The sequence below is a fragment of the Lactuca sativa genome, chromosome 2 (assembly GCF_002870075.4).
Source record: "Lactuca sativa cultivar Salinas chromosome 2, Lsat_Salinas_v11, whole genome shotgun sequence".
NCBI classification, from domain to species: Eukaryota; Viridiplantae; Streptophyta; class Magnoliopsida; order Asterales; family Asteraceae; genus Lactuca; species Lactuca sativa.
This window is the reverse complement of record NC_056624.2, coordinates 138,839,214-138,911,302: the sequence shown is the minus strand read 5'-3', so window position 1 is coordinate 138,911,302 and position 72,089 is coordinate 138,839,214. Positions and strand designations below refer to the sequence as shown.

General features: G+C 36.2%; 2 protein-coding genes and 1 long non-coding RNA gene across 4 annotated transcripts; 2 read left to right on the top strand and 1 right to left on the bottom strand.

Moving 5' to 3' along the window:
- Positions 1-45,896: 45,896 nt before the first annotated feature.
- On the top strand, positions 45,897-49,731 carry LOC111893151 (IQ domain-containing protein IQM6). Its single transcript, XM_023889216.3, has 9 exons — positions 45,897-46,255; positions 46,619-47,107; positions 47,210-47,324; positions 47,663-47,728; positions 47,819-47,907; positions 47,995-48,082; positions 48,193-48,432; positions 48,550-48,651; positions 48,733-49,731. Exons 2-9 carry the CDS (start codon positions 46,638-46,640, stop codon positions 49,453-49,455), a joined length of 1,893 nt encoding a protein of 630 aa, XP_023744984.1. The 5' UTR covers positions 45,897-46,255; positions 46,619-46,637; the 3' UTR covers positions 49,456-49,731.
- A 1,598-nt stretch (positions 49,732-51,329) lies between these two features.
- LOC111893158 (uncharacterized) lies at positions 51,330-53,093 on the bottom strand. The gene is made up of 5 exons (XR_002850825.3): positions 52,731-53,093; positions 52,134-52,213; positions 51,943-52,000; positions 51,809-51,865; positions 51,330-51,637 (listed from the first exon to the last, which is right to left on the bottom strand). It is a non-coding gene; the product is annotated as an uncharacterized LOC111893158 (long non-coding RNA).
- A 740-nt stretch (positions 53,094-53,833) lies between these two features.
- Positions 53,834-55,285, top strand: LOC111893171 (40S ribosomal protein S5). 2 transcript variants are annotated; one of them, XM_023889239.2, is made up of 5 exons: positions 53,834-53,984; positions 54,095-54,196; positions 54,384-54,655; positions 54,749-54,952; positions 55,068-55,285. In XM_023889239.2, the coding sequence occupies exons 2-5, from the start codon at positions 54,107-54,109 to the stop codon at positions 55,120-55,122; spliced, it is 621 nt and encodes a 206-aa protein (XP_023745007.1). In that variant the 5' UTR covers positions 53,834-53,984; positions 54,095-54,106; the 3' UTR covers positions 55,123-55,285. The 2 variants fall into 2 exon arrangements, with proteins under 2 accessions (XP_023745007.1, XP_023745015.1); XM_023889247.3 differs by having other exon boundaries at positions 53,881-53,984; positions 54,070-54,196.
- Positions 55,286-72,089: the final 16,804 nt, after the last annotated feature.

The following is a 72,089-nucleotide window of genomic DNA, read 5'->3' as shown; positions in this document are numbered from 1 at the left end:
TATCACATATATTACATATAAACTAGTAGATCTGGGATTTATACACTTTAAATAGCAAAAATGAATGTTGTGTTCTAAGATCTATAATTTAAACTCATAAAACAGCCCTTGACAGAAAAGTTTTGGTCCAATCTCGGACTGTTTTGACCCTCTTAATGGAAGTATTTTTCAAAACTGTTTTACATGGATAAAGTTCAGATTTATACCTTTAAAATGACTACTCTCACGTTTTCATATGGTTTTTCTGCAATTTTTTGGCGACTTTACAAAACTGCCTATCAAATTTGAAATAATTTCGGACCAGCCTGTGAAGGTGAGCAATTTCACACTTTTTAGAAGCCATTAAAAATTATGAGAAAAATTGTGAACAAAGTAGACAAAATTTCCAAACTTCCATAAGTTACGGATCCAAATTTCAACTTACGATGATTTTTCTACAAATTTTCCAAAAACTAAGTCTAAAAAGCCCGAAACCAGAAAAAAAGTGTATTTTCACAAAAATCAAGCCAAAATAATATTTTTGACAAAAATAGGTTTAAAATGTTATTTTTACCACAAACTAGTCATCAACACAAGTTTTGAACAAAATGGAGATTAAAGTGTTATTCTTACAAAAATTGGGCCTTAATTGTAAATTTTTGGCTTATTGGGCAAAGAACGTCATTTTTTTACAAAAAGTGGACTTTTATGCTATTTAAGTGAATACTTGAACCAAAACCAACGATAAACTAACAAACGGATTAATTTGATCATTTTCTAGGTTATCGGGCCTTAGTGGCCCGTTTTTATGTGTGATAGGTCATGTATACTATTTATATGTTTATTGGGCCTCATTGACCCATTAACATATGAGACGGACCTTAGATACTATTTGCGTGCTATTTGGGCCTGTAAATACCTTACATGTGAAATGGGCCTTAGTTGTCCTTTCACATATATTTCGGGCCCACGTTATATAATCTCATTGGGCCTTGAAATGATTTCATATTTAGCGATGCCTTAGTGGTTCACATACATGGATCATTGGGCCTAGAATGAGTTTATACATTTTTCTTCGCGTAAATTCGATTAAGGATCTAGTGAGTTTTTATCGGTTGGCACCTATTAAGTGTATGATCGTAGCCTATAGTTATAACCAGAGTCTCTTGAAAGGAGAGCAGGGATTTGTGTATAGATCTATACGGGGATGACACCCCACACCTGAGTTGTTCGCTACAGTTAGACAAACTCAGTCTAGGGTGACGAGAACCTTATTCTATTTACCGTCGGCGTCCAATGACGCCAAGACAGGTGAAATTGTCATTAATTAGTATCGTTATGACGGCTCGCTTAGAGGAATTAACGTTATGAAGTTTACGAAAGACCATTCTCTTTTCTCTTGGATTACTCGGAAACATTCTCTTACTAGTACTCAACCTCGGTGGTTGGTATGGCAACTTTCTCTTTTACAGACAACATCAGGTTGTATGGTAATATTCTCTTTACATGCTCTTTACATTCTCTCTACATTCTCTTTACCCTTTTAGTCAAATAAACCATAACATACATGCATTAATACAAGATCTGACACAAACATACTAAACAATTTTCAGAAAATATCAGATTCTCTGGTGGTTTTCAAACTTATACAAATCATTTTCACAAACATGCTTATGAACTCACCAACATTTTTATGCTGACCGTTTTCAAAATAACTTGTATTCTCAGGAAACCGTTGAAGCAAGATGAACGAAACAAACTAATGGATATTGTGTGATATTTTGTTTCATCATACTCTTACTGTTTTGACATGTAATATTCAAATACAATACTCGATGTAAATAATGAATGTTGTTATATTACATGTGTGATGATAATGATGTTATGTTTCATTTATATTCACTGTAATGATATTTCAAGATGAAGTCACGCACAAGCACCTGGACATTTCCGCCGTCTGGTTCGGGGGTGTGACAGCTATAGTGATCTTTAGATCTGTATGTCTACAGGTACTTGCTGGTTACCATCTAGTGGAGTGCCCTAAGCACTGTATATGGTCATGTAATATAGCTTGAGAACCCTTGATCTAGGCTTTCTTGCTTGTTCCTTGTTTGGTTGTGGCTCTAGACTAGGATAATTTGTTCGGGTGGCCATCTCACATTTGGTTACTTATGGTTACGCATTTCATGGAGGATAGCTGGTATGGGGATAGTGTGGTGTAAGGACTAATAGGTGGTAGTGGGCTTTACAATTGTTGTTTGCCTGTATTTTGTGCATACTTGTTCCTTGATTGTTTATATGTCGACATATGGTGGTAGTGGGTTGAGGCAATCCTTCTTAGTGTTGTAGGCCAAGATACCCGATGTGGGTTAACTGTAAGCCGTAGGCACGAAGGAATGGGAAGAGCGGTTGGTTATATGCAGTAGGCCAACAAACCCTGGGTATTTAATCCTGATAGTTGAGTGGACCCGATGCATGCTTGTATGTTTATCGTATAGGGTATTTTGGGGGAAACTCACTAAACTTTATGCTTACCCAGGTTTTTGTTGTTTCAGGTAACATCGGTGGCTATGGGAAGGCGAAGGCGAGAGTGTACACACTCATCAGCAACATTGAGGATTTCGTGTTCATTATAATACTCTGATTTTTAATAATTGTAATTAAGAATAGATGGTTTTCTTAAAATGGTTTTATAAACGGGAAGTTTACTTTAAATAAAAATGAAAAAATTTTGGTCGTAAAAGTGGGACGTTACAAGTTGGTATCAAAGCCCTTATTTGAGTGAATTAGAGGAACACTTATGTGAATCCAATCTCAATCTAGGATTAGAGAATTTTCACAAAACTTTTTGAAAAAGAACTTATAATAAAAAAGGTTGGGTTAGGGACATGGACTCGGTCTCTTGTCATGTTCTTGTTTAATTGTTGGCTTGGGATCGGAAGTGTGGACCTTGACTTAACTTTGGTTTTAAAGGAAAATATAGTGTGTAAAGTCAACTAGAGCCCGAACAGAAGAGTGGTTCCCAAAATACCCATATTTTTATATGTACCCAGTTGTGATTTTTCTTATACGTGAACTGTTAGGAAATCATGCTAGTGGATAAGCTAAGGTTCTTTTAGGAACTGTTGGATAGAAATGTTTGATTTCTGTGATGCCTTATGATATAGGAAGTTGCTTGCCTAATATATATTACTTGATTTGTGATTTTTGTGTGTATTTTGATTAGTTGTATATGGTCAGGATTGAATAGCCTTAGAATGATCGACTTAGAATTACTTCATGTTCCTTGTTTGGTTGTGCGACTTAGGGCAGAGTCGATTATTTAACAGTCTATCTGATCTTGTATTGTGTATAACAAGCATGCACAAAAGTAAACGGTGGTGCAGGAGCGAGGATAATCCTAGGAAGAGTTCCTAGGAAGTTAGTTGTAGCCCGTAGGAGAAGTGGATGTTCGCACACCTAGGAGTGGTCTAGTGCAGTGACTTAGGCCCATGGGATGAATTTTGATTCGACTATGGATAGGAGTGGAAGGTAGTATGGGCACGTACTACTAAAAGCACAGAATCCGTTTGAGATTCAGGAGAAATTTTAAGGCTACTAATAAACTAAGAGGAGTAGGGCCTAGTGTATTAAGCACTATGTTGTGATATCTGATCTTTCCTTAGTATATTTTTTCAATATGGTGGTTATTTGAGGTTTACGATTAGGAGCTGGCAACACTGAGAGGGAAGGTATGAGTGAGGAGTAGATCCATGGGATCATTATTGCAGAAGTAGCCGAGGTGATCAGGGAGGTTACTCCGCAATTGTTTGGATTGGTCAATCCTGCCATGATCGAGCTATTCGATGATCGCTATGTTGCACTTTCTGAGGTTGTTGTTACTACAACTACCGTTGTAGTTGTTTTCATAGGGGTTTGAGGAGAGAGAGCTTTCCAGTACCAGGACTTCAATAAGACGAAGCCTCTGGATTTTGATGGGGTAAAGGACCCAATTGTGGCGATGAGATGGATGTATGATGTGGAGGGTTGTTTCTTCACATGTTCTTGTCCACATGACCAGAAGGTCAAGTGCGCCCTGAACCTTCTCAGACTGGGGGCGAAGGATTGATGGAGATTGGTGACTAGTTCTTACACTCCTGAGCAGAGGGTTGCGGTGACTTGGGAGCGGTTTTTAGAGATGTTTCGTACGAGATATATTCCCCTGGTGGAGAGGGAGAGACTATCCCAGGAGTACCTAGATCTGAGGCATATGACTGTGTCGGTGATGGAGATCACCAAGATGTTCACCAAGAGGGCTTTGTTCAGTTCTGATTTCGTTGCTTCAGAGCAAGTTTAGATGACTCGATATTTGAGTATGCTCAATACGGACATTCGGTAGTTTGTGTCTACCCCACGATACAGTACCCTCGTTGAGCTTCAGGATATCGTGAGGAAACAAGAGATTGAGATAGATACCTAGATGAAGGATCAATGTTGGGCTCCGATTCAATTCCAGCTTGCAGCGAAACGATTCAAGTCCGTTGACCGAAGTTCGAATGCAGCTGAGGAGTAGTGCAAATCTTTTGCATATCATAGGTGTCTGAAGAGGGCCATTTTGGTAGAGATTGTAGTCAGAGTACGCAAGTTTGTTTCCATTGCGGCCAGGAAGGCCACATCAAAGCTCGTTATCCTTTTCTCGTTTTCGGTAAGGTGTTGGATCCTACACCCTTGGCTTGGCAGTTACTCGACGACCGTCATGGGACGAAGGGAGTCCTAGAGACCGAGCTGCAATATTGGTATTTATCTGTAATTCCTGTTTATGCTTGGAAGTTTAGTTGTAACTTGAATTATCAATTGAATGAAATTACCTTATTATCTCTGTTTAATTAAATTATTATTATGAATGGATTAATTATCTTGTCATCGGTTATATGCATGGTGGAATTTATGAATGTTGTGTGACTGGACCACCTCACCGGGCCTTCAGCCTATTTGGACCGCTCTCTGGGCCTTCGGCCTGACTGGACCACCTCATAGGCCTTCAGTCTATTCGGACTGCCCTGGGTGTCTTGACCTTCAAAATCAGTTGGTCTTCCTTAACCCGGTAACCATAACCATAACATATCGATATAAATATTATCATAATAATCAGCAACACAAGCAGTCCAATATATCTACCAGTCTAATCACATAACCACTAAACACATATCTCAACATAACAGCATACAACAAAACAGGATATTATATCCAATGGGTCGGCGTTGGTGCCTTCGACCCATAAGTACAATCAGGAAAACTCACCTCTCGGTCCGAATACAGTATGAATGAATCTTTGCTTCGACAATCGACTCTACCCGACTCCTAATAATCAAAACATTTCCCAATCTAAATTAATATCAATTTCCCAAAATACCCTTAGTCAAAATCGGTCAAAATCAACGAAATCAGCCGAGTCAACCTAACCGAGTCAACTCATCCGAGTCAAATCAGCCCTTGTACGCAAGGAGTACTTCAGATGTATACAGGGCGTACTCCCTATCCGAGGATTCGGGGGTCAAACTGCGTATGTGTAGCATACCAATTGGTATGCCCAGCGTACGTACTGATTTTCCACTTAATGAGTTAAGTGTTTAATACTTGAGCTATGACGACCAAATTGTAGATCCAAGTCCCACATATCATCCTTGGCCATAAAGTTTCCAAATTTATGGTCTTGCATGGCCAATAAGTGCTAAATACTAAAAACTCCATCCTCTTCCCATTAAGACAATCAAACACATGCATGGATAAGGATTAAGAGCCAAGACCCTATTTATATGCTTCTAAACCCCTCAAAACACCTGAAAATACAGTTGGAATGGACTAGAGCATGCCATACTCCAAAAAGGTCAAGACTCGGGACAAAATGATCTTAAATCAAGGACTTAGCAAGATCTAATGAAATACAAGTCAATTTTGCAATTGTATACCTCTTGGACGTTGCTAGAGAGGTGAAGATCCCAGATCCAAGGCTCCTTTAAGCTTCCAAGGTGGTTCTACTTCCTTCTTATTCCTTCAAGATCACCAAACACATACACAAGGGTCAAAAATGCTCAAACATGTAGCTAAGGTTTGCTAAAATCGATTGGAGGTATTGGAGGCTGATGAGAGATGAGGTTGGAGGCCATAATGATGTTTAAATAGGATCCAATCCCTAAAAATTAGGGTTTGAGGATCTCACATATACGCCCTGCGTACTCGGTGTATGCCCAGCGTACTTAGAACTGTGCATGTAAGCTCAGCGTACACAATGTACGCCCAGCATACTAAGCCTCAGCCTGAAATTTACAAAAATGCCACTATGGGCCATTTTGCCAAATCTCTCATACAGAAGGGCTAAATACTATAAGTCTTTATAATTAATGGTTACATTCGAAAATATCTCAACGTCGGGTTGTTACAGGCATGTAGGCCGCAAGTCTAAAGTACGTATATTAATTGTGTGCATGTATGTGTATTATGGTATATGATATATTGGGGGAACTCACTAAGCATAATGCTTAGCAAGTTGTTACAAATGTTTTTCAGGTACATCATGAGAAGGGCAAGGTTCGACTGTACACACACACACATTCGCGACATGTTCCGCATAATGTAAATATAACTCTGATATATTTTAATAAATAAAAATGCAAATTTTGGGTTGAAAATCGGGACGTTACATATATATATATATATATATATATATATATATATATATATATATATATATATATATATATATGTGTGTGTGTGTGTGTGTGTGTGTATAAAGGGTAAAATAGTCATTTTAATTAGATTCGGGAACAAAGACACAAAATTATATGTGAAACGGGTGGTAAGGAGACATAATATACCTCTATAGGTTTTATCGGATGGAGATAGTCATTTGACTTCACACTTTTAGAAGAGTATGCAATAGGAACCATGAATAAAGGTATGCTTGAGTACTGCTTACCATCCACAAACTGATGGTCCACGTGAAAGAATAATTTAGACTATAAAGGTCATATTGATATATTGTATGTTAGAGTTTTCATGGAATTATGTCAAACATGTTCCATCGATTGAGTTTTCTTACAATAACAGCTATCACTTGACAATTAGTATGACATTGTAACACTAGTTCTAAGTATTTAAGTATTTCTTTTGTGTCTATGGACATTAAAGATTCCAAGTGTGGTTTTTTTGATGGCCACGGCATGGAGGAGGAAGCACCACGACGTGGTGTTGGCTGAGAAGGAACATATGTCTTTTTGGATGCCATGACGTGCCAAGGTCCATGCCACGACATGGCAGTGACCAGCATGTAAACCCTATTTTTCAGGTTTTAATCCCAATTTAAGGGAAGTGATGGCTAGAGTTTGCTCACCCTCAACATCCATCACCTCCCTTTCGATCTAAAAGCAACCCTAGCCTCCATTGTTGACATCTTGAAGCTTTTTGGTGGTTTTTGTAGTCATTGAAGAAGAAGAAGAAGAAGAAGAAGGTGTCCTTGGTGCATAGATCTAATAAAAAAAACCTCCTCATCACCTCCTTGCATACATTCTGGACTTTTGTAAGTCCTCAGGTTTCTACCTTTATGTGATACTCTTCTAGATATAGACTTTTATACACTTTTCTTCACATTTAAGGTGGTTTGAGTGGATGAAGTCCATAAATTTTGCAACTTTGTGGATCATTGAGGTCCCATTTGTAGTTTCTTGTTTCAGATCTGAAGTATTATAGAGTTTTGGTTACATGCATGAGGTTTTGACCTTGTTTTTACCATTTTTGACCCAACTAGAGTTTACATGCATTGGACATGCATATCCATAAAGCAAGTATTTTAATGAGGTCTATGGGTATAAGAAAGCCTTATGGAAAAGATGAGTGTATGGCTTAATGGATTAAGAGATTAATCCATTAAGTTTTCCAGGAAAGTTCCCACAAAATGGTGATATGCTCACCACGTCGTGGTGATTCAGGTTCCTGGCAACTGTTTTGTCGTGAGACTGCCACGTCGTGGCAGATGCTTGGCCACAACGTGGTGGCCAACTAAGTTGATTTGGACTGTTGAGTTTGACAGTTAACCATTGACTTTTGACCATGCTGACTTTTGGTCAACTTGAAGGTTTTTAGGCTATACATTGAGGATATGCCTCTAATTGTTGTATAGGTGGCTCGTAGCACCAGTATTTGTTTTGTGAGAGCTATGTTGTTTGTTTTCTAGCCCGCGATGTGAGTTTTCTCACTATACTTTGTACTACAATATGTATCCTTTTGTGTAGGATGTTGTTATGTTGTAGTGATCTGTTAGTCTGGTAGATCTATTATGATTACATGTATGTATTGGTTATTGTGTTTTTGTTTTCATATGTCGACATATTGTGGTTAACTTGAGTCATCCATGCTCTGTGTTGTAGGCTAAGATACTCGGGCGGTCCTGTTTATTCTATAGGCCCAATGAGAGCAGTCTAGCCCCGTGTTGTAGGCTCAGGAGAGGGGTTCAGCTATATATTGTAGGCTCAAGAGAGCGATCCAGTTGTACTACAGGACTTGCGAGACAATCCAGTCAGACTGAAGGCTAATGTTTACATGCATTGTATGTGTATTGTTGTATGGGGTATTTTGTGGAACTCATTATGCTCTAGCTTACAGTTGTGGAGCGTGTGTGGTTAACCAGCACACTAATATGGGACTAATATTGTTGGCAATGGGCGTCTCGTAAATTATCATTGAATTAATGGAGCTTGTGTGGTTAACCGGCATGTTAATTTCATATGATAAATGATATCGAGAGTACCAAAATAATTTGAATGGTTATTCACATCTCGTTTGTGATCCTCGACATCCCAGTCACAAAGTGAGAGCATAATCAAGATTAACCATGCCATTAAATAGTTCAATGAATCTCAAAAGACCTAGGAGTTTCATAATATTGAAATTGGTAAATGCCTTACCTACCTAAAATATGTTGGATTAATGTCTAAGTCCATAACTGTAATTGATAAGACTTGACCCGACGCGGCATGGTCCATTTGGGTTACATGGCATCGGGACAATTGGATTGACAAGATGAGGAAAAAGGATACTAGTGATTTATATTAATATATTATAATTTCTAATATATTAATATATAATCATATTATTTAATTAGTATTGATCAAGAATTAATTTATAATTAATTAAGTGATCAAAAGGAACTAATTAAGTATGGACTCTTAGATATATATATGTGTGGTGGGCCAAGTTCATTTAGGTTGGGCTAAGCTTTATGGATAGTCCATGGAGTGTTTAACCCATGGATCATATGAAATGAAAGGTCATGGGTTTAAACCTAATCTCCACACTATATAAATATGTCCTTGGTTGGTGAAATTGGCACTAGTGTGTGTACACAAAAGGGCAATGCCGATTTCACTAGAGAGAACCAAAGTATCTTTGTTCTCAAGGTTATTCCAAGTGTTCATGGTGTTGTGTGAACCATTTGAGGTGGCACACTTGGGGCACTAGGCACTCAAGCTTCATGAAGACAAGTTACATAAAAAAAAAAAAAAAGGTATGTATTCTATCTATTTTAATTACCCAAGTATATGATATTTGTATGCTAGTATAGGGTAATATCTTGGAAACTTTATATTTGCATGTATAATAGAGAAAACATAGATCCAAGGTATTTAGGGTTGTATGTGCACCATAGGATGTTGTAGTATACTAAAACTCAACAGTGGTATCAGATCCATGGGTTGTTTTCTGTTATATTGATGCAAATGTTTTATTTTCAAAGTTGGAAAAAAAAACCTGACGTTTGTCAAATTTTAAGATAATTACTTGTTTTTGTGAAAAACTAATTATTTGTAAAATTTGAATCATTTGCTATATGAGTTAAATTAGGTCAAATTTAGTAAAAGATAAAATGATATGATTATTTTATTAGTTTTAAAAGTTTGATCTAAAGAGTTTTTTGAAACCTCCATAAGTTATGGATATGAAAAGGTTTAAAAAAAATTGATTCAAATTTTTTTATGGAGTTACAAAAATTGGTGTTAATGTTTTAAAGAATTCCATAACTTATTCTTAAGTTATGGAACATGAAAAGTTTCATCATTAAACAAACACATTAAACTCCATAAGTTATGGAATCCAAAAGTTTTTTTTTTTGAATCATGGACCTCATCAACCACTTGTGTAGACCGATGTTGTGCCAGTCTATGATAGTCTTCATCGATGACATCTTGGTTTATTCCAAGACTCAGGAGCAGCATGAGGAGAACCTAAGGGAGGTGTTGGAGACACTGAGGAGGGAGAGACTTTTCACAAAGTTCTCCAAGTGTGAGTTCTGGTTGCGTGCGGTGTAGTTTTTGGGGCACCTGGTCAACCAGAAGGGTATTCTGGTCGATCCGACCAAGATAGAGGCCGTGATGCAGTGGGAGGTTCTGAGGTCTCCATCTGAGATTCTGTAACAGCCCGGAACCTCAGGTATTATTAAAATTATGTTTTTGGGGTGATTTAAGAGGGGACTCGGCGAGTTGGTGCCTAGACTCGCCGAGTAGGATCGCGGACTTGGTCGCGGGTCCGCGACTGGACTCGACGAGTCCAGATATGGACTCGGCGAGTCGACGCTGTTCAGCAGAAACCCTAACCGTTCGAGGTTGGGACGTATAAAAGGGGTCCATTGGCCGTCATTGTTCGTTTTTGCCTTCTGAGAAGAACCCTAAATCGATTAAGTGCAGCAGGAGCAAGGATCTTAGGCCATTATTGGTTAGAGAAGAGTGGGTGTGCAAGGAAGAGGGAGAATTGGCTAAAAGAGCAGCAAGGGGGTCACATTCTGAGGTTGGGAATACAGAGAACACATCATCCAGGTAAGAATTCGTGTTGCTCTGTTATTTTGATGTAATTATGAAATTAGGGTTTATAGAACCCATTTGGTGATTTGATGAAGTAATGCCTTGTTACCCCCACGATTATAGTCTTGTATTAGGACCTTTAGAAGTCCAGAAGGTCCCATGCATGTGTACTTCGGGACGAGACATATCCCAGGAAGCAGTTACTCGTCTGCATGGCATGGACTCGCCGAGTTGTTCTTCAGACTCGGCGAGTAGCTTGAAGATGTGCTGGGACTCGCCGAGTTGTTCATCAGACTCGGCGAGTGGAGTCGGGGTGGCCCCGCGATTCTTCCACGAGGACCTCGTCGAGTCAAGAGGTATGCTCGACGAGTAGAAAGGGAATATTCAGGAATCTGTGAGGACGACTAGACTCGCCGAGTCGCCTTGGTACTCGCCGAGTCCAGTCGAGTTGACCGTTGACCAGAGTTGACCTAAGTTTGACTTCTTAGGGATAGTCACACTTAGATGATATAAGTGTTAATGAGTTATGTAATGTTATAGGAGGATTGTAGCTCGTTGGTTGGTGCGCGAGTGATTTCAGGAGTTGCTAGCTTTCAGCACTTACGAGGTGAGTCTTCTCACTATACTCCACCCGGAAGGGTTCGATTGTGTGACCGAAAGGTCAAGTATGTTATGTATTATGTTTATATGCTATAAGTGGTAAGTTAAGTGTTATATGGATATGTATGCTATATGTGGTAAGTTAAGTGTTGTATGTACTATGTATGATACGTGGGCCGGAAGGCAATATGTTATGGGCCGGAAGGCGATTATGTTATGGGCCGGAAGGCGTTGTAATGAGGACCAGGAGGTCAGGGCCTGGAAAGGCGTATGTGTGTAAGTGTATATTGGGGAACTCACTAAGCATTTATGCTTACAGTTGTTGTGTGTGTATGTATTTCAGGTACTAGCGAGGACCGTGGGAAGGCGCCGGCATGATCGATACACACTGGAGATTGTTTTAGGATCTTGGGAGTTGAATAATTGTATTGATCGAATAACTAAACTATTTATGCCTTGTTTTTAATGGAAAATATTATGTTTTGAAAATGAAAAAAATTTGTTTGAAAAATTTGAGTTGTTACAGATTCAGAGTTTTCTTAGTCTAGCGGGTTACTATCGGAGATTCATACAGGATTTCTCCAAGATCGTTGTTCCTCTGACCCGACTGACCAAGAAGTCGATGACATTCCGTTGGGGGCCTGAGCACCATGCAGCCTTCGAGACTCTCAGATAGCGGTTATGTGTGGCACCGATTCTGACCTTACCGGAGGTCGTCGATGATTGTATGGTTTACTGTGACGCTTAGATCATAAGCATGGGTGCGGTGTTGATGCAGCGGGGTCACGTGATAGCATACGCTTCGATGTAGTTGAAGCCTCACGAGGTGAACTACCCGACACAAGATTTGGAGCTGGGGGCTATAGTTTTCGCCCTCAAGATTTGGCGACATTACCTCATTGGGGTCCGTTGTACCATTTACATGGACCACAAGAGTTTGAGGTACCTCATGGATCAGCCGAATTAGAACATGAGGCAGTGTCATTGGTTAGATGTGGTGAAGGATTACGTCTATGAGATCCTTTATCACCCAAGGAAGGCCAATGTGGTGGCCGATGCTCTTAGCCGCAAGGCAGTGGTGGCTCCCAATTCGAGACATATGTCTGAGGATGACAGTAATTACTCCATTGTTGGAGTAGATCTGAGAGGTTTGGGTCGAGGGTATGAAGGAGGAGTGTTGGAAGTGTGAGCGGATCATAGGCCAGGTGGCCTTATTTGATTAAGACAACCATGGGTTTTTCACCCTGCATGGGAGGGTCTGGGTTCCATACTGGGGCGGTGTACGCCAGGTTCTGATGGATGAGGCTCACAAGTCGAGGTTCTCCATCCATCCTGGGGCGATGAAGATGTATCATGATCTTCACCCTGACTATTGGTGGCCCTGCATGAAGCGGGACGTAGCATGGTACGTAGAGTGCTGCTTGACTTGCAGGAAAGTCAAGGCCGAACACCAGCGACCACATGACAAGATGCAACCGTTAGACATTCCCGTGTGGAAATGGGAAGATATCACTATAGATTTCATCATGAAGCTTCCCAGGACCACACATGGAGTAGATTCGATATGGGTCATCGTGGATCGGTTGAACAAGAGTGCTCATTTCATCCCGATCTAGGAGAGTACATCGACTGAGAAGCTAGCTGAGATTTACGTACGTGAGGTAGTGGCATGAAATGGAGTGCCTGTTTCGGTTGTGTCAGACCGATATGTTCCTTTCACTTCCAGATTTTGGAAGCAGTTTCACGACGAGATGGGTACTCGTCATCACTTCAGTACCGCTTTCCACCCTCAGACTTATGGGCTGATTGAGAGGACGATTCAGACTCTAGAGGACATGGTATGTGTGTGTATTGGATTTTGGTGGCAGTTGGGATTCATATCTTCCATTAGCAGAATTTTCATATAACAACAGCTACCACGCTAGCATAGATCTACCTCCCTTCGAGATGCTCTACGGGAGGAAGTGTAGGACCCCAATCTGTTGGGGCGAGGTCAGTCAGAGAGTCATGGGGAGTACTGACGTAGTACTCAAGAATACTAAGAGGATCCAGCAGGTCCAGAGCAAACTCCAGACTGCTCCGAGTCGGCAGAAAAGCTATGCCAACAAGCGCCGTTCAGACTTAGAGTTTCAGGTGGGCGGCGTGGTTCTCATGAAGGTGTCACCTTGGAATGGTGTCATCCGGTTCAGGAAGCAGGGAAAGATGGGCCCCAGATATATATCGGTCCGTTCAGGGTTTTGGCTCGGGTGGGCCGGGCTGCTTATCGTTTGGATCTTCCAGCAGAGCTCAGCTAGATCCACAGTAATTTTCATGTCTCCCAGATGCAAAAGTGCTTAATGGATGAATCCGCAGTTATGCCTTTAGAGGATATTCAGGTTCATGACAGCCTAAAATACATCGAGAGATCGGTAGCCATTCTCGACAAGAAGACGAAATAGATGAGGAACAAGAGGGTAGAGCGGGTAAAGGTGTAGTGGCAACACCACAAGGGGTCGGAGTGGGCATGGGCGCTCATGGAGGAGATGAGGGAGCACTACCCGGAGTTATTTCCAGACGCAACGGGCTTTGAGGACTAAGTCTGATTCAAGTGGGGGAGAATAATAACATCCGTCACTTGAGGTATTATTTATTTTAAAAACTTATTAATTGTTGCTGGACTATGAATTTGATAAGTGGATTATTGAGTTGGACCTTAGCAAAGTGGGTCGATAAGTTGGGTTAGCCAAAGACGTACGCTAGGCATAAGCTTGGCGTACGCAGGGCGTAGTGCAAGATTGGATGCAGGAGGCGGAGGCACGTATGCGCATCATGCCAAGGGGTACACGCAGCGTATGCATGCAGACTCACAACCCTAATTTTTAGGGTTTCAGCCATATAAATACAACATTATGACTCAAACCCTAGCCTCCTTACCGGCCTCTCAACCTCGAAAACCCTAGATAGTCTCTCATCTGTCATCCTTGTGTGTTTTTGGCTTTTTGAAGTTCTTAGTGGTGTTTAGAAGCTTGAAAGAAGAAAGGAGAAGTTGGAGAAGAAGAACTTCAGTATCTTGAGCTCAAGGATCCGAGATTACATCACCATTTGGCACTCATTCGAGGTATAAAGCTTTCAACTTGCCTCATGAATGTTTAGATCTATGTTAATGGATTTTTGGACCTCCTTAGGTCCCAAGAATGGATTTTTATGATTCAACTTCCTTTTTAGGCTTAGGGTTGCCACCCTAAGTGCTAAATGTGCCCCTATGTCAGTAAAGTTTTGATCTTTTAGGTCCTTTTGTGACCATGCATGAGTTCTAGTCATTTCTATGGAAGTTAGTTTCTATATTCCAAGTTTGGGTCCATTTGGTGGGTTGCAAGCCACCAAGTAGTCGACTTTATGAGTTAATACATGTTAATAGACTTAGATCTATAATTTAGACTTAAGGTCGTAAGGGATTAAGCAATTTTGAAGAATATGGCTTAACAGGGTAGTACGCTGGGGGCCATCAAAACTCAGTTAATGGACCTAGGACATGTTTGGGCTTAAGGGAAGGCACATTTGAGGAGTTAGGCCAAATTTAGAAAATCGGGCCATTAGTGGGCCTTTAGTGGACCATTAGTGGGCTTGGAGAGATTAGATGGGATTCGGCCTAGGATATGGTCCAAATTAGACCAGGGGGTAAAATGGTCATTTTACCCTAGGAAGGATTACGGATTTTTACTAAGTGTTGTTGTGATAATGATAGACGGGGAGTCGTTGGAGCAGCCACTAGAGATTCCTTACCGTGAGATTCAGCACTCAGCTTTGCGAGGTGATTTTCCTCCTGTATGAACGGGTCGAAGGCACCGATGTCGGCCCGTATATGTATGCTAGTATGTTTCGGACTTAGGTCCGATGTCGGGGATAGCTCGATGTATGTTTATATGTTTCCAGACTTCGGTCCGATGTCGAGGAAAGAACAAGGAATGTTTGTATGCTTGATGTGTTTGTGATTCTTGCATGTTCTTGTTTATAGATTTTTGGACTTCGGTCCGATGCCGGGGTAAGCCCGAGGAATGCTTATATATTTATGTTATATGTTTCCGGATTTCGGTCCAATGTCGGTCGGGGCCCGATGAATGTTTATATGTTTATGTTATTCGATCATGTTTATATGTATTTGCTGATATGTTTATATGTATACTGGACCTCGTCCGATGCCGGGCAGGGCCCGATGCCGAACTTTGGTCCGATGTCAAGTTGGGCCCGATGCCTGGCGGGGCCCGATGTAGCGGGCAAGGCCCAATGTTATGTTATTATGTGATTATGTGCTTATGTGTATGGGGAGACTCACTAAGCTTCGTGCTTACAGTTTTCAGTTTTGGTTTTAGGTACTTCTGGTAGCAAGGGGAAGAGTTCGGGATGATTGTAGTGCATATACCATTTGTTTAGCCTGGGATGTTTATACTCTTATATATTTGATAGATGTTTATGATATTTTGAGATACACGACTTATGAATTTTATATGATGTTTGATAACTATAGTTTTCCGAATGATGTAAAAATGAAATTTTTGGACTGTATTTTTGGGATGTTTCAGATATCTGTGGGCCCCTCGACGATTTGATGATGACATCTAAAGTGTTTGTCCAAGCCTGGACTGAATTGATGTGTTCAGTTAGTAGTTTGATATTAGTCGCTATAAATCATAAATTGGGAAACAAATCTGGACAGAGAGAATGATTATAATCCATGTCTCATATCCATACGATATCTTGTAGAACGGAGGAATATTTGATCACTTATCTAAGAACACATATCTGACTAGGTTAGAGTTCGACAGCGGCTTTGAGAGCTACGATTGCTTGTCAATTTGTGAAATCATACTTGCAACTATAGTTATTAAAATTATCCAAGTGGGAGACTGTTGTATTAGGTGTCTAAGCCCATAACTATAATTGGTATGTACTTGAGTTGATAGTGGCATAGTCCTTTTGTGTTGCCATCACACTAACAACTTGACAGGATGATTAATTGAGGAAGTGGAAGAATTAATTATTTGGAACAAAAAATTGATATAAATGATTTGTTAATATGTTATGGAAATAATATATTAATTAGAAATCCTATTTTAATTAATATTTAATCAGAAAATAATTTAGAATTAATTTTGGGATTAAAGGAATTAATTAAAAGTGTGGGGGTTGTTTTGCAATTAATTTATAGTTGCGGTATGGACTCTTGGGTCACCCTAAGAAGGGTTGGCCGAAATTTCTAAGGGAGGCCCTTAGGATTTCATCCAAGTCCTTAAGATGGTGGATCCATGGGTTGCTTGGGGACTAAGCTGGAAATTAGGGTTTCCATCTAGAAGGCCTAGCTTTGGGGCTAAGCAACCTAGCTATTTAAAGTGCATCACCCTGCATATTTCGACCACTCAATTCTTAGAGAAGATAGTCAAAAACGGACGTCAGATGACAAAGTTATGAAATTTTAACGGACTTTAACTGTCTAAGCCTGTTAAAATATAATCTTAAAAATAAAGTCAAAATTAGTCAACAAAGTCTAAACAAAAGTTGTAGATCCCGTCGATACCTACACGAGGATATTAATAACGTCAAAAACGGAGCTCGTATGCGAAAGTTACGGATTTTAGAAGATAATTAGTTTTTGGAGTAATCTGTGAGTGATACGTGGCACAATCCTGACCGTTGCTTCTTCCCCACGCCTTACCACCAGATGGTGACACTTGGCACCTCAACATGACATGTTGGACTCAGTAACATGACGTGTTGGGCCATTTTCTCACCCTATAAATAAAGGTGTAAATCTCTCATTTCTTCACACCATTCTTATCCCACTCTCTCCCAATACCCCCAAACCCCCTCTCCCATTCCCTAGCACTTACCAAGTGTTAGAGGCGAGTCCCAGAGCGCCAGAAGACTCCAAGAAGAAGAGCTTTCGGCTTAGAAGTTGTGCCCACGCAGAGCCCGGTTCTTCGCTAAACTCTGTTGTAAGTGAGATGTGCTTACCCTACTATAAGTATAGCTTATGTTTAAGTTCATTATTGTTCTTATGAACCTATAAACAATATGTGTAAGTATTATAAAATATACAAAGTGTTATTATAAAGACTTTTAACTACTCGTGATACGGAGAATTCGGTTTGAAAGGTCGTATAGGGTTTTTGGATTTCAGAACAGCTTAAATGCCAAGATGGTCCTACCCTCCGGTGTTTCATGTCTGGCTCATGTCTGTACATAGTAGTTGAAAAGTATTGTTTAACACTTATAAAACAATATAGCTCGTAGACCTCAAGTTAATAATTAGTCGCAATAAATATAATACTAAAATCGAGTAATAATGATACTAGGTTTCGTCGAAGTAAAAGACAAATGTTAGAACCAAAGCGCTGTCTGAATTTCGAGTCATCAATTTAACAAGTGAGTGCATAGTTACTTTCATCTTACACATAGATATAAAGTATTTAATATAAATTAAGTGTTATGTGTGCATATTATTTGTGTTCTTGGTGTCTAAGATAGATGAACAAAATAAACATGTTTTATTCGATTTAAATTGTATACGTATTTTATACCTATAATTATGATAGGTAAAGATGGGTAGATGAAAGATGAGATGAGAGATGAAAGATGATATAGATGATGAGAGGTGAAAGATGATGAGAAGCCTTGATCCAAGCGATAGCCCAATCATCTAGCAGAGTATAGATGACAACCACGGACTATTCTAGACAGTCTAGTGGAACACTAGCAGACTCACAACCTGTAGGTGTTGTGAATGATGTGTTCACCAGATGTACTCTAAAAACACTGGCAGCTATGGATTTAGTGCCCTATAGATGATCATTGACAGCTATGGACTTAGTGCCTTACAAATGAACGTTGACAACTATGGACTTAGTGTCTTACAAATGAATGTTGGCAACTATGGATTTAGTGCCCTATAGATTAACATTGGCAGCTATGGACTTAGTGCCTAACAGATAACATCAGCAGCTATGGACTTAGTGTCTGTTATATAAACCCTGGCAGCGATGGACTTTCTTGGGCCTATTCGTTAGGACAATCCTAAGGAATAAATATTGAGGAATAGATTATTCTTAAGGGAGATACTTAAGAATAAAGAAGATAATAGGGATGGGTAATTTGGTTAATTGTTTGATGATGAAACATAGTAACTTTATTATTGTGGGTTGAAAACCCAATGTACTCACCAGGTTTCCCAACCTGACCCACTCAGTTTATTTGTATCACATGTATCGATACGAAGACACATTACACCGAGAGATTAAAGGAGATGTAAATAATTGGTGTAAATGAATATAAGGTATGTTTATGCTTATGTTTCTATATTGACAATGACATCCTAAAGTTTTATTATAAACAAAATACATTTCTTCGGAAATGCTTTGATAATATATTTATCATGTTTTCTGGGAACAAATTCCGCAACATATTTCTTTAAATTGGATACTTTGATTTTTAAATAAGCATAAATATTTTTTTTAAAATGAATGTGAAATTGGGGATTTCACATCTTAGGGTAGGATCAAATATTCGACTATCTATAGGGTCCGGTGTTATGTATGACTAGCATACACGAGTGTTGTAGGGTTGGTGGAAGTTTCTTGGATAAGTTGTGTGGGATCAGCCGGCCGGTTTCGAGATGTTTAGCCTTTCCTCTAAGGAGTGGGGATTGAGTGTATGATTATGCTAGTGTGTATTTTAAGGGTTGTTGTGATGATCCTCTAAGACAAATACGGGTATGTGTGGAAGGTAGTATGGGCCCGTATTACTGAAAGCACGGGACTCGTACACGTAACAAGGAAGTCACAACCCCTAGGGCTTTGTTGGGAGTTGGTTTCCCAAATATGATATGTGTATTATCTGATATCCTCCTGGTTTATTTTCAGTATGGTGACTATGAGGCGATTTGAGGCTAGGTGCGGATCGGGATCGAAGCTGGCAGTCAGGGTGGGTCAGCTGCGTTGGATGATAGGATCAGGGAGATCCTACAGGAGGAGGTTGTTACTTGCTTCCGAGCTCAGTTGCCAGAGGTATTTGGTTTTATCAAGACCATCATGATTGAGTACTTTGATGAGCGTTATGTTGCTTTGTCTAAGGTTGCTATTGTCGCAGGCACCTCAGCCGTTGTGGCTGCAAGGATTGGATCGGGTCGAGTTTTTTAGTATCGGGACTTCGACAATACGAAGCCCCCAACTTTTGATGGGGTTCAGGACCCGATCATAGCCATGAGGTGGCTATCTGATGTGGAGGGATGTTTCTTCACCTGTTCTTGCCCAGCTAGCCAGAAGGTTAGGTGAGCTCTAAACCTTCTAAGGATTGGAGTGAAGGATTGGTGGAGGCTTGCTACTAGTTAATTTTCTGTTGAGTATAGAGATGATGTGTCTTGGAAGCAATTCTCGGAGATGTTTCACTCGAGATATGTGTTACAAGTGGAGCGTGAGAGGTTTGCCTAGGAGTACCTGGATTTGAGGCAGGGGACGGAGCCGGTGACGGAGATCACCAAGATGTTAACAGAGAGGGCTATGTTTTGTCTTGAGTTTGCTACATCTGAGTAAGCTCAGCTGACCCGTTACTTGAGCATGCTCAAGATGGAGATCAGATAATTTGTTTCCACCTAGAGCTATGGTTCCGTGTTTGAGATGTAAGAGGCCGCCAGGCAATGTGAGATTGAGACTGATTTGCAGAAGAGGGAGCAGAGATCGACCCTAGTGCATTCGCAACCTGCGCCAAAGCTGTTTAAGGCCATTGATGTCAGATCTAGTAGTCGGAGGGGCCGCACTTGTGGGAATTGTGGAAAGGTTCATGAGGGTGCTTGCCGATCATCTTCTGGGTGCCACAATTATGGCCGGCAGGGCCATCTGGCGAAGGATTGCCACCAGCAGGCCTCAACATTCAGTTCCAGGATTTGTTATTATTGCGATCAGTTTGGCCATGTTAAGGCCAACTGTCCCTTGCTTGCTGCTAGGCCGGAGCAGGCTCCAACGCGGACTAGTTTGAGGATCATTGATGGGAGTCAGGGCACGGTGGAGCCCCCGAGGGCTTGAGGTCGCATTTTCCAGCTCACTACCAAAGAGACCAAAGCAACTCCAGATGTTGTGATTGGTATGTTTCTATCCATTATTCTACTGATTATGATTTATGTTATGCTTATCTTTGTGCCTCTATTAGGTACGTTCTTAATGAACTCTTTCTTTGCTCTAGTTTTTTTACTCGGGTACGAGTCGGTCATTTGTATCTCGATCGTTCAGTAGAGAGTTTCATATGCCCATTGGGGAGTTAGAGTGTTCGTTGCGAGCTTCCATCGCCAATGAACATGGGGTTTCTACATCGTCAGTGTATCAGGGTTGTGTTCTAGAGATCTTCAGGGTGCCTTATCTAATCAATCTTATCCCCACCCACATGAGGGATGTTTGTGTGATTGTGGGTATGGATTGGCTAAGCCGGTTTGTTGTGATGATTGATTGTGAGGGCCAACATGTGGTAGTTCGAACCCCAAGTGGGGGAGAACTGGGTATCTATGGAGAGGGCACCAGGATGAGTTTAGGGTTTTGTTCTGCATCCAGGGCTCCGACAGTAGATTCAGCATGGGTGTGCGGGCTACTTGGTTATGTGGTGGATACATGTGTTAAGGATCAGGTTTCAGTTTCATAGGTCCTGATTGTCAGAGAGTTTGTAGATGTGTTTCCGGAGGAATTACCCGTTGTGCCTCCTGTGAGGCAGGTCAAGTTCAGGATTAACCTCGTTCCATGTGTGACCCCGATTGCTACGGTGTCGTACTGCTTGGCACCGTATGAGATGCTGGAGTTGTCATCTCATCTGCAGGAGCTGCTAGGCAAGTAGCTCATCAGACCGAGAAGTTCTCTATCGGGAGCGCCGATTTTGTTCGTCAAAAAGAAGGATGGTTCACATCGGAGGTGCATTGATTAACAGGAGTTGAACAAGTTAACGGTGAAGAACCGTTATCCCCTTTCGCAGATTGATGACCTCTTTGATCATTTGCAGGGTTTATCTTGGTTCTCCAAGATAGATCCGAGGTCCAGGTATCATTGGGTAAGGGTGAGAGAGGAGGACGTGGAGAAGACCGCGTTCCGGACTCGTTATGGGCATTACAAGTTCGTGATGATGCCATTTGGGCTCACCAATGTGCCTGTAATATTCATGGATTTAATGAATTAAGTATGCAGGCTGATGTTCGATCATTATGTTATTGTGTTCATTGATGATATCTTGGTGTATTCCAAGACCAGAGAGCAGCATGAGGAGCATCTTCGTGAGCTTCTGTGGATTTTGAGGCGAGAACTTGTAACGACGTAAAATTTCAAACCAAATTTTTCAATTTAAAAGAAAACATTTATCACAGTAATAAAATCTCAAAATGTCACAATGTCAATCATCAAATCTCATAATCAAAGACTGTATATATATATATATATATATATATATATATATATATATATATATATATATATATATATATATGAATCTCCAAGATCCTCTTAATCATAACTCCAACTCTGATATGTGTGTGTACAATCATGATGGCACCCTCCCGTGATCCTGAGAAGTACCTGAAACACATAACACATAACACGGTAAGCACGAAGCTTAGTGAGTTCCCCAAAATACCACATACAAATCATTAGCCAGTCGAGGCTATAACTTTGTAATACCCTTCGGTCTATGTGTCTCAGTGGGACCCTCCAATCCTAAGGCTCGTTGGACCCTTTGGTCCGGTCTCAGTGAAGACCCTCCAGTCTCACAGCTCGTTGGACCCTCCGGTCCGGTCTCGGTAACACATAATATATATATATATATATATATATATATATATATATATATATATATATATATATATATATATATATATATATATATATATATATATATATCACAGACAAATGCATAACTCAAATAAGCACATACGACCTTCTGGTCACACATAAATACCACTATAGGTAAGTAGTATAGTGAGAAGACTCACCTCGTAAGAATTGGACAAACTCGAACTCGAATCACCAGTCTAGCCTCCGCATAACACACACAATAGTTACCTTTAATTAATAGATGCTCTCATGAAGCTAGACTAACCCTTCCAAATACTTACAGAAGGGTAAAAGACCATTTTACCCCTCCATGGGCTCTATAGACCACACGTTGACCAAAACCTTAAAAGTCAACCAAAGTCAACGGCAGGGAGTGCGCTGCGCATACCAGCTCTCTACGTTGGGCATGCTCAGTTGCCATGCAGATATCAGGGATGCTTGACCCATACGCTGCGCGTACTGGGATTATGCCCAGCGTAAGTCCCAGTTTCACTTTACTCACATATTTGGTCTTAATCAGTTAAGACCTTGGCTCAACTCACAGATCTGGACCCCCTAACATCTCTTAATCCATAAAGTCAGTGACTTTAAGCCTTTCCATGGCTGATTAGGTCACAAACACTCAAAACACTCATCCTCTTTCCTCATAAAGCTCATAGCTCATGCATGGCATGCTCATGATTGGATTTTTATGACTTTACTCCACAAAATACACTAAAAGGGGGTTGATCAAGGTCTCTGGAGCTCATAATCTCATAAAGTCTCCATCTTTTGGGACAAAACCCTAAAATACTCCATATAAATGCACAAATCAAAAGAGTGAGAAAGCTTGAAGCTTTATACCTCTATGTGAAGCTTTCCACACAGCTAAGCTAAGATCCAAAAGCTTGGACTTCCACTCCTTCTTCTCCAAGGCTTCTTCTCCACTCCAAGAATACAAGATTACACCCACAAGCTCTCAAATGCACTCACAAGCTATAAGAACGATGATTTAGGGTTAGGAGGGTTTGGTGTCTGGGAATGGTGGCCAGGTATGAGGCCATCATATCCTTTATATAGGGTCTCACCAACAATTAGGGTTTTCATTTTAGGCCTAGTACGCTCAGCGTACCCTCTGGTACGTCCAATGTACTAGGTGGTCTCCGCGTCATATGCACGCATATGAGTACGCTGAGCGTACACTCTAGTACGCCCCGTGTACTCATTTACCACGTTTTTCCAAAAAGGGACAAAATGGACAAATGCTCAAAAGATCAAGGTTAACAAGGTATACCTGGACTTGGAATGTTACAATTCTCCCCCACTAGAATCATAGTTCTCCCTCAAAGTCATGCTCCGCAAATAACTTTGGATGTTGCTCCCGCATCTCCGACTCCGGCTCCCAAGTCGACTCGGACCCTTTCCGATGTTGCCACTGGACCAAAACCAGGGCACCTCTTTGTTTCTCGGAACCTTCACCTTTCGATCCAAAATCACAATCGGTCTATCAATGTAGTTCAGGCTCACATCCACCTGAATGTCCTCTAGGGGTACCACTGCCGTCTCATCAGCTACACACTTCCTCAACTGAGATACGTGGAAGGTGTTATGAGTCTGACTCAACTCCGCCGGTAGCTCCAACCGGTAGGCTACTCTGCCTACTCTAGCGGTCACTCTGAAAGGACCGATGTATCGGGGTCCCAACTTGCCCCGTTTCCTGAATCGGATCACTCTTTTCTATGGGGATACCTTCAGAAGGACAAAATCCCCGACCTGGAATTCTAGCTCGAATCGTCTCCTGTCTGCATAACTCTTCTGGCGACTCTGGGCCATCAGTAATCTCTGTCTAAACTGTTGAATCTGCTCAGTCATCTTTAGCACTATCCCAATGCCACCCATCACTCTCTGTCCTACCTCTTTAATATTACATAAGACAATCCCAATCGAACCCAGCCATTATGCCAAGACCGCAACGCATGCATTTGTGTCTAAAATTTTTCCTAAGGACCCCCCCTCAATTCTAAATACTCACAATCCTCATAAACACTCGCCCACTTTTTCCGAACAATGCTCATTTTATGCATCCCTCCGAATCCATCCTCAGAAAACCTCTTAACCTCAAGGTATTTTTGGTTGAGCAACCCAAGCATACATAATCTAGACAATTACAATTTATGATACCACTAAGGAGCTCTTTGGAATTCTTCACTTCTTTGACATTTGATCTTTAATTTCTTTGAATTCACCTTTTGAATTTCTTCAGAATTTTTGATCTTTGAACTTCATACTTTAACTTTGATGCTCCAAAAATTCTTCAAACTTTTTCTTGTAATTCTCTCTCTCTCTTTTTTTTAACATGTAACTCACTTTTTTCACTCAAAACCTACATGCTTAAGCAAGGGCGCTCAACTTCAACCTTTATTGGTTAACGATAATAATTTTCCTGGATACATTTCTGGTACACGATGCTAAACATATTGCATCCTTCAAACTAAGCGAGGTCGTGTTTTTGTCCTATGATTTCACTAGAATAAGGAAGCCACAAATGCACTAGAACGTATATAGGCTCAACTAAACATTTGGGTCTTCATAGAATCATCAAATATAATACTAGCATGATCCCTAATTGCTTTACCAAAATTTTCTAAATTAGCCCTAGCAATTTTAATGCAAAATTTCAAAATTAACTAAAATTTCAAGATTTTCGAAATTTAACTAATTTAACCAACCCCCTACCCCACACTTAATCTATGCAATGTCCCCATTGCATATTATGCATGATAAAGAACAATAAAATAAAGAGAGAATTGGAACAAACTCCCCTGGGATAGTATTGGTGAGGTTGATATCTCTTCTCTTCAGCTTCATCTTCAATTGACTTTAGACATGGGAACAACTCATCCATGTCTTGGGTGTCAAAATCTCGTGTGGTACAGTCTTTATAAAAGCTCCAAATATAAGGGAATAACTCTTGGAAATGCTCGGAAAATGATCTTCAAAGAATAGAACCAATGCCCATATCGAATGTCATCAAATCTTCAGCTCAAAAGTAAGAAGAATGAGTGACTCGTCGAGTAAGTATGTAGACTCGCCGAGTTGAAGCGTAAATGGCAGAAGAATCGTGAATTTTCACATGGACTCGGCGAGTCCATAAGATGCACTTCGCGAGTAGACCGCTGTGTGACAAAAAATTTATTCTGCCCAAGTCCGTTTCTGATGAATGGGGGTTATATAAACTAATAATTTCCCTCATTTTTCTTCAGGGAATAAACACTCTATAACCCTTCTATCAATTGGACTCATAGCTTGACTCAAAACTTCGTTTCCTCTAACGCCTAGACTCAATTTCTCGCTTCATCAGCCTTGACTCTAGACCCTCACATGCATCCTTAACCTTCAAACTAAAAAGATCAAAAACAAAAACCAAGTAATAAAAAAAACATTAAAATAAAAAAAAAATCCTAAAGTATCCCTAAATACTAGAAGTTTAGAAAGAAAAAGAAAAGCAAACTCTAATGACGGGTTGCCTCCCGCAAGCGCTTCTTTTTGTGTGAGTCTTTAGTTGGACTCTCAACTTAATAAACTTCTAATAAATTCGATGTCAATCCATCCGTTGCATTGAATATTTTCTTTGGACCAATTTGTAAAATTCGACTCTTTGCTTCAAAAATTGGCCAAACGAGCTTCAATTCATATAACCCAAGAATCTTAACAAGGGTTGGAACCGGTTGGATACTAATCAGAAATGGATCGTGCTTCAGAACTTTCTCCAAAGTTGAAATCGTCACCCCATGCTTCGAAACACAAACTGAAAATACAGGGGGCCATGTCGTGGTAATGGTCAAACCACAACTTGGTTCCTGCAATTCAGCTTGTTCTTGTTCTTCATCTGACCTCTCTGCTAGCAATCTTTCCAGCTCGTCCAAGTCTCTTTCTGGATTAAATTCTTCATCTTGTAACTCAGATGTCCCTTCTGTGTTGGGCAAGATGTTATCTAACCAACTTCCAAATTTCTTCAAATCTTCATCTGAGTCATAATCCTCATCTTCTTGCTAAATTTCCTGTACTACATCCTCAAGAAAAGCATCAAAAGCATCGAGATTTGGAAAATACATAATAAATAAAAATTAAAATTAAAATTAAACTATCAATAAAATAAAAACGATAACAATTAGCAAATAAAATTAACTATTTGAACCGTTCCCCTGCAACGGCGCCAAAAACTTGATGTGTGTAAAACCAACTAGTTTTAATCCTACTAACTTAGACACAAAATAAACACACGAAAGGCGGTGTACCTATCGATTAGTAATATAGTTCAAGCAAGTAGGGTATCGAACACAGGGAACGGTAAACAATTAAAATAAATGCTAATATTATCTAAATAAAACAAATAACAAAAAGGGGGTTTTCTCTAGTTTTACAAGACTAGAAACTTAATTAGAATAACCAACACACAAATTAACTAACTAGCAACTACAACAATTAATTACCAGCTAAATTCAATAGTAAAGAGGACTTCTGTTTAGGTACGACTCATTTGTTCCCATGGATGATTTTAATGTATCGGATTAATTCTTCATTGGCTACCGATTAAAATAATTAGGTTCACGTTCGCTATTCATAATTCTTAGAAAACAAATTAACTCAAGCAATGGCCAGTTGTCTAAATTAATGGGTTTCCTAGATTATTGATTCGGGTTAAGTAAGACTTGTAGTGGTTAACTAAATTGGCCCTTCAATTAACCTCTTGTCGATGTTCATCCAACAAGCTTACACATTAACTTACCTATCTTCTAGTTAATTCTAGTTTCACGTTCGTTATTCCTAGACATACAACTATGTGGTCACAATAAATCATATTAAATTAATAACTAAGAGATGTTCATACAACTTAATTACTGATTTATTAACAGAAGAATAGTTATTGTCAACACATAAGGTTCTTTAACAAGCTTAACAAAACATAATTACCAATTAAAATTAATCCTACTCAAATAATCAATCTATGTTCACAAAATTGTCTACCCTAACAAAAGAATAAGTTTTTAGCTCATGATTGCAGTAAACATAAACTCAAAAACGAAATCAAAGTATGTAAACATGATTCAAATCAAAAAGTTACTAATAATAAACCAAAATTGTCTTGATTCTCTTCACAATTGAATGTAGGGTTGATTCTTCAGTTCCTCACGACCTAGCAGCACTTCCAATCGTTTCTCAGCCTCCTAGGGTTTCTCTCCATGCTATGATATCGATCTGAAAGTCCCTTTATATAGATTTTCACAAAACAGAGGCTATTCGGCGAGTCCAGTGACCTACTCGCCGAGTACATCACTTAAAACCCGTGTACGGCAAGTCAGCGCGTCCAGAATCGCGAAAGTTTGATACAACTCGCCGAGTAATCGACCCTACACGCCGAGTACGTTTTGAATCAGCATTTTCTCAAAACACGAAAGTCGTCCGAAATTGTGTCTACTTTTCAGAACATTTTGAATCTCATTAATCGGAGTTACGGTTCATGAGATATGACCAAAACACTGACTAGGGGTCAAGTTGTCCAACAACATCCTTCTTTCTTCAAAATCCAAGATCCAAGCTTCCAATCGCTAGTTCCGCTTCATTTTCCACCCGAGCATGTCATTGTTGCTGAAAAATGAAATTCTAAACTAATTAAGCACCTTTTGTTCATTAAAGGAGACAAAAACAACATAAAGTATTAAGATAATGCATGAATTTTATAACTAAATATGCTTATATCACTCTTCCCAACAAATAGGAGTCTGACACCTCCTCCCATGTAATAACTTAAAAGGGAGGCATACCAATACTCGAATGGTGGTTGTTGTTATAGGAAAACTCAGCTAGTGGTAAGTAAGTGTCCCAACTTCCTTCGAAGTCCATGACACAGGCACGTAACATGTCCTCAAGCGTCTAAATCGTCCACTCACTTTGCCCGTCCGTCTGCGGGTGGTACGTAGTACTAAAATGCAAGTGCGTGCCCAACTCCTCATGAAATTTCTTCTAGAATCTGGAAGTAAAGCGCACATCTCGATCTGACACTATCGAGATCGGAACCCCATGCCGAGATACCACCTCTTTCACATAAATCTCGGCCAATCTCTCTGCAGAAGAGCTCTCACTAACAGCAAGGAAGTGAGTGCTCTTCGTCAGTCGGTCCACAATCACCCAAATCGCGTCAACTCCACATGCAGTCCTTGGTAACTTGGTGATAAAGTCCATAAAGATTTGTTCCCACTTCCCCTTGGGAATCTCTAGAGGCTGCAATGTACCATGCAGACGTTGATGCTCTGTCTTGACCCAACGGAAGGTCAAGCACCTCTCAACCACCCAAGAAACATCCTGGTTCATACAGGGCCACCAGTAATCTCTCTTTAGGTCCAAATACATCTTAGTAGCCCCAGGATGGATCTAGAATCTCGATTTATGCATCTCCTCCATCTGTATACGCCGAGCTCCGCCTGTAAAGGGCACCCAAATCCTCCCTTGAAAAGTCATAAGCACTCGGCTATCTGTCGTAAACTCAGACACCTCACCAATCAACCGCTCCCTTTTGCGGTTCTCCGGTCTCACAGCCTCCACTTGAGCCTCTTGAATGGTATCTAAGACTGGAGTCATCACTGTCATCCTCATACACACGTCTCAGATCGTAGCACTCTCTGCTCTGCGGCTCAGGGCGTCGGCGACCACATTAGCCTTGCCCGGATGATACAGGATCTCACAGTCATAGTCTTTCACCACATCCAACCATCTCTTCTGTCTCATGTTTAGGTTGGGCTGGTCCATGAGATACTTCAGTCTCTTGTGATCCATGTATATGGTACACCGGACCCCGTACAAAAAGTGGCGCCAGATCTTGAGGGCAAACACCACCGCCCCTAGCTCCATATCGTGGGTGGGATATCTCGTCTCATGAGGCTTCAACTTCCTCGATGCATATCCTATCACGTGCCCCCTCTGCATCAGCACCGCGCCCAACCTAGATATAGATGCATCACAGAAAACCACAAAGTCCTCCACTCCCTCGGTAAGGGCTAACACCGGGGCTTTGCACAATCTCTGGTAAAGAGTCTCAAATGAGGTATGTTGCTCAGGACCCCAAGTAAAAGTAACTCCCTTTCGGGTTAACCTGGTGAGGGGAACGACAATCTTGGAGAAATCTTTGATAAATCTCCGATAATAGCCGGCCAATCCCAGAAAACTCCCGATCTCGGATGGGGATCTCGGCACCTCCCATCGCATAACTGCCTTAATCTTGGCCGGGTCAACCAATATCCCATTCCGATTAACGAGATTTTCTAGGAACTGAACCTCTCGTAACGAGAATTCACACTTGGAGAATTTAGCATACATCCTCTCCGATCTCAAAACTCCAAGAATCTCTCTTAGATGCTCCTCGTGCTGCTCTCTGGATCTCGAATACACCAAGATATCAGCGATGAACATGATCACCGATCGATCCAACATAGGCATGCACACCAGATTCATGAGATCCATGAATGTTGCCGGTGCGTTGGTGAGCCCAAAAGGCATCACCACGAACTCGTAATGCCCATAACGAGTCCTAAAGGCCGTCTAATGGATATCCTCCTCAGAGACTCTCATCTGATGATATCCAAACCTCAAATCGATCTTAGAGAACCAAGACGCGTCCTGCAACTGATCGAACAAATCATCGATCCTCGGAAGTGGATAACGGTTCTTGACCGTCAGCTTGTTCAACTCCCGGTAGTCAATGCACATCCGGTGCGGACCATCCTTTTTCTTGACAAAAAGGATCGGCGCTCCCCACGATGAGCAACTTGGTCTGATAAATCCCTTCCCCAGCAACTCCTAGAGCTATGAGGATAACTCTTGCATCTCTGGTGGCGCAAAGCGATAAGGTGCCTTCGCGATAGGTGCCGCTCCCGGAATCAAATCAATCCAGAACTCCACTTGCCTTTTGGGAGGCACACCCGGTAACTCCTGGGGGAAAACATCCAGGAACTCACTCACTATTGGAACCTCGGCGATAGAACTTAGTCTCTCAGCAGCAGCTCGTGTATCCATCACATACGCTAAAAAGCCTCTGCAACCCTGTTGTAGACTCTGCCTTGCTCTGGCAGCCAAAAAGAATGTTGACCCAGATCGGGTACCCTCTCCATATACTGTAAGCACTCCCCCACTGGGGTCTCGTATAGTCACCAACTGACACTCGCAGTCGATCACTGCTCCAAAACGGCTCAACCAATCCATGCCCACGATGACACAGACATCACCCATCGCAATCGGTACCAGATCAATCGGAAACTCGACACCAAAAATCTTCAACACGCATCCTCGGAACACATCAGTAGTGAAAACCGCATGCTCGTTGGCTATAGAAACTCTCAGAGGTCGACTCAACGACTCATGTCGGATACTGAGGTGGCGACTAAACGCTAATTATACGAAGGATCGACTCGCACCCGATTCAAATAACACCAAGGCAGGTACAGAACTCACAAGAAAAGTACCTAAGCATAACACAATATAAGCACAAATAGCTCAAAATAGAATAGATAAAGGAATACATACCTGCCACGACATCAGGTGTCGCGCGAACCTCCTCTGATGTCAGCTGGAAGGCTCTCCCATGAACCTTCGGTGCCTCGGCCTTCATGGGCCGACTCTCGGTAGCTCGTATAGCAGCGAGTGTAGATCCCTGAGCTGATCCCTGAAGAAGCTAGGGGCACTCGGCCTTCCGATGGTTATTCTGGTTACAGTGAAAGCAAACTGCAAACCCCTTAGGGCAATCCCTCGTGATATGCCCCTCCTTGCCACACTTGTAGCAAACACCTGCTTGACATGTCCCCTCATGACTCTTGCCGCACTTCCCACAAGTGCGGCCCTTCTGGCCTCCAGATCTCGAATATGTGGCCTTAGCCTGCTTGACTTTCGGCTGAGACTGTGCCGGTCGCCGATCCCTCCCCTGAGACTCCGCCTCCTCTCTAGCCTGAGTCTCCAGCTCAATCTCCCTCTTTCGTGCATTTTCCTAAAGCTCAGCTAACGACCGATAAGACAAGTTCACCACAAACTCGCGAATATCCCTCCTCTGAGTGCTCAAATATCAACTCATACGTGCCTGCTTGGTAGACACATGCTCAGGGCAGAACAACGCCTTCTCATGGAACATACTCATAATCATTGTCACTGACTTTGTCCTCTACTTGAGGGACATAAACTCCTGGCCCAACCATTCCCTCTCCACCGGGGGAACATACTCCTCTCTAAACATCACAGTAAATCTCTCCCATGTCACTGCAGTGTGCTCTGCAGGAATGTAACTGGCTGTCACAAACTTCCACTAGTCCTTCGCCCCAAGCGAAGCTGGTTCAAAGCGAACCGTACCCTCAAGTGCTTCGGACATGAAAAAGTGTAGAAACACCCCTCAATATCAGAGATCCATCTCATTGTAGCAATCGGATCCTGAGTCCCATCAAACTATGGTGGCTTCGTGTTGCTGGACGAGTCACCCCCCTGTGGCCTGGCTGCAGCAGCAGCTGCCTCGGTAACAGCAACATATCGTTCATCAAACATCTCGATCAAGGTGGTCTTAATAGACCCAAACATCTCCGGGATAGCCTCTCGGATGACTGCGGCCGCCTCCTCATGAATCATCCTGCGAATCTCATCATCGCTAACTCCACTGCTCTCGGGATTGTGGCGTGTACCCACCATGATGTCTCTGAAACACAACACAAATAATTAGAGACCCACTCGAGTATACTCATACTCGATCACTCACCTCTACTTGTTCCTTAGCATCCTAAGGATTCTTACTTAGACTGCTTACAGATCCGGTGATTTCAGTAGTACGGGACCAATACTACCTTCCACGCCACATCTGTATTCACCCCAAGTCCTCCTCCTAGGATCCCGATTCACAAGTATTCTATATCTCATAAAGCACATACTACTCTCACAGTAGACCTTGCACAAGCCCATCTTGGTGATCTTTGCTAAATGCTCATACTCAGCTCATACTCAAAGCAAATCACAAATAGAAGCAACTCCTAGGCTAAGGCATCACAAATCAGGCCACTATAGTCCTAATATATAAAATACCTAGCCTACTCTCTAGCATGCATAATATCTCATAAAATATCTCATAACACAAAAGTAAGGGTATTTTGGGAAATCACCGTTCGGGCTCTGGCTGATTGTACACACTACTCCAACTCGTTTTCTCTTAAACTCTTTCCCATTTTTTGAAAAATTATTTCTTTTTGAAATTTTTTCTCAAATCCTCAGTTTGAGTCCAAACACACCATGAGGTGCATCCAAATCCCTCAAACAAAGGCTCTGATACCAACTTGTAACGACGTAATTTTAAAACCAAAATTTTCAATTTAAAAGAAAACATTTATAACAGTAATAAAATTTCAAAATGTTACAATGTCAATCATCAAATCTCATAGTCAAAGACTATATATATATATATATATATATATATATATATATATATATATATATATATATATATATATATATATATATATATCAATCTCCAGGGTCCTCTAAATCATAACTCCAACTCTGATATGTGTGTGAGTACAATCATGCTGGCGCCCTCCCGTGATCCTCAGAAATACCTGAAACACATAACACATGACACAGTAAGCACGAAGCTTAGTGAGTTCCCCAAAATACCACATACAACTCATTAACCACTCGAGGCTATAACTCTGTAATACCCTCCGGTCTATGTGTCTCAGTGGGACCCTCCAGTCCCATGGCCCGTTGGACCCTCTGGTTCGGTCTCAGTGAAGACCCTCTGGTCTCATAGCTTGTTGGACCCTCCGGTCCGGTATCGGTAACACATAATATATATCACACAGACAAATGCATAACTCAAATAAGCACATACGACCCTCTGGTCACACATAAATAACACTCTAGGTAAAGTATAGTGAGAAGACTCACCTCGTAAGAATTAGACAACCTCGAACTCGAATCACTAGTCTAGCCTCCGCCTAACACACACAATAGTTATCCCTAATTAATAAATGCTCTCATGAAGCTATACTAACCCTTCCAAATACTCACAGAAGGGTAAACGACCATTTTACCCCTCCATAGGCTCAATAGACCACACGTGACCAAAACCCTAAAAGTCAACCAAAGTCAACAGCAAAGAGTACGCTGCGCGTACCAGCTCTCTACATTGGGCATACTCAGTCGCCATGCAGATATTGACGACGCTCGACCCCTACGTTGTGCGTACTGGGATTACGCCCAGCGTAAGTCCCAGTTTTACTTTCCTCACATATTTGGTCTTAATCAGTTAAAACCTTGGCTCAACTCACATATCTGGACCCCCTAACATCTCTTAATCCATAAAGTCAGCGACTTTAAGCCTTTGCATGATTGATTAGGTCACAAACACTCAAAACACTCATCCTCTTTCCTCATAAAGCTCATAACTCATGCATGGCTTGCTCATGATTGGATTTTTATGACTTTACTCCAAGAAAATACACTAAAAGGGGGTTAATCAAGGTCTCTGGAGCTCATAATCTCATAAATTCTCCATCTTTTGAAACAAAACCCTAAAATACTCTATATAAATGCACAAATCAAAAGAGTGAGAAAGCTTGAAGCTTTATACCTCTATGTGAAGCTTTCCACACAGCTAAGCTCAGATCCAAAAGCTTAGACTTCCACTCCTTCTTCTCTAAGGATTCTTCTCCACTCTAGGAACACAAGATTACACCCACAAGCTCTCAAATGCACTGACAAGCTATAAGAACGATGATTTATGGTTAGGAGGGTTTGGTGTCTAGGAATGGTGGACAGGAATGAGGCCACCATATCCTTTATATAGGGGACTCACCAACAATTAGGGTTTTCACTCTAGGACTAGTACGCTCAGCATATCCTCCGGTACGCCCAGCGTACTAGGTGGTCTCCGTATCATATGCATGCATATGAGTACGATGAGTGTACACTGTAGTACGCCCCGCGTACTCATTTACCACTTTTTATCCAAAAAGGGCCAAAATGGACAAATGCTCAAAAGATCATGGTTAACAAAGTATACATGGACTTGGAATGTTACATAATGGCTTTATGCTAAGTTCTCAAAGTGCGAGTTTTGGTTACAAGAGGTTCAGTTCCTTGGATACCTCGTTAACCAGGATGAGATATTGGTCGATCCGACCAAGATCGAGGCCGTGATGCAGTGGGAGGTTCTGGAATCTCCCTCAGATTTCAGGAGTTTCTTAGGTCTGGCAGGGTACTATTGGAGATTCATTCAGGAGTTTCACTTGTCTGACAAGGAAGGGGCGGATTTCTGATAGGGCCTTAAGCAGCAATCGGCATTTAAGATGCTTCGACAGAGATTATGTGAGGCACCAGTGTTGACCCTCCCTGGGGGAATTGAGGATTCCATGGTATTCCATGATACATCCATCACTGGTTTGGGGCGGTCCTCATGCGAAGAGGATGGGTGATAGCTTATGCTTCACGGCAGCTGAAGCCACACGAGACGCGATATCCCATGCATGATCTGGAGTTGTGGGCAATGGTTTTCCCTCAAGATTTGGAGGCACCATCTTTATGGAGTATGTTGTACTATCTACGCAGATCACAAGAGTCTGAGGCATATTATGGATCAGCCGAACCTGAACATGAGGCAGCACAGGTGGCTAGACGTAGTTAAGGATTATGATTGCAAGATCCTTTACCATTCGGGTAAAGCAAATGTAGTAGTGGATGCCTTGAGACGCAAGTCGGCTAGGTCTTCAGATGGGGTATCGTGTATGAGGATATCAGTGGATTCCCCGCTTTTAGGATTGATTAAGGAGGCTCGAGCCGAGGGCATTCGGGAAGAGAATTGGAAGAAACAGAGGATCAGGGGTGAGATTGCCAGATTTGTTTCGGATAGTCGTGGGTTATTGACCCAATGTGGATGGGTTTGGGTTTCGATGTCTGGTGGGGTCAGACAGATTGTATTGGAGGAGGCTCATAAGTTTCGCTTTTATTGTCATCTAGAGGACACCAAGATGTATCGGGATTTGAGATTGAGTTATTGGTGGCCATGTATGAAAAGAGAGATAGCCTAGTATGTGGAGAGATGCCTAACATGTAGGATGGTCAAGGTTGAGCATCAAAGGCCGCATGGCAAGTTGCAGCCCCTGGAGGTTCCCATGTAGAAATGGGAGTATATTTTAATGTACTTCATCACCAAGTTGCCAAAAATGGAAAAGGGTTTCGACACTATATGGGTCATCGTGGATCGATTGACCAAGAGTGCCCACTTTCTGGCGACTCGGGAGAGTTCTTCCGCCGAGAATTTGGCCAATGTGTATGTTCGCGAGATCATTGCTTGCCATGGGGTTCTGATTTCCATTGTTTCAGACCATGATGCTCGATTCACCTCCCGTTTTTGGCAGAAGTTCCATGAGGAACTAGGCACAAGGTTGCACTTCAACATTGCTTATCATTTGTAGACCGATGACCAGAGTGAGCGGACGATACACACCCTTGAGGATATGTTGATGTCATGTGTTATCGATTTTGGTAGGAGCTGAGACTCTTACCTACCTCTTGCAGAGTTCTCCTACAACATCAGTTATCACTCTAGCATTGGTGCTTCGCCTTTGAGCTCGTGTATGGGCGGAGATGTTGTACCCCCGTTTGTTGGGTCGAGGTTGGTCACAGGGTTATAGGGCGGGCTGATGTGGTCCTTCAGACCACGGAGATGATTCAGCAGATCATGTAGAGATTGCAGACTGCTTAGAGTCGGCAGAAGAGCTATGTCGACCGATGTCGATCCGAGTTAGAGTTTCAGGCTGGCAACATGATGTTACTGAAGGTCTCACCTTGGAAAGGTGTGATACGCTTCTTAAGAGGGGAAAATTGGGTCCCCGGTATATTGGGCCGTTTCGAGTGATCTCCAGGCTTGTCAAGGTTGCTTACAGATTGGATCTTCTTGAGGAGCTCAGTCGGATTCACAACACTTTCCATGTTTCGCAGCTGCGAAATTGCATATTGGATGAGGATGGGTGGCTTTATTGGATGATATCTAGGTTGATGAGCGCCTAAACTATGTTGAGAGGCCGGTAGCTATCCTAGAAAGGAAGGTAAAGGTTTTGTGTAACAAGGAATTACCTTTGTTAAAGGTACAGTGGCAGCACTGGAGGGGCTCCGATTCGACCTGGGAGCCGAAGGCTGAGATGCGGGAGCATTATCCAAAGTTGTTCGCTACAACAGACTTCGAGGACAAAGTTTAGTTCAATTGGGGGAAAGTTGTAACACCACGGTGTTCAGGTACTTTTAAATTCATCCTTATTATTTTAATTCATGTCATTTTGGTCCCTGTAGTAGAAAAAAGTAGCCATGAGAAGCCCTAATGGCAAAACCGTAATTTGGAAGGAATGAGAGTACACCATGCGTACGTGTGTACGCTTAGCGTACTAAGGCACGCCCTAGTAAGTTGGGCGTACGTCAACGTATTAGGGGGCCCTTAGGAAAAATTAGACACAAATGCATGCGTTGCGGTCTTGGCATAATGGTTGGGTTCAATTTGGATTGTCTTGTGTGGTATTAGTATGCTAAATTTCAGTTTTGGTTGGGGGAAAGCAAAATTCAAGTGTGGGGTATTTGATATGGGCATATTTAGTCATATAATTCATGCATTATCTTAATATTTTTTTGTTGTTTTTGTCTCAAATATTGAACAAAAGGTACTTAATTAGTTTAAAATTTCTTTTTCAGCAACAAAGACATGATCAGAAGGAAAAGGAATCGGAATTGGCAATTGGAAGCTTGGATCTTGGATTTTAAAGAAAGAAGATGAAATGCAGAAGAACACGACGTATTATTCTTGAACACAGCGTGTTGATATGTAAAATCCCGATAAAATAGTGTCTTGTCGTACAAGTGTTTTTAATGAAGAACGCGGCGTGTTTGGTCCTTAAACACGACATGTTGCACCGATTTTCAGCATCTATTTAAGGATCGTTTCTATTAGAAACCCTAAGGAATGCTTGTAGTTTTTATCGACTTTTGGAGGCCAGAGACATCCCTAGGAGTTGTGGATTTCAGAATTCAACTTGAAGCTTTGAATTGAAGATATCTAACGCAAAAATCATTAGTAACTTACTTAATTCCTTTATTTACATCATGTTTGCATTAATGAATTTCGTTTTTATGATTGTTTATGCTAAAGTCATGGGCTAAACATCTTACTTTCGTTTAGAGTAGAGGATCTTATGATTATGGTTTGATTTTGTGGCTTTGGATTATATTGATTTGATTATTTATCATGTTGAGCTTGTTAAAAGAACCTAATGTGTTAATGATAATTATTTTATGTTGACTACTAAGTAAATTGAGATTGCATGATGTAACAGCCCGGAATTTCAGGTATTACTTTAAATTAATTTGGGGAATATTTAGGGGGGACTCGGCGAGTTGATGCCTGACTCGCCGAGTAGGACCACGGGCTTGGTCACAGATTCGCGACTGGACTCGACGAGTCCATTAGGGACTCGGCGAGTCGACGCTGTACAGCTGAAACCCTAGCCGTTTCGATTCTGGATCGTATATAATGTCTTTAGGGCCGTTATGTCTCGTCTTTTGGCCGATTGAAGATAACCTAAACGGCTGTGGGCATCTGGAGCAAGGGTGAAGGCTAGTGGAAGCTTAAAGAGGTTGTTAGGCAAAGAGAGGCAAGGTGGTGATCAAAGGAGGATCAAGGGGTTGAGCTCTGAAGGTTGGGGACGCAGGGATCACGTTTTCCAGGTAATCCTCGGATCATTTCTGTAGTTTTGGTGTTGTACACGAATCTAGGGTTTAGGAAACCCATTTAAGGATTTGATAGATTATAGAGTTGTTACAAGTGTTTAAATCCCAGTAATAGTATGTGTAAAGGTCCAGGAAGTCCCATATCTATATATTACGGAATCATGCGAATTGCAGGAGGCAGTTGATTGACTGCATGGCGAGGACTCGCCGAGTCCAATGATCAGACTCGGCGAGTAGCTTGAAGATTCACTAGGACTCGCCGAGTTGTTCTTCAGACTCGGCGAGTAGCTTGAAGACTTATTGGAACTCGTCGAGTCGTTCTTCAGACTCGGCGAGTGGTGTCAGGATGTCTATACTCGTCGAGTTACCCTTTGTACTCGACGAGTCCGGTCAAGATTGACCGTTGACCTGTATATATCTTAGAGGAGTCAGTTGTCTTGTTTGATAAGATCATTAACTAGGGCTGTGGTATTATAGGGAACCTGCGGGCTAGCGGATTGTGTGCGAGTAGCTCGAAGAGGTTATAGCCTGCGTACTACGAGGTGAGTCTTCTCACTATATCTCACCCGGATGGGTTTGACTGTTAGACCGGAAGGTCGTGTGTGTTATGTTCATACTATGTCTAGAGAGGTAGATGCTTTATATGTGATGTGTGCTTATATGTGATATATGTTATGTGGATCGAAAGATCCGGGCCGGAAGGCAAAGTTATGTGGATCGAAAGATCCGGGCCGGAAGGCAATGTTATGTGGATCGAAAGATCCGGGCCGGAAGGCAATGTTATGTGGATCGAAAGATCCGGGCCGAAAGGCAATGTTATGTGGATCGAAAGGTCCGGGCCGGAAGGCGTATTTGGGTAAGTCGTATACTGGGGAACTCACTAAGCATTTATGCTTACTAGTTGTGTTTATGTTTTTCAGGTACTAGTGATGACCGTGGAAAGGCGCCGGCGTGACACGTACACACTGCCACCGTTGAAGATCCTGGAGAATTATTATTTATATTTTGAAAATAAACTTGGAATAAACCCTTTTGTCGAATAATGATGTTAAATTTTTAATGAAAAATTTACTTGAAAATTTGAGATGTTACACATGAACATTTTTTTGGTTGCTTGCCTCTTATGACTTTGTGAAAACAAGATTATAAGCCTACTGTTGTGAACATAACCTAGGTTTAACTAGAGAATAAGTAAATTAATGTGTAATCTATATATGATGACCAAGCATACATAAGTTAATTGAACCAACCAATTTAATTAACTACTATTACAGGGCTTGCTTGATTCAAACTGAACACTAGTAAACTCTTTAGTATAATCACTTGATCACTGCTTGAATTAATTTGTTTGCTAAAGGATTAGTAATAATGAACATGAACCTAATCACATTAGAAATCGGTAATTGATGATATATTAATCCATTGCACTTGCCATCAAAATCAACCATAGGAATAAGTGAATCGAATCTAAACGAAAGTCTCTTTAATATTATTGAATCTAGTTGTCTTTTGTTCATCTTTTAGTTGTTAATTGTTCTTTTCTAAGTGTTTAAGTAATTGCTTAAGATTCTAGTCTTGCAAAACTAGAGAAAAACCCTTTCTTTAATAATTGTTTTAATTAGTTAACATTAGTAATAGCTTTAATTGTTTTTACCACTCCCTGTGTTCGATATCTTACTCACCTTCACTAAACGGCTAATCGATAGGTACACTGTCTATAATGTGTTTGTTTTTGTTTAAGTTAGTTAGGATTAAAACTAGTACATTCCACACGTATCGGCTGTTATTGTATATGTGATATTTGTTGTGTGTTGGTATTTTGAGGGAACTCACTAAGCTTTGGGCTTACAGTTTTGGATTATGTTTCAGGTATCTCAGAGGATCGCGGGAACGCGAAGGCGTGATCGTGCACATCCTCATGTTTTGTTTTATGATTTTGGGAAAACTCTGATATTAAACCTATTTCGAAAACTATTTGTTAACAATGATGGTTTATGGGTTGTTTTAAAAGTTTAAATTTTTCATGAATTTTATGGATGTTACAGATCATGAAGTAAAAAATGGGACAGATAGGGAATGTGTTACGTTTACTTTACAGAATGCAAATTCCACTTTTTGTTTCTCATTTAGCCATCCAAATTGCCAATGAACTTCAAGAACAAAAGCAAAGACTCAAGGGACTTTAAAAAAAAGGTTATAACACGTTAATTGAACATAAGAATGATCCTCAGTGGTTTATTTCCTTGGAAAATTTATCCAATAACAGATTACTACTCAAGTTTCATAAAAAGAGTGATTATAAAATGCAATCAAAAGAAACCAATACCATCAATGTGACTAAAACACAAGAAAAGTGGATCTAATAAGGTGTTGGGACCTTAATCATCCATCAACTTTGAGATACAACTTTCATAGATTTCATTAAAACTCAATATTATGATTACAACAAATATGAAACTTAGATACATGGATAACAATAGAAATCATCATTTGATGATAGGATAACAAGGCTAGACATGAGAGAAAAAACATAACAACATATTACTACTTGATGCAATGATTGATGATCATTCATGATATAGTTATCCTTCAATCACCTTTGATGCTAAGACACACCAAAATACATAAAACCTTTACACAGGACAAGGTTATTCAAATGGATCCTATATTGGAATGAAATACATAATCTAGACATAACATCAAACTCATTTCATCGTTTGGAACTATGAAACTTGATCTATGACACTCAGGGTTTAAAAAATACCCAAATCGCCACATGCAACTAGAACTTGATCCAAACATCATAGAATCTCATCATAATCCAAGGGTTAATGTAAAAAAACCATTATTTCGAATCTATGTAATAGTATAGATAAATTTATAGTTCTTTTTAAAATAATAAAGAGAATTTTTTGTATACTATGTGCATTTACATAATTGACCCTAAAAAATGAAGTATTAAATAATCTCGATTGAGATGAACAAAGTGGTAGACATTGTAACAAGGTTTCCAAAAATACTAAGAACACTAAAATCCGAGTTATAACGAAGAAGTTATGAACAATCGAAGATCCGCGACAAAACCTACATAACACTGTTCAGTCTAAAAAGTGAGTTTTCAATAAAATGCGTTTTAGCCTTAACAATCTAAATGAAAGTTATAGAATAAGTTAAACCGAGAACTTTCATAAAAAGAACGTCAAAATCTGACTTCGTATGAGGAAGTTATGATTTTTCTAAGATTCAATAGCAGTATACAGCTAAAAACTCGAAAAAAAACAAATCGACTGATTTTTAGCCAACACAGCCTAAACGAGAATTGAAGGCCTCGTCAATAGTAGTACAACGATAAAAAGACAGACAAAAACGGACATCGGATGAAGAAGTTATGAATTTTTAACGGACTTTTCCTGTCCCGACCTGTTAAAAATATAACTTTAAAAATAAAGTCAAAATTAGCCGACAAAATCTAAACAAAAGTTGTAGATCATAGTCTCACCTACGCGTGGATATAAAGAACGTCAAAAGCGGAGCTCGTATGCAAAAGTTATGAATGTTTGAAGTTGAATAAATGTGAGTACGCCCAGCGTACTCGGAAACAAGGTCAGGAACCAGCCACGTCGACGCTCTGTCGCCCTCTCGCTGCATGCAAACCATGCATCCATACTAGCTCCGACGCGTAACGACTAGGTTGGGCACGTACACTACGCCCAACATACGCAGCGTACGCCCCGCGTACGAGGAGACTTCAGCCTCCTATAAATAGGAACCGAGACCTCCGGTTTTAAGTGCTAATTTCCAACCTCTCTCCTATATTCACTCACTTTTAATCCTCTCAAGACTACCCTGACTCCTCGGTGACATATCCAAGCTTTGACGAAAGCCCGAAGCCCCGAAATTCTCGAGAACCTAACCTCTTTCCAGTCGAAGTGTTGCCCGCGTAAAGCCTAGTTTTTCATCAAATCGTCACTCTTACCAAGTGAGTTCATACCCCCGTATTTCCATAGTTTTTACAGTTTTAAAGGGGGGGGGGGGGGAATACAAGTTTAACACAAAGATTTTGTGTTACAAAATAATAGTTTCAAAATGTGTTAAAATGACATCAAGTCATCAAAAATATTTCCATATATTAAACTCTTTAAATGATTTATAAACTAATGTTTTTCCCAATAATCATATATATATATATATATATATATATATATATATATATATATATATATATATATAAGATTTAAAAGGGCTTAGGACTGATAACTCACATTGGGTCCTTTTCCTTGTTTGGATGTGGGCTTATAATATCGGTTATTTGTCCGCATGTCATTTAAATTTTACTTATATATAATTGTATATGTATATAAATATAAAAATTATTTCATTCAGTTTAGTTACCTTTTGTAACATGTTGAGGAAGGGGTTAAATTCATAAACAGTTAGTACTAATTCAGAAAGTACATATAAATTATAATAGGTATAATTTATGATACATAGAACTTTTTATTCACGATTCAAGTATACTAGAATACACCATTTTACAAGAAATAAGGGTTTGATTCAAAACTAATCGAGGGTATACAACTTTCAGATACATGTTAAGAATACTAATTCAGGAATATACAATCAATCATTATTTCAGGATGATTGGGTTTTCATAACTATTATACATGTAACGTCTATATGCTTTTTATGAGTCATTTGGTTCAGGTTGTTTAGTTCATTTAAACAACATAGTTAAAGTCCTAACATTATAACCAGAATCTCTAGTCGGGGATCGAAACAATGTGTGTATAGATCTATATTGGGATTGACAACCCCGCACTCAGACTGCTAGCTACAGTCAGGCATACACACCTACAAGTGACAGTTGTTATCAACAGCTTTTAACGCCTTCAAAGCGTTGTTTCAGGCCATCTAGTCTTAGTATGGTTATAATAACTCATTAAAAAGATATTAACAATATGGTTAGTGTATAACTAACTAAACATGAGTACATTTTCAAAGTACCAGTTTACCAAAATACAGTTTACAGTATTACATCTCAGTATTCAATAATAGCTGGTGAAGCCAGGCACACTCACTTTTACAGTTTATACAAAAAGGATACAAAAATAGAACACTGGTTTACAAATAGAACGGTTTTATGTGATTAAAACTACTTTTCATACACAGTACAAAATATAGGATTTTCTGGAACAATTTACTTATTCAAGAAACAAAAAACATATTTTAAACATAGAAATTTATGTTCTCACTCAACTTTATGTTGATACTCTCTTTTCAAATTACTTGCATTCTCAGGGAAACAATAAACAGATACTCCCCAAGCTTTTGAGAAGATGGAGCTATTTTGAGTCATATATTATGTCTTTTGTTATAGCTATTTTGGTGCCAATATACAATGATTGAACAAATGTAAATATCTATACTTTTTAAATACAATGGTGGTTTGTACTTTGATTACTATAATGCATGTGTTGTGATACTACAAATGAAGTCCTCCACCTCCGAACATTTCCGTCGTCTGGTTTGGGGGTGTGACAGATAACAAATGGATTATATAATTAAAGTTTAATACAAGTTATAATCATAAGATCAAGCTTACAACAATACAAGAACATAAAATTAGGACGTAGAGATTTAGGGTTTCGGAAAACCCATCAAATCAAATCCAAACTCACAAATCTCATAACTATTTATTAGTTGGAGCTTGGAGATGTAACTAGGAATGCAACCACAACAATAATCTCATATGGACAATATAATTTGAGTATGAAATTCATATTTGAATCCTACATAAAACCCTAGAATATGAATTTGAAGGAAATACAGAAGAAGCGTACCTTCCAATCATGACGATGGAAGGATTTGAGCAAGGCTTCATCCAAGGGTTTCAAACTTCAAGTTTCCATGAGTTTGAAGAGGAGAAGTCGACTTTAAGTGGGGAGAAATCACTATAACCGATTTAGGGAAATAGGAGATAAAGAATGGGAAAGAGGATGATAAAGTGTTAATAAGAGTCTGCCCCGGCATCGTAGACATAATGCGTGGACATTAAGGTTGCAACACGTCTGTGAAAGTTTGATGAACTTGTCATTTTTGGTCCCTCCTCCTAAAATATTTTCAAAAATTGTCCCTACTTTAGCTAAAAATTATAATAGCTCATAATTAGGCCTTCTCCATCATAACATATGCAAACATGTTCTTAATAATTTAGTTGGTCAATTATCGAGTCAAACACAAGTTTCTCGAATTTGGCATAATTGGTCTATCACTACAAAAGTATCATTTTAATGCCAAAATCTACCATATTTTAATTTAAACCAGTAACAAGGTTTATTATCGTTATTATTCTAAATCATTACCTCTATTTATTTATTTCTCTTCAATTATTTTATGTAAAAAAATATTTTTATGCAAAAGCCCAAAACTTTTAACCCCAAAGATAAGATGTTACAAATAATAATAGAATAAGAATTTTAAAATACAAGAAAAAAAATAATGTTTTTGTAATTTTAACAGAAAAATCGATGAAGTTAAATAGATATACCATTTATAAGATAAAATAAAACCATAACAAAAAAATATGGAGTGTAAAAGTAGACAACTACAACAACTATTTATGTAACTAAAACTTAGAACAAACTGAAATTGTCCATGTGGTTTGCAAAAATTCATGTTTGGTTCATATATTTTTGCACTTTGGCATTCCCCACCCTTTTTACTACATGTGTGGTCCCTACGTATATTAGCCGTTAGCACCCTCCGTTGAGAGCCCCTACGTGCCTAACACAATAGGGGTAATTTTGTCATTTTATTCATGACGTCTAAATGGTATTAGCAATCGTCGGTACCCATTTTGATAATTATCTTCTTCACGTCAAAAAAAACCCCGTAATCTCATTCCATTTTAATTTTTGAAAAGCCCTAAATTCTCAACATCCTTCAATTTTTAAGAAAGCAACAATGATTCGGTGGAAGATTAGAGCATATATATGGATGAAATTGACATTACAGAAGTATATGGTAAGTCATTTCTCTTGTTCAATATATTCATTTTAATCACAAATATAAGAGACTAACTTTAAGTTTTCTTCTTCATAGTCAGTCATCCCAACGTCTTCTCCACTAGATTGCACTATGGTGGAGAGTTACAAAGTTTGATGGTAGAAAATACATGAAGGACAAAGAAAAATATATTGATCTACTGGACATTGATACATTTCGTGTTCATGATAATGACGACATGATGGAGACCTTTGATTGTGTTGAGGAAGGTAAGTTGCTCTATTATCACTTCAAAATACCATTTTCAGATTTTGACATTGAGTAGTATGCTTTAGCCAATGACATTAACGTTCGAAAAAGGGTTTTGATAACGAATGACAAGAAACGAGAAAGATATGAAGAAGGGGATTTTGATAAAGTATATGTATCTTAACATTCCTAAAGAGTTTTTGAATAAAATGATAAAATTATCCCTAGTGTGCCAAGCACGTGGTGGCTCTTAACAAATGGGACTAACGGCTAATAGAAACAGGGACTAAACATATAGTAAAAAATAGATGGATACCTATAATGTAAAAATAAAAGTAAAGAGGAATATAAAACTTTTACAAACCACATGGACCTTTTCAATAATTTGTTGTAAATTTTATTATACAAATCAATCACAACTTTGTTATGTAAATAAAACGGAACTAACAAGTAAAATACATATTTAAATCAAATTTGTGCTGTTCAAAATATATTTCAAGTTTTAGTCAAAAATTCTTATTAAAATATATCGTAAAATGATATAATATTTACTTGAAAATGAAAAAAATATAAAATAATCACACAGAAATCAATACTTTTGGTGGTTATGGTGCATTCAAAGCGTAAAAGTTGAATATTTAAGACGAATGATTTTCATTCTTCTTCTCCGTCTTGCTTCTGTCTGAACGAAGCTTCCTCAGTTATTGCAACCGCAGTTTGAGCCACTCTGTTTCCTTCCACCGATTCTTATCTCTATATTAAGCTTAAATCTCAGTGACCACAACACATTGCTCCAATTCCTCGAGAAGACAGATAGAAACCCCAATTTTCACACACTGTAGGTGCTGTGTGTGAGAGAGAAACACCATTTCTGCACTCTCTCTTATATACACAGCTGCATCCTCGAGATTCTCATTCCATTGAATATATTTTGAATCTTTTCTCACTGTCAATCGATTCTAATCTTATCCCAACCAGCAATATACTCGATCGAAGGTATATCTTTCATTTATTCTCTGTTTCATACATGTATATGTATATGTCATCCTTGGTTTCGGTTGATTTCTCGCCAAAATTTAAATGGGTTTTGAGGTTTCGCGTTTCTGCTAATGGCTTTCGATTCATTTGAAAAAAAATCTTGATTTATGGTAAAAAAAATTATGTTTCAAACTACAACACAACAATAATCCCTACTTAAAAGTAATTGATGTGTGTTTATCGACTATAATAACTGTCATTTTTCAGTTTAGAATGATTTCTGTCTAAAATATTGAAATAGGTTTGGGAATTTTGCATTTCTTCACATGGATTTCGATTTTTACGATTTTCTTTTTCAATCTTTAATGTGTCTTTCTTCAGTTTACCAGTTTTGAAGAAAATGGGATCATCTTTTTCATGGCCATACGCAAATATCAACGACCTGGATGATCACATCGAATCAATCATATCCAAATCGTTAAGCTTCAAAGAACAAGATGTAAGAACAGTGTTAAGATCATTCAGCTTTGACGACATTCGTTCTTCCAAGCCTGCAAAGATGAGATCATTTCGTTCAAATAGTATGATCCGAGGGTCTCTAAGCTTTAATGGGAGGGAACGCAAAAAAGCATCTACCTTTAAACGTTCTTCCACAGAAAAATATCAAAAACCTGCAAAAACAACCCTCGAAAACACATTGCTTGAACCTGAAACAAAACGGGTCGACCCGGAAACACATGGACCTGAACCACCATCGCCTAAGTCACCCATGAATCGTGATCTTGCTGCTCTTAAGTTGCAGAAAACTTATAAAAGTTTCAGAACCAGAAGGCAGTTAGCTGATTGTGCAGTTTTGGTCGAGCAAAGATGGTTAGTTTTCATTATTTGCATGGATTTGATTAATTGGAATTGGAGATTCCATTCCTTTGTTCTATTAACAAACACCCTAACTTTCCTTTACACTTTATATAGGTGGAAGCTTTTGGATTTTGCTCAGCTGAAATGCAGTTCAGTATCATTCTTTGAAGTTGAGAAACCAGAAACAGCTGTTTCACGTTGGTCAAGAGCAAGAACTCGGGCTGCAAAGGTACAAATTTCTTCTAGATTCTGATGGAAACTGTCGAATTGGAATTCCAGATTCCATTCCAATTTCCATGTCATTCCATTCTAGTAGAATCTTTCAAATTGACAAATTCCTTGTCTGATGGATTTCCGAGGGTGGAAGGAATTCGATTCCTTTCTTCCTTTTTTTTATCTAAATAACAAATACCCATAAAATAAAGAATTTAATTATATATATATATATATATATATATATATATATATATATATATATATATATATATATATATATATATATATATATATATATATTTACAAAAAGCAAAAAATTTGATCTAATATAAACAAATTGATCCTCGACAGGTGGGAAAAGGGTTGTCAAAAAACGAAAAAGCTCGTAAACTTGCCTTACAACATTGGCTCGAAGCAGTAAGTCTTCACTCTACTTTCTAAATATCTTCTATTTCCTTTTTTCTTTTTGTAATATTTTTATTAATCAAACTATTTTCATTAAAACAGATTGATCCACGACATCGTTATGGTCATAATCTTCAATTTTATTACGCCAAATGGCTTCATTGTGAAAGCAGACAACCCTTTTTCTATTGGTAAGAACATCGACCTTGTTCTTTTTTCCATATATTTACAAAACCAAGGGCAAATTTGTAAAAAGTTACGACTTTATGGTTTCTCAGGCTTGACATAGGGGAAGGGAAAGAAGTAAACCTTGAAAGATGCTCAAGAACAAAGCTTCTTCAACAATGCATCAAATATCTAGGCCCAGTAAGTTTTACAAAATTTATACATGTAACTTTAGTTTTATAATTTTATATTTTTATATGCTTGAATTGCATAAAAGTGCATTCCTGAAATGTGTTTCTTTATGTTTATAGACAGAAAGGGAGGCGTATGAAGTTATAGTGGAAGATGGAAAATTTATGTACAAACATAATAAGATTATAATAGATACAACGGGTGAATCGGATGATGTTAAGTGGATATTTGTTCTTAGCACATCAATGGTTTTATATATTGGAATGAAACAAAAAGGAAAATTTCAACATTCAAGTTTTTTAGCTGGTGGAGCTACAATATCTGCTGGAAGAGTGGTGATTAAAGATGGTGTTCTAAAGGTATGTTTGAATAATTCAAAATGCTAATTGCTTTAATAAACAAATAATTGAAATTACATTGTTGTTTTTTTGCATGTAATGCTAATTAAAATGTGAAAATTGGCTCGATTCTTGTAGGCTGTTTGGCCTCATAGTGGACATTATCTCCCTACAGAAGAAAACTTTGATGCCTTCTTAACATTCCTTATGCAACACAATGTTGATGTTCATGCTGTTAAGGTACAATAATTGATCATATTCATTTGGTATTATTATATTATATGGGATTTTGTATTGAAGTATACTTTTTCTATGTTGCAGAAAAGCCCAGATAATGAAGAAGAAGAAGCAAGTTTTGAAATTGCTGGATTTGGTATGAGAAATAGTGTATCAGAACCGAGTATCTTTGAAGGCATAATACAAACAAACACCAAAACGTATCAAAGAAAGAACTCTAGAAAAGATCGATGCAGAAATCGTGTATATTTATCAACCGATTTGAAGGAAAAGATAACCAAACTTGAAATTCCAAAGAATGAAAAAGTTATCTTGGCTTTCCAGAATCAAGCTCTAGAACCAGAACCGGAATCGGAATCGGAATCGGAATCGGAATCAGATAGAACCACGGATTATGACACGGCAGAGGAGTTTTTATCTGATTTTGAACTTATGGTTTCCAAAAAGAATCTATTTGATTATGGTGAAGAAGATGGAGCATATGATGAACAACATGTCACACAAGAGAAGATTATGAAGAGGATAAATTCTCATAAAGAAAACAAGTCTTTTCAATTGGGTAAGCAACTTAGTTGCAAATGGACAACTGGAGCTGGGCCCCGCATTGGGTGTGTACGGGATTACCCTTTGGAGCTACAAGCACGTGCTATGGAAGAAATGTGTTTGTCACCCAAATGTAGTGCCACATCACCCAAAGGTAGTGCCATGTCACCTCGAAGATTTGGGATGCTTCTAGAAACAAGTAGTCCGGTTAAGAAAAGTCCACTTGGTCATGGCCAAAATCTTGAAATTGCAATGGTTTTTTAAAGAGGAAGGATTGAAGATTGGAGGGATCTTGAAATTAGGTGTAGTTTTCAAGAAAATTTTTGGAACTACATTTACATTGGTTGTTTAATGTTTAGCTTAGTTTATGTTGGGTCTATTTGGTGATAGCAACAACATGAATCTTTAGTTTTGATGGGGTTTCAAGAAAATTTTGGAACTTCTTGTTTTATAGGGTAGGGCTAAGATTTGCAGAGTTCTTTTGTAAAATTTTGTTGGTCTTACTTACCAAATATAGTAATAACATGAATATTGAAATTAGATTGAGTTTGCAAGAAAATATTGGAAATGGCAGGGGAGGGATGTTGAAGGGCTGCCTTTTAGTGTTTTGTTACTCTTGCATATAGCATCATGAATCTTGAAATTAGATGGACTTTTCAAGAAAATCTTGAAAATACATTTGTTTTGAACTTTGAAGATGCTAGATCTTAACCAATAATGGCCTTTTAATGTTTTGTTACGTTTTCAAAGAGGATCATGAGTCTTGAAATTAGATGGGATTTTCAAGAAAATCTTGAAAACGCACTTGTTTTGAATTTTGAAGATGCTAGATCTTAAACAATAATGACCTTTTAGTGTTTTGTTACTCTTGCAAATAGCATCATGAATCTTGCAAATAGCATCATGAATCTTGAAATTAGATGGGTTTTCAAGAAAATCTTGAAAATGCACTTGTTTTGAACTTTGAAGATGCTAGATCTTAAACAATAATGGTCTTTTTGTTACTCTTGCAAATAGCATCAAGAATCTTGAAATTAGATGGGATTTTCTAGAAAATCTTGAAAATACAAGTAGTTTTGAACTTTGAAGATGCTAGATCTTAACCCATAATGTAATTAAATTGTATGTGTCCATTTATGAGTGAGTAGTAGTATATAGGGAGGTGGCATCCATTTGGTACGACATAGTTTTTACTTATTTGCAAGCTCTTTTTGTATTGTTGCTGAGAATTGAACAAAATAAGTTAAACTTCAGATAAATGATAAACGATTTAGGTAAAACAACAGAATAAAACTATTTAAAAACTGCAAACGAAAAAACTTTGACTTTGAAGCCACCCAAGGAACAAGTGTTGCCAATTGACAACTATAGCTAGGGTGTTCAAAAATATTCGTATCCGAAATTCTGATCCGAAATTCTGAATCCGAATTATCCGAAATTTCGGATATCCAATTTTTCGGAATCAGAATTGGATAGTACTTTTCAGATTTTTCGGATAATTCGTATATCCGATATCCAAAAATTTTGATTTTATTTTATACATTATTTGTTATTTTAGTCACATATGTCTTATGATATGAATTTTAGTAACTAAAACATGTTGATAATATCCTTAATTAAATACCTATATTACTTCATATGCCTTTCTAATTTAAAAATATGTATTTTTAACTTAAAAACTTCACATGTTTTTCAAATTTTAGCAAAATTTCAAATTTTTTCGGATATCCGATTCCGTATCCGAAATTTCGGATACGGAATCGGATACCAAAAATCAACTTTTCGAAATTTCGGATATCCGAAATTCGGATATCGGAATTTTCGGATATTCGGTTATGAACACCCCTAACTATAGCTTTGAACTATAAAAAACGTGACATGTTGTTCATAGTAGGGATGAGCATAAGCAGGTACCCGCCTATTTTTGCTGGAACCGGAACCACTCCCGGAACCGCGGTTCTTAAGTTATTGGAACCGGAACCGGAACCGCCTACACCGGTTCCTAGAAAACTGAAACCGCTTCCAGAACCGCCGGAACCGGTTCCGGTTCCGGGTACCCGGCTTCTTAAATATAAAAGTTTTTATTTATAAATTATAGAGCATATGGCATGGATATTAACCTTTACAAACATCAGAAGTATAAGAATATGATAATAAAACAATTATAAAAACTTACATAGGCCACCTATTAAAATTTAAAAACACTTCCCACAATTAAAAAACATCATAGAAAACATTTCCAATCAAGTGAAATTTAACAAGTAGAGATGATAAAAATGAAAAATTACAAACAATAAACATAAAACAACAATAGGAAAACGCAACACAGCAAAAACAACATAGCCTTGAATTGGATCCATTGAACTTGTCAGCTCATCTGTCGAGAACAGTATACTGCATGCATATTCCATCAGTCTTTAACTTAGACCATTTTAGTAGCAAAAACCTGAAATTTAGGGGCAATGTTTTGGAAGAATGGAGGAATTATAGGTATTAGTAAAAGAAGTAAAAAAGAATAAATGATACTGAGACTGACTTTAGGAGAAAGTTTGCACATGCAGGTGAGGTGAAAGTTTAAATATGATAAAATATAATCTCAAAGTTTGCACAAACTTACAGGACAGAGGTCATAACTTATTTCATGCAGTGTCCTCTTTCGCTTTTGTTGGGTAACCTAAAAAAACCAACATCACGACTTATATACATGATTATTAAATGATTTTTATTAGGCAATAATATCTATATGCATACCAGGAATGCAAATAGCATGTCGTATGTGCTTGAGCTCATCCCAAAAATAGCACATCAACTGCAGCAACAATAAAAATCGGCCAGGTCATATTTGTATTAAGAAAAAAGAAAATAGAATCATAAATTCATAAATCATAATGTAAAATTTTGTATTAAGATATAAGCAGGGTAAAGGAAGAATTAGAATTTACCACACTGTCTACTAAAACACTCAATATCTCTGTGTTTTTCTTGTAAAATTCTGCCTGTCTATCACTGAATGCAGTGATTTCTACATGATAAACACATAATTAAGAAAAAAATTGGATCAAATTATGTTTAAAAGTAATGTGAAAGTGAAAGTGAAACTCACATGTTGGACAAACGAAAGTGAAATGAAGAGGGTAGAAAAAGAAAATGACATATTTCTTGCCATTGTAGTCAAAGAGCTTAACCTATAATTCATAAATTTCTTACAAAGTTATGAAATCTGGGATTTTATATATAATCAATGATATGAGTTGATTTAGTTACTTTGATGAATTCTTGATCAAAAACAGTTTCGACTTCAAAATCTGGTGCAACATATCCAACTAGTGGAAGGCCCTATAAACACTAAAATACATTCTAGAATTTCAAATCCATATCGAATACATCTACTTCCATAATCAACGAGCACATGATAAGAAAATTTAGATATTGGTATAATGGTGTTGTAGAACATAGTTTCAATTATGTGAATGAACAAATGTCTAATGTTCGATCCTCACCACACGGCTAAACAAAGTGAGAGATTGTGAGCTACTTACAGCTTTGACGATGAAGCCATTCCGACGGGAGGTGGAGGGACGGAGGGAGAGGGGGAGTGGAGGGATTTAGATTGGAAACTGAAGGATGCAGAGCTGGAGAATGATAGGGTTTGAAGAGTTTTCCGAAGTCTCCGTAACACTGATTGAGCCTTCAATTGAGCCTACTGATTGAAGCGTCGATTGAACATAACGATTGAAGACTACTGTCGTATTTCTGGTTAATCGGTAACGGGAGTGATCGAAGCATCGATTGAAAAAACGATGATTGGTTTGAGAGGGGAGAGTGACGAGAAGAAGAGAGGCTATGGTGTCAGCGTGTTCTTTTTTCTTTCATCAAAAACCCTAAAACGACTAAGGTAAGGAAATCAGATATAAGTTCTTTTGCCCTGTTTTTTTATAAAAAAATTAACAAAATATAAAAATTTAATTTATATATTCTTTATGAAAAAGGCGGGTACCCGGCGGTACCGGTTCCGGTTAACCGCTGGTTCCGGGTACCCGGTATTGGAACCGGAACCGGCGGGTATCCAACGGGTATCGGTTTCGTAAAAATAAGAATTGGAACCGGAACCGCGTAAGGCGGTTCTGGTTCCGGAACCGTCTAAGGTGGTTCCAGTTCCGAGGCAGTTCCGGTTCCAAAAGCAGATACCCGCTTCCATTGCTCATCCCTAGTTCATAGCTCCACCAACCCAACAGTTGTCTCAAAATAAGATTAAATGTTCTTTTGTTTCCAATTAATCTTGTATCAACCTTTTTATTGTTCTAACTGAAATATAATACCTATGAAGTATAACAAAAGTATCCACATTGCCAAAAATAAGTTGTATAATATTAAAAAGTTTGTATAAGGTATGTTATGGCTTAGGGAATATGTTAAAATATCAAGTTGCAAAAAATGAGAGGTACATGAGCTAGAAAATTTTCTCATATTCTATCAATTTTTTGTCCAAATTATTATTGTGTTGTTATTAAGTTTCTACATGTTTATTTTATAAAATTTCAGGGTTTATAATTTTGTTTATCTCTATAATAAACTATAATAAAGTTAAGTTAAAATATGATAAGCTAGTTTGGGCTTTTTAATTTGGCCCATGATATAAACCCAAAGAAAGAGAAGAAGCCCTATCCGGCTATCCCTCTACTCTACACAATAAAAACCCAATTAGGGTTTTTTCATCTTCTTCTTCTTTGAAGGCGGAGCTTGGCGATTTGCAGCACCAGTTTTTGCACGCATTTGCCACCAAGAAATCGGAGGTTAGTGACCTCTCCGATACTTAAACCATCTTCATCATTCATGTTCGATTTAGTCACTTTAGTCTTTAGTCTTATTGTTGTTTAGTGTTTGTTTTCAATCTGTTAAATAGGGAATTGCAAGAATGGCGGAAGTTGCTCCTATTGTTGTTGAAGATGGAAAGAGTCGCAGCGAAGTTTTGCTCTTCAACCGATGGACCTACGACGATGTTCAGGTTAATATCTCTATACCTCAGTGTAAAATCTTTTATTTGCATTCAACACCCATAGATTCTTAATTCCTATTCCTGTAGACGACAATCATCACCATGAATCACTAATTCCATACAATACTAAATCACAGTTTGTTAGAACATGACTGTGTTTAAGACTTTGAACAAAAGATATGTAATTTCTCAACAGGTTCCTGATCTCTCTGTGGAAGATTACATCACTGCGACTGCTTCCAAACACCCAATTTACATGCCACACACAGCAGGAAGGTATCAAGCTCGAAGATTCAGGAAGGCCCAGTGCCCCATTGTTGAACGATTAACCAACTCCCTCATGATGCACGGAAGAAACAACGGAAAGAAATTAATGGCTGTTCGCATTGTCAAACATGCCATGGAGATCATTCATCTCTTAACCGATGCTAATCCCATCCAAATCATTGTTGATGCTGTTATCAACAGGTATATAAAGATTACATCTTTCTGTTTCCAATTCCAATTCGAATTCCATTAAAGTTCTTGAACATTTTTTGGTGTTTTTGTAAATATAAACAGTGGGCCAAGAGAAGATGCAACCAGGATTGGTTCAGCTGGTGTTGTGAGGCGGCAGGCGGTGGATATTTCTCCCCTGAGACGTGTGAATCAGGCTATCTATCTGCTTACTACTGGTGCTAGAGAAAGTGCTTTCAGAAATGTCAAGACTATTGCAGAGTGTCTTGCTGATGAGCTTATCAATGCTGCAAAGGGCTCATCAAACAGGTAATTTGATCTTTGTTTTTTTGGTTATAAATGCAGTTGCAAAATGAGATTTTGATTTATTTGTTTAAGATGTGTAATAAATTTGGTTTCTATAATGTTTTATAAAAAATTGCAGCTATGCTATTAAGAAGAAGGATGAGATTGAGAGGGTTGCAAAGGCCAATCGTTGAAGAAGCATTGTGTGCTTGTTTTTTTTGGTAGAGTTATGTTTTTGATGTCATGAAAACAGTTTATTTTGAAATGTTTATGTTTTAAATAGATTCTGTTTTGTTTGATTGGAAATTTTGAACCACATATGGTGTTTTGATTCAATATGCTTGTTTGATTTTTTTAGTTTTTCTGTATATATATTTTTTTTAATTCTCGTTCCTTTTTTTTTCACAAGTGACCATCTAAGCTTACAAGCTTGAAATGAGCCGAGCCTTGAAGGGTATGAAACTATGAATTGAATAGTTTGTGAAAGTTGTCTGGATTGTTGATGGCGATTATTGAAACGATTAACACACTTGTTTTTGTATATTGTAAATGAAAAGTAAATGATCATTTAGTAAATACAAGTGGGACCCTCGACTTGACACAGTAGATTAGAGTTTAGTACTAATAATATTTAATAAATACAAGTGTGCACTTCTACACCTTGTAATTTGTATTATAACTAAAATATTATTCTTGAAACATTTGTTAATTCCATTACACTAAAATATATTTGGTGATAAAATCACTAACAAAATCGACATGGCATATGAGTGATGGTGATGATGATAGGTAATTACCATCTTAATGAATAGTGCTGCAACAACAGGTCAGGTTTTCAATTTATGATACATCAAACACTTGTTCAAGGATTAATCACAAATAAACATCAAAATAAATAAATAAATTTATAAAAACAATATATCAAAAAAGACAAACTAGTCGTGTTACTTTGGACAATGCATATGAACGTTTTTAACAATTTACTCTTTTTTTATCAATAAAAGTAATTTGCTAAATGAAACTTGTTGTCATTTTACAAATTCACGATTATGGAAATAAAACTGATATCCAAAAATGAGTTAACACATGAGTCATCAAGTTGACTGGGGATTAGGATAGGAAGTCCCCCAAGAATAAAACCGAGGATGATGATACTTCTCATCCTCAAACCAGAACCTTATCCTGATAGATATTAACAAATAAATATAATGTAACTTCGTATTTTTATATTGCAAAATTACAATACCAAAATATGATCCAAGTATCTCAAACTTATTAGTCATGGTTGACATTATACCCTTCTTTTTAGTTTATCTATTTTAGTCTTGAATATAATTTTTTTTTTGTTTTGTTTTATTTGTTTTTTATCTTGCTTGATACATTTTAACCTTGAATATGACTCTTTTCTTCTGTTTCCTTGTTTTTACTTTGGTTAACGTGGTTAAAGATCAATCGAATTTGACCAAATTTGTGCTTTGAAGAAAATATAATCTAATACTTAAAAGTTGTAAACCTTGTTGTATAATTAGTTATAACATGAATTACTTGATTTACGTATTTTTACTTTGTGAATTTTATTGCTTTAAATGAAATAAAATCTAATACTTAAAAGTTGTAAACCTTGTTGTATAATTAGTTATAACATGAATTACTACTTTGTGAATTTTACCAGAAAAAAGGACAAACATATGGTTTACAACTTTTATGCAATGGAGTGTTTCTATGTATTTAAATTTGTAAACTTACATTGATAATTTAAAATTTTAGGGTTTCTATTTACATAAAAATTGTAATTTTAAAACTGAAAAAAAATTTAATTCCTTATTTTGAGAGAGAGGGAATAAATCTCAGTCACACATTTATTTTACCGTAAAACACTGCGTCATACCGACTATAATGGACAAATGTATACACATGAGTTTTTCAAAGCATTAGTATGTTCTCTAAAACTATTTTAGTCATTATATATATATATATATATATATATATATATATATATATATATATATATATATATATATATATATATATTAGGTTATAACCCGTGGAAACCACGGTTAGTAAAGTAAAAGAATATTGATACTTTAAAACTATAATCATGATTTTCAAAGATTTATTAACCTACAAAGGTAGATAATCATTAATAAATGATTTTCAAAAAGTTATTAAATTACCAATGACTTCCAGCCTAGCTAGGAAAAGGTACCGAGTTTAATACCCACATAAGGTCAGAGGTCGTGAGTTCAATCCCTGCAAAACCGAAAAATGAGCGTCTCTTAAACTTGTATCACATGTGAGGAAATTTTCTTTGAAAATCCTTATGGGGTTGAGTTTGCCATGTAAAGGAGCTCGAACCCGAGGTACTCATTAAATATGCGAGTAGGCTTCCATTGAATCATTTGTCGTTTAAAAAAAATACAAAGGTAGATAATTTTTAGTAACTTTATAGCTGTTGATTTAAATTAATATATTAAATGATTTGAGGATACGAGCGATGCAGATTAATAAAAAAACATGATAATGTTATATGATGAAACATACAATTAAATAGTCTAAAAATAAAAACCAAACACAGTTAATCATGGAAATGTAATTGTTATATGACAAAATTAAAATTAAATTATTGTAAGAAACATACATGAATAAATAAAATAAATAAGAAATAAAAATTAAGATTAAAATGTATTTTACTATTAATAAATAAAAGATGTTATAAGATATAAAATTATAAAAATTGTGTATAAATTTCGAAAAACTTCTTTATACACGACATTTGAAGTTTATTTGTAAGTATATCATCCTTGTTTAATACTAACAATTTTAATATTTTTGTACTTTGAAATGTAGATAAAATAGTTATGTATGGAAAAAAAATATTGTTGGTAAAAAAACTTGCAATAATAAAAAAAATTTGAATTTTAGTTAAAAATTAAATAAAAATATATATGAAAAATAAAAGTTTCTATAGCAGTAAAAAGGAATGTATTGATTCTTATTTTTTGTGTTTTAAAAGTTATATAAGGAAAATAACTTATTTTGTAAAATGTATAACAAAAAAATAATAGTATCAATAAAGAAAGTAATGTACCTTTTTCACTATGTTAATAAGATTTTTAGTTGATGGACATTGACCGGTTGATGTAGTAGAATGTTCTTTCTATTATCCAAATAGATTTTTTTTTCTTATCTTTTTAGAGACAGAAGAGTCAACGTTAATGTTTGAAGCTGAAAAGAAAATAATAACTCTCATTGAGTTGAACATGTTACATGTCATTATTTGAATATACATAATAAAATGATACATATTGTATAAAACATATATTCAAGGAAAAAACTGTTAATAATATATTTTTGTTAAATTGACCAAATAGAAATATCCTGTAAATAATAAGATCCCTGATTATTTCTAAAATTAAAAAGTTTTCTTTTTTGATTTATTTCCAACATATATTAATGGTCATAAATTGGTAAATCATCTTTTTGTTTTTATACAGACTGTGTTTGAGAACAATTTACTGGAACGTTAGTCTACCTCCTGATGGAATGGCAGTCCTCCAAACGGACCAAACCACTTTTGCCATTATAAGAAAAAGATGATCTTTCTTATAAAAGACCATTTAAGAAACTGTTACATAAATGCTTCCTGACATATGAATTTATTACATAAACTGTCCTTGTGGTAGTAAATAGTTAGAAAACTGGTCCCTATAGGAAAACAAAATGACATAAATAGTCTATCTAATAAACTATTAAATAAATGGTCCTTGTGGCATAAAATGACAGGAAATATGTATGCATCTGTTACAAATAGTTGGAATATATGTATAAAATAGCATTTTAAACTATTTGGTATAGAGTAAAAGCCAAATTTTCTTTATTTTCCGTTGCTTATTTTTAGTTAAACCATAATTTTCTCCACACCATTGAGATGTAATCTACTATTTTTTCAAATTATTATTTTCATAAAGTAGCATTTTAATTTTTAATTTAAGCATCCCTAATCCAATGATTTCATTAATTTGTTGCATGTGAACCATCATGTTGGAAATACACCTGCTATTTTGGAATAAATTCCTTAAGTTGTGTACGGACATAAAAGAGAGAAAACAACAATCTTGTTAAATTTAAAATTTAATCATCTACATAAAAGTTTATGACAAAAAACATACATCTAGATTTACACTGTCTTTAAGTTGAAGTATATCAACTACAAAAACTTAAAGGGTCAAGGAGGTTTGGATTCAGACTCTGATATTGAACCTATTAAACAACAAGTTTGAGAATTAAATAAGTTATAAAAAAATAAAGAGAAAACTTATTAATGATTCACGTTATCCCTACTCACTCCATTCGAAAAAAGATAAATGATCAACAATGAAGATTTCATATATGGAATTGGTAAGTATTTGTGGATTTATTCTTTATTTATAAATGACTAAAAGGGTGTTCATAGCCATAAACCAAAAATATACATATTCAGCTCTACTCTCATAACCCAAAAGTCAAAGATTTAAAAAACCAAAAATGAAACAAATTCAGACTAATTCTTCCTCTTTCAATAAAAATGTATACAACTAAAATAAGAAATTAGTCAATTAGTACTATTAAAATTTCAAAAAAATTATCATCTTTTTCATCGGAAAGTCTTTTAGATAGCATCAACTCATTTCAAAAATATATAATATTCAACACATCGGAGAAATAAGTATCAGTAAAAAAAACCTAAATGAAAAAAGGGAGAAGAATCTATAAACCTAAAACGGCCAACGTTGAAAGGTCCATCTGGATTGACTTGCTTGCTAAACCCTATATAAGTCTAGAACAGAGCCTTATCCCTTGCACTGGTTCATTGGTACCCTGTCTATTAAAAAACTATTCAAATTTGTCAAGAATTTAAATATTGTGAAATTAATTACAAAGCAAATCATTGTATCGAACCCATAAACTGTGAAAGCATATGACAAATGAGAACCGGGAATCATCAAATCATATAAGAATATACAAATTAAAAGAACACACCGACTAAAATTGTTTTCAATCGATAATTTCATGCAGAAAGAAACACAAATTCTTCTAAAAATTACATCGTTGAGGTGTATATGAAATACACAGGGAATTTAGGGAGTTTTCAGAGGAATATATGTATTAATTGATTTCAAATTTGGAGAAGACTTGCTGATTTCTCGTGGAATACATTGAATTAAATGGGTTGTTGCCTAAATAAATATGAGACAATTGATATATATCCCAAAAAATCAGGGATTAGATTATTGATTACAACGAAAATCATTTAGATAATAAACTGGATTTCAAAATTGATTTTTTGGTTATAGAGGGTGAATGATGGTTTGGGCGGGAAAACGAAGTTAGGGTGGTCTAGAAGAATGTCACGTGGAAAAAGTATGATGTAGATAGATGTCACGTGGAAATTTATGAGTCTTTTATTAAGATACTAGGTTAAAACTCGTGGAACTCACAGATGTTAATTTTAAATATAATTAAAACACATTGAAATCTGTTTTAAAAAGAAAAGAAAACAATATTCATAATTCAAAATCATAATGACTAACTAAATATTTGCAATAAAAAAAATATCAAAATCGTAATAACTAACAAAATATTTAAAATAATAAACTGTTTAATGTAAAAAATAATATTTAACTTAAAAGTAAAAGAATATATATATATATATATATATATATATATATATATATATATATATATATTATTTTCTTGTAATGCCCGCATTTCCAGGCTAGGCATTATTGTTGATGTAATAGTCTAGGTTAACTCTTGTAACTCTTTTTGAAGTATTAATGATGAAATATTTGAGTATTATATGAATTATGTGAATTATGTGTTTATTTTCTTAACTATTATAATTTAATGAATTAAGAATAAAATAAGCGTCAAAATTAAAATGTGCGATAAGCCCAATATCTTTGCATGAAGATGTAGTGGTTGAAACAAGGATTCCGAAGATATAAAGAATGTCGAAATCCGAATTATAACGAACAAGTTATGACATGTTGAAGTTTCGCGACAGAACCGGCGACGCTGAATGACGTAAAAAGTGAAATTTACGTTAGAGCAATATTTAGCCTTAGTGATCTAAACATAATTCATAGAGTTCGTTAAACCGAGAGCGTGCATAAAAAGAACGCCCAAATCTGACTTCGTATGAGGAAGTTATGCTTTTCCGAAGTTTCGACTTAGCAGTATGCAGCTCGAATACTCGATTTGTGACCGAGCGCTTTTTAGCCGAAACAATCTAAACGAGAATCGAAGATCTCGTTAATAGTAGTGAAACAATAGAAAGACAGCCGAAAACGGACGTCAGATGAAGAAGTTATGAATTTATAACGGAGTTTTCCTGTCCCGGCCTACTAAAAATAAATAATAAAATTAAAGTCAAAATTAGCCGACGGAGTCTAAACGAAAGTTTTATAGCGTACTCTCACCTACGCGTGAATATAAAGAATGTCGAAAACGAAGTTCCTATGATGAAGATATGAATTTTTGAAGTTTATTAAATAATTAAAATATTAAATTTAATTATAAATTTCGATATTATGGAAAGGGGGGGGAGTCAGCGACTTTATCCACATTACGCCCAACGTAACTTAATTTACGCCCAGTGTAATTTGGGGTTTAAGCCCCCTATAAATAGATGTCGAGTGCAACCGAGTTCTATTGCTCATTTCTCTCCTTCTCTCGCGTTTTTACCTCGTTTTGCGTGCAATAAATATCCCGAAGCCCCGGTATCATTCTCGAGACCCGAAGCAAGTCCCGAAGCCCCGAAGATCCCAAGAAGTAAAATTCCCGAGCCGAAGCTCTACCCGCGAGGAACCCGGTTTTTTGTGAAGATCTTCCAGATATACCGAAGAATACTACTTCTACAAGCCGTAGGGATGTCTGATCATCTTCTGATCAAGTGAGTGTGTAGTCACTTTCTTCTAACGCATAATTATGAAGTATTTTATACGAAATACGTGTTATGTGTATATTTTGTTGTTATATGTGTGAATGTATATTCATTTTCTTCTATCTCATAGATATGATTTATTCTCTATGAAATACATGTTATGTGTATGTGTCTCATCTGTTATTTGGAATATGTATTGAATGAGAATGTTGTACATGTTTTAAACTATGTATAAAAATATATATTTTTATCTACTAATATGTTGGGTAGAACATGGGTAGATAGTTAATGTGTGATAAACAGATGAGATGCCTCGATGTTGTTTTTGATTCAGTCATCTAGCAGAATTTAGATGATGACCACAGACTTTTCTAGACAGTCCTGTGGAACGCTAGCAGGCTCGCCACCTGTAGGTGTTAATGAACTTGGGTGTTCATTCGTTGTACTCCATCCCCCTCATGGTTGCCTTATTTGACATATATTGTTGGGAAACCCCCGAAGCATGTGTTGTCGCCCCGATAAAATATTCTAAGACTAGGTCCCTTGTGTTAGTTGTTTTAGGGACGTAAAGTGAGAATAACCGGAATGGGTAATTGGGTTATTGTTGGTTGATGAAATTAATTTAATTATTTATTGTGGGTTGAAAACCCTATATACTCACCAGGCTCTCAAGCTTGACCCACTCAGTTTTCTTTGTATTACAGGTAGTGGCACCAGAGCATAAGTTGGATGACTTGTCAAGTTATTTTTGGATTATATACTTGTTGTTGTAAATAACTGTTGTAAGGTCTGTATTGAAATGTTTATGCTTTTGGTCTGTTTATCGGAACATGACATCCCGAGTACTGTAATATAATGAAAAATATATTTCTTTAAGAAATGCTTTAGTAAATATTATCTTTATCATATTTCGTTTTGGGAACAAATTTCACAACTCTTTTAATCAAAGGATTACTCTTAAATCATTTTAAAAGCATAAATTAAACCGGTCTTTTCTGGTCGTGATTTTGGGGATGTCACATTTCTTCACTTAATGTCTTTTTTGTAAAAATGTGGGTTTAATATCTAATACGTTAAATATAAAATTAATGTACAAACATATATAAATAATGAAAATTAAGCTAAACGAATTTGTTAAGAATAACTGTAACATGAATTCATCAATCACACGCTTAATTAATAATTACAACTGAAATTGTAACTAAAAATTTTTAAAAACCAAATAAAATATTTAAGTAGATCTTTTCTTATAAATACACAATTATATATAATATTTGACACAAAAAATTGATTGATAACTTAAACCAAGCATAACATTTAATTAATTATAATTCAACATTAAGGAATGAGAGACTAAAAAATTTATATGGTTATGAACATTTACATTTACCTTTTATTTTACTTTTTAAAATTGTTTAAAGATGTATTGTATATTGATAGAAATAAATAAAAAAATAAAGAATTAATAAAGAAAAGTTAAAAGAGTTAACAAAGAAAAACAGGGAAAAATATGTTTTCCACACGAAGTTCTAATCTTCTAAACATTTTTCCTCATTTTTTTTGACATAATCACTAAAATAACCAAGATTAGTGGTTTCATTTTAACAAATAGAACACAATGTTGATACTGAATAAAACTTGGAACAATTGACGTAGGATCATATCTTGTTGCAAGATTACATTTTTGCACATCAAGCCTTCATAAAAAATTGATGTTATCACCTATACCATTATCACCAAGTTACGTTTTAACTTTTAAGACATGCAATTTCACTATTATTTAAAAATAATAAATAAAAAAAAAAAAGAAATCATTCATATATGGAATTAATCCATTATTTCATTTTGCAAAACTTGGCTACGTACGTAACTGCATCACATATAATGATTGCCACCTGAGTTAACAATTCCTTTTAATTAAGTTTTCTAATATAAGGAGGCTATCATTTCCTTTATCAACTAAAGAATCTCTTAAAACCAAGTATTGTACAAAATAAAGATAACAACATCCATTTCCATCTTAGGACAAGAACCTATAGAATTAAATTCTAAATTTAATTGATCAAATATCATGTCAGACCTAATATGAATACACAAAATGTCAACTCCAAGTAAGTAATAAAAGAGGAAATTGGAGGAAGAGAGAACCAAGATTAATCTGGATTCCACATCAAAACAACCACGGTAGTAATTTAAAAACCTCAGTTTTAATATATTACTATGTCATAGAGTGGTGGACAATAATTCATACCTCAATGGGATTAACATTACATTTAAAATCCTTACTGTAGCTTATCATCTTCGGGTCGTAGTTTCTAGAATCATAGCATAATACTTTCAGCTTTTTCCTTATCATCACCATCATTATTTTTGTAATGAACACCATGAGTCATAAGGGTAAGTTTGTCATTTTGAATGAATGTTAGCAAATCTTTGTCTGATTAATCTTATCATGCATCAAATAATACCATTAAATACATGCCATATATTGTATACTTGTGAAGTATTTTTTTTTCTTTTTTCGTTTTTTCTGTAAAAGATATAGAATTTTAGGAGCAAATCAATATACCTTCTTATGGAAAAACTATTAAAAATCAAATTTTTATAAAGTACAATGACATATTCAACATATTTTTTAATGTTTCATTGGTTAATTTACTTTTCTAAATAAAATGCAAAAAAAAAAAAAAAAGACAATATGAAAGAAATGAGATTGATTATAAAACTCAATGGCTAAGAGAACATCTACATTCTATAAATGAACTGGAAGTAAAACTCAATGGCAGCTTGAGAGTTTACATAAATCAATGTGAATGGATTAGGAAACAAGCTTGATCTTTCTTAGAATTTTATCCCCTTTTATTACATCCAATGGTTGGACTGCAATAATATAGTATGGGATCATGAATATCAATACAGTAGCTCTTATAGGGACAAAAAAGTCCATTGTTGCCATTATAAGCTTGCATATGCATCTAAATTTAAGCCAAATGTAGTAGCTACCAAAAAACGCCACTGTTTCAGTAACCCAATTGGAAAAATAATCAGTCCCCAATTTTAATTTTATCCTTAAGGAAGACCCAAAATTTATGGAAGCTTGTACATATTCATTGGTGAAAAAAATGTAGAAAGTTGAGAGATGAAGTATATGACCCAATCTTCCGTAATTAGAATAACGGTAGAATTCTAGAATTAATGTGGATCAAACATATATCATCAAGTCAATCCCCCACCCCCTCGGAAACTTAAGAAATGTCAAATTGACACAAATGCCCATGATACCACTTAAACATGAAAGCTTTATTCTATTTATGCCTTTAATAAGCACATAAAAATTACAATTTTTTAAGAAATTCATTCTGACGTGATAAGATTGCATAATTTTCATTTGCACATCTTGTTTACTTTCATTTCCAATTTTATTTTTTTTTAAGAAAATCACAACAAGCTGGTGAGATTGTCTCAAGCTTTTTTGACTCACTTACCAGAAAATTAGGTTGATTTAGATTAGTATTTTATATTCATCCACATACCAGATGAGCAATTTTACTAATTCTTTTCAAATCAAATGAGTGAAATAAAAAACTTTTTTTAAGAATCTAACACATCAACACTTACTAAAACTTTGTACTTTAGTTTTAATTACAAGGAGATAAATACTTTAACTTTCTCCACAGAGAGATTTTTGTGAAATTTATGATTAGCATTGTTAAAAAGCACGCTTTTATTATGAATGTTCGATTTAAATTTCTAGTTTATCAAGAACTTGTAAAAGCCCTAATTATATTAAGAATATCATACTAAAAGCCCTAATTTTAAAATATAATCATATGAATTGGCAAAGTAATCGATAGCAAAGACTGTGTATGTTTAAAAATTATCCATTTGAATGTAAGTAACATGACTAACCTGTCTCTAACATTAACTTCTTCGACATTAGTTGACAGGCGTTGAACTACAACAACATGAGGAAAAGAGAGAGATTAGGGCAGATGTGTTAATAATGACAGGCATGGAGAAATCTCAGTGAGATGGACAGAAAATAGCGTTAGAAATTGAAAAGACTAAAGAGAAGAATACGAATTCACCTTGTTATAAAACCAAGACAAAAGTTGATCTGAGTCGACCATTTTGTTTCTTTGCATAAAAATCTAAAGGATGAAGAAGAAACGCCAGGATCCAACACTATTGAAAACACTAAACACCACAAAATCACTACTGTAACACCCATTACTGCCACCAATCGCAACCCTTAATCCACCACCACTACCAACCATAGAGCACCATCACCTTCTACCTATCGCCTCCTCTATCTGAAAACAACCGTATACCCACTTTCACATATTTGTTATCACTACTGCCAACACCACAAACCACTTCCACTTTAATACCATTCTCTTACCACCATTGCTCAAGCCGGATTTTAGCGTGGAACCAATCGACCAAGAGAGAAATGAAATAAGGAGAAAGAGGCGCATAATTAGGGATTTCAAAAACGATATTCAAATATCACTTCTCATAGAGGTTGAAGAAATAACGGGATTAGGGATTAGGGATGGAGATTTTAAATTGGTAAAATTTAAGGAAATCAATAGGAGAGTTTCCGATTTTGAAGCAATCACAGGGTTATTTTGGGAAAATCACTTTGAGAGAATGGGTGGGGAAAAAGCTTGGAAGGGGCTAATTGATTGCCACGTGGCATATTAGTAGTGTTTTATTAGGATAGGTGAGGTGATATATATATACTAGGCGAATGCCCGCGCATTGCGCAGAAACACCTATATAGTTGAAGTCTTTACAAATATATTATTTTTTTAATATAACAATAACGTTGTTGTTAAATTTGATATAATAATTTCTATATACTAAAGTGATATAATATATTGATTATTTTGAATCATATGATAATATATACATTTATTATAACTTCATAATTTCAATTGTTTAAATGACTTCTACCCGCGAGTTATACATGAATAAAATTAAATATAATATATGATTTGATGTTATTTATAGTTGTTTTTATTGTTAATTAATTTTTTTTAAATTTATTTGCTTAATGTTTTAATTTCTATCATTATAATTATTTAAAACATCAAACACTGTTTTTTTATTTTAAAGCTAACAATATAATCATTTATATAGAGTTGTTTTTAACTATTGTTATTGTAAGTTATTTTAAGCTACGTATTTGAAAACTTTTAACAATTATAAAAATATATTTAAGAAATATTTTAGTTAATTTGAAATTACAATTTAGTTTTTGCTTTTATGACTACAATTTATCACTTTTAACTATTTGCAAAATATTCTTCAGTTTTTTTAAATGGAACTGAAATTTATATTTGAGTTGACATTGTAATGCGCAGAAACACCTATATAGTTGAAGTCTTTACAAATATATATATATTTTTTTAAATATAACACTAACGTTGCTGTTAAATTTGATATAATAATTCGTATATTAATTTGATATAATATATTGACTATTTTGAATTATATGATAATATATAAATCTATTATAACGTCATAATCTCAATCGTTTGAATGATTTCTACTCGCGAGTTACACATCGATAAAATTAAATATTATATATGGTTTAATATTATTTATAGTTGTTATTTTTAACTAATTTGTTAAAATATATTTGCTTAATGTTTTAATTTCTATCATTATAATTATTTAAAACATCAAACATTATTTTTTGATTTTAAAGGTAACAATATAATCATTTATATAGAGTTATTTTTAACTATTTTTATTATAAGTTATTTTAAGTTACTTATTTGAAATTTTTTAACGATTATATAAATATATTTAGGAAATATTTTAGTTAAGCTGATATTACAATTTAGTTTTTTGCATTTATCACTATAATTTATCACTTTTAACTATTTACAAAATATTACTTGGTTTTTTTAGTGGAACTTAAATTTATATTTAAGTTGACACTGTAATGTTATATTTAAATTAACAATTTAAGTATTTTGTCCAAACTGTTCAAAAATTATAACTTTAAACTGATAATGATTTACATGCAACAACATTTTAAATCTAATAAATTAAGTAAAATATGTTACAATTTAAAGAAATAACTTTATAAATAGAAGTAAAGATATTATTTTAAAATTGAAATTTAGTATATTTATGATTACACTTTAGGTTTAATATTTATTTAACCTTATTAACCAACTTACAATCATTATTAGAAAGACACTACAATTTATTACTTTTAACTATTTATAAAATAATCTTTGGGTTGTTTAAGTTAAATAAAATTTATATTTAAGTTGAACCTATAATGTTATATTTTAATTAATAATTTAAGTATTTTATACAAATTGTTCAAAAATTATACCTTTAAAATGATAATGGTTTACATCCAACAATATATTAAAAATAATAAATTAAGTATAATATGTTAAAAGTTAAAAAAACATAATTTTATAAGTAGAATTAAAGATATTATTTTAATATTGAAATTTAGTTTATATATAAATACACTTTAGATTTGATATTTATTTAACCTAATTACCAAATTATAATTATTATTATAAAGAAATTGAAAAGTCATGGGAGTTTCAAATGAATGTGGTGAGAGAAAAAAAGAATGGGGGTTTCAAATGCATGAGATTCAAGAAAAAATGTTAGCTTTATAAGTATGTATGATACTACTTTATAACCCGTGGAAACCACGGTTACAAAATTAATTAAATATTCATAGTAAAAACATCAAAATAATTAATCAATTATTTTATATAAAATTTAAAATACATTATTAATTAAGAGATTTTTTTATTAGTTATGTAAAATTATAATTATTGATTCAAATAAATATGTGTAATTAATTTATCATATATATTAGACTCTTTTTATTTGTGAACTAATGAAAACAATAATATAAAATTTAAGATTTAAAATAAAGAATAAATAGATTGACATATAACATCACATTAATTAGGAGGTTTAATGAATTTAAAATGGAGAATTAATAGAATGACAAGTGACATCACATTAATTAAAATGTCTAATATGATGACACTTGGCAAAAGGACTACTCTTTTATTAGTATATATATATATATATATATATATATATATATATATATATATATATATATATATATATATATATATATATATATATATATATTAGGTTACAACCCGTGGAATCCACGGGTAAAAAATTTTGTAAAAAATGTATAGTATTAATAAGAAATATTTTTGTTTCATATTTTCATATTTATTATTTAAAATTAATATTAATATATATTTGTACAAAAAGATACAAATTTGAATAGATGTTAAAGAGAAACACAAGCAAATATTAGAAAATGTAAATACGAAGATAACTAAAATGAAACTTTGAATATTTGAATGTTTTATGAAATGCGAGGGCAAATCAATAATTTTTTGATTGGAGGGAGCAAACAATAAACACCATGTGACATATTAAAGTGTGAAAATGAAATATCAAAACAAAATCAATATTATGGATTGCAATGGTATATAAAAAATAAAATATTTAAAAAATAAAATAAAAAACACAATTATTTTAATTTAAGAACTACGAAGCATTTATAAATTTCTAAAAACTTCCTTATATACAACATTAGAAGTTTTGTTTGTAAGTTTACCATCCTTATCTAAAATTAACAATTTCAATCATTCTTTACTTTGAACTCTTGATAAGGCAACATACAACTGTCCATATGAAAAAAAAACAGGATCTTCGAGATAGAGACCAACCTTTGATAGTGACCGCCCCTGACTTTTATTAATTGTCATTGCAAAACATACAACCAAAGGAAATTGTCTTCTTTGAAATTTGAAGGGAATTTTTTTTTTCAGATGGACTTAAAGATATTCTTGGAATAAAGGTTTGTTTTCCAATATTAGTTCCAGATATGATAATTGCCTCAATAACATGTTTGCCCAGAGATTTCACTTGTAGTCTGCATAAGTATATATATATATATATATATATAGAGAGAGAGAGAGAGAGAGAGATAAAATAGTTATAATTGAGATTAAAAAAATTTATAAACAAAGTAATAACAAATTTATTGAACGTACCGTTAGAACCCGGGTTACTAACATTTGTAGAAGATAGAATTCGATCGACTGATGTAGAGTACATCGGTATATGTTTTGTATATTTCCATATTTTCTGTTTTCCATATGTAATATGTAACGCTCTGTTTAATGAAGCAGGGGTAAAAGTGGGATTTAACATGGGCAGAAGAATGAATTTTTGATAGGACACGTGGACAACAGGTTTTGTTTATTAGATAGGGAGATATATATATATATATATATATATATATATATATATATATATATATATATATATATATATATATACACACACTAGTGGTTTACCCGCGCAAAGCAGCGGTGGCGAATAGTTTCGGGCGGTTATTAATTCATTGTGGCGATTAGAGGATGCAACGATAAATCTCAATCAATAGTTTTCTAGAGACAATTAGTTTTATTTCAACATGTTATTTTGGATTACAATAAAAATATGTTATGATTGACAATTGCAAAATGGTATAACCGACAAGTATTTGAGAAAATTGATTTTTGAGATAGCACTGGAAAATCGAACACGTACATCACTCACCAACTAATGCTTTTTATGCATATTTTGATTTGGATTTTGATTTTGGTGATATATGCATATATAAATTTTATTGTATTTGGTTGGTAGACGGAAACAATTTGGTTGCCGGAAATTGTTTATGGTAGCCAACATTATTTGTCGAAGTGAAAAAAAAGATGTAGTTACAAATTAAAAAGTGAAATAAAATATATTAAAAATTAACTTACTACCTTTTACTAATTAAGTTTTAAAACACTATCATTTAATAAATACATTTTAAAAGTACTATACCTTGATACAAAACTCGATAAATCTATAATCCTCATGTAGGATTTTCTTGTTCTTGATCATGGCTTGATTTTGATCCAACTAAGTGGAGGGTGTCTAAAGGTCATTTTCTCACAAAACAAATCCCAAAAAAAAGGGTTTAAAACTTTTTTCTGTTATGGAGTTTACGTGTTTGTCAGAAATAGATATACATAAACATATACAAATAAATTAAAATTAACTTTGTTGGAATACGCTTAAATAAATAAATAAACTTTATTGATATTTACATCAACTCACAAAAGAATGAATAACAACAAAAATATAGTTTGTTGCTATATTTGAAAAAAAGGAGCGTAGGACTTAAAAATGATATAAAATCACTAATCACAAAATAAATACAAAAAATTGAATTTGTGACCTAGCTAGCTGACTCTTCATTACTTAATTTTCAGGAATCCTAACCTAAAAGAGTAATTGGCCACCGTTACGAAGTCTGATTAATCTAAAAATGCAATTTTAAATTTTTATTTTTGGAACATTGTTTAGGTTTAGTCCTTAAAGTTAATTTTACATTTTTATTATTATTATTATTATTATTATTATTATTATTATTATTTAATTAAGGCTAATATAGTTTAATACATATTATTTAAGATTTCCAACACCAGTTAATAATTACCATTAAAAATTCATAATTGTCATTATCATCATATTTGCTTGCATATGAAAGGCTAATACAAATTACAGCTTTCATTTGCAGTTAATTATACAACAAATTATTAAGAATAGATTTCTCATATGATAAAGAAATCCTTTCCATATTAAATGTGATTTCGAATAGTCAAAATTCTATAACTGCGTTTCTACAAACACTTAATATCATACAAATCATATTAAATGATTTTGGTTTTGTTGGTATGCAAAATAAAACACCAGTAGGAAATGCTTTTGGCGTGCCATTCACATCATCTTTTGGTGGTGATACTTTTCAGAAATATATATTCATGCACACAGCCAAACACCAGTAGGAAATAAAACATGCATGTTAATTTTGGAGCAACCTACTTATTTTTTTAACTTTATATTACAACATTTTAATTGTTAGAAAAACGTATACAAGAAGCCTTGTTGTCTAGCATAACCTATTATACCAAACGCCGAAGCAATTTTCCTACAAAATTGATAAGATGGTACTTAGAGGGTTATAAATGCATGGATTTCTAAAAAGATATGAAATTACCTACAAATGTCGCATATGAATTGAATATTTAATTACATGTAGCATATGGAATTACATGTACCCTAATAAGAAACAGTTTAATAGTTAAACCTGAAATGAAATTACAATGATGTAATAGTATT

Excerpts from the sequence above, each read along its gene's own strand:
- LOC111893151 (XM_023889216.3), top strand. The coding sequence starts at position 46,638 with ATGGGATCATCTTTTTCATGGCCATACGCAAATATCAACGACCTGGAT. Across the intron at positions 47,908-47,994 it reads AGACAACCCTTTTTCTATTG|GCTTGACATAGGGGAAGGGA; the intron begins GTAAGAACATCG and ends ATGGTTTCTCAG. Across the intron at positions 48,083-48,192 it reads GCATCAAATATCTAGGCCCA|ACAGAAAGGGAGGCGTATGA; the intron begins GTAAGTTTTACA and ends TTATGTTTATAG.
- LOC111893171 (XM_023889239.2), top strand. The coding sequence starts at position 54,107 with ATGGCGGAAGTTGCTCCTATTGTTGTTGAAGATGGAAAGAGTCGCAGC. Across the intron at positions 54,656-54,748 it reads GTTGATGCTGTTATCAACAG|TGGGCCAAGAGAAGATGCAA; the intron begins GTATATAAAGAT and ends AAATATAAACAG. Across the intron at positions 54,953-55,067 it reads GCAAAGGGCTCATCAAACAG|CTATGCTATTAAGAAGAAGG; the intron begins GTAATTTGATCT and ends AAAAAATTGCAG.